Source organism: Mustela nivalis (genome assembly GCF_964662115.1).
Source record: "Mustela nivalis genome assembly, chromosome: 1".
Classification (NCBI taxonomy): Eukaryota; Metazoa; Chordata; class Mammalia; order Carnivora; family Mustelidae; genus Mustela; species Mustela nivalis.
In genome coordinates this window covers 2,295,361-2,357,447 of record NC_139020.1, presented here as the reverse complement: position 1 = coordinate 2,357,447, position 62,087 = coordinate 2,295,361, and the positions used below count along the sequence as shown (strand labels likewise).

Sequence of the window (62,087 nt, the reverse complement as noted above, 5' to 3'; positions counted from 1 at the left end):
CTTATCTGCCCCACCTGAGTGATCTCTGAAGCACCTGCAGCTGAAAAGGTGCCCCTGGGGCCAGACTCGGTTTCCCAGCTTCTCCAGGGGACTCTCCCGTGACTAGCCTGATGTCCATGGGTGCCCTGGGAGTGAGGACCTTTCCAAAGCCAAGTGAAAAGCGAACTCACCTAAATGTCATGCCCAGGGTTTTGACCTCAACCTGGGCCCTCTGTCAAGGAGCAGCGTACTAGAGCCTGCGGTCCCGGAGGCCTGTCAGCCTCTTCCCCGCTAAGTGCTCTGGGTTTACCTGGGCTGAAGGTGGGGGGTGGTGCTCAGGAGGTTTGTCCAGAAAAGCAGAGGGGTGGGAGGTGAGAGATCAAGGTGGGGAGGGGTGAAGTCTGTGGCAGAGAGTCAGGAGGCGTCCTGAGAGCCAAGGGTCGCTGAACTCAGGGAGGAGGACCTAGAGCAGGCCGTGAGGACCGCGGCTAGCACGTCTGGTCACGTCTGGTCCCAGCAGGCCCCAGGGCCGGGTTTCTCTTCCTGCTTCCTCCTCTGGGAAGTCGGCCCCATCGGGCCTTGGGGAGCTTAAACATGTTCATGGGGCCGTGGGCTTAGCACACAGTAGGTGCTCCATGTCGCCATTAGTCAGGATGTCCCTGCTCTCCAGAAGCTGGACCCTGAGGCCCTGCTCTCCTTCCCGCCTGGGCCAGCGCCGGCCGCCCGCATCGGTCTTGCCCCCAGGACAGACGGGTTCCAACACGCAACGCCTAAGGACCCCCATCACCCAGTCCTATAGCGTGAAGCCCCCGGGGGCAGCGCGGGAGCCTCACGGGATGGGGGGCAGGGCACGCCCCGGGCCTGCGGAGGTGGGCGTGGGAGGCGAAGGACGGGTAGTGACCGCGGGCAGCGGGAAGGGACTCGCAGCGGCGGGCTCCGAAGGCAGAGACGGGGCGCGCGGGGGTGCGTGCGTGGCCTGCCTCGGCGTCCTGCCACGAGAGGGTCGGCCACGTGCCTGCGGCTGGGGGTCCCCAAGGGTGACCTGGCACCGCGGAGAGGTTCGCCGCCAGGCCGCTGCGGGGGTGAGGGGCGGCCCCCAGACGGGCGCCCCGGGAGAGCAGGGCGGGCGCCGGCCGGGGCTTCCCCGAGGGGCGGCGTGGTGGCGGGAAGGACGGCGCCCGGGCGCGGCGCAGGGGGGGTGGGGGTGGGGGCGGGCGGGCGCGCGGGGAGGAGGGGCGCGCGCAGGGGGCGGGGGCGGGCGCGCAGGGGGCGGGGGCGGGCGCGCGGGGAGGAGGGGGGCGCGCAGGGGGCGGGGGCGGGCGCGCAGGGGGCGGGGGCGGGCGCGCGGGGAGGAGGGGGGCGCGCAGGGGGCGGGGCGGGGCGGGCGCACGGCGGGGGCGGGGACCGAGGAAGCCCCGCCCCTCCGCCCGCCCCGCCCGCCCCCGCGCCGAGCGGGACCCGCGCCTCCCGGCCGCGCTGAGGTCACAGGGAGGCGGCCCGCGCCGAGCCGAGCGCCTGCCCGGAGCCGAGCGCCTGCCCCGAGTCCAGCGCCTGCCCCGAGCCGAGCCGAGCCGAGCCCCGCGGGCGGCGGACACGCGCGCGGCCGCGGCGGGCCCGGCATGGAGGCGGAGTGCCGGGTGCTCTCCATCCAGAGCCACGTCGTCCGCGGCTACGTGGGCAACCGGGCGGCCACGTTCCCGCTGCAGGTAGGCGCCGCCGGACCCCGAGCCCCCGACCTTGGCCCGGCCGCCCGGCCCGCGTCCTCCGCCGAGCGTCAGGCCCCGCGGGAGCCGTGGCGCAGTGGCCGCCCGCGCCCCCGCCGGCTGCGGCTCCGGGGGGACGGGGCGGGGGGGGCGGCCTCCTGACCCTGCCCCGGGCGGGGGCGCGGGACGCGGGGAGGGCGGGGGCTGGCCGCGCACCCGCCGGGGACGCCGAGCCGGCCGCGGTGGGTCCCACCTCCGGGGACTCTTCCGGGACGTGGTCCGGGGCGGCGGGCGGGGCTGCGAAGGCCTCCGGGCAGGTGTCGGCGCCGCGGAGACCCGGACGCAGAACCGGGCCCCTGCCCTTGGGCTTCCGAAGCCGCTTCTCAAATGTTGTAGAGCCTCGACTTCCTGCTGGGCTTACTCCCGCCGCTCGGGCTTGTCCTTGGGGGGTCTCCCAGGCCAGGAGCCCACTGCTTCGTGCTGCAGCCCCAAGGGTGGGTGGCCTGGCGAGGGGCAGGAGGAGGCCTGGATGCCGTGGGGTTTCATGCCAGCCCAGAGGCAGTACCAGGGTAGGGGCACGCCCCTGCCTGTTTGCCCAGCAGGAGTGCTGGGTGGTCACAGCAAGGTCGTGGCTCTCCTGGACTGCCCGCCTTGGCCTCTTGTCCCTGGGCCGCAACCCCAGGGCAAGAAGCAAGTGTGGCTGGGCCCCTGCGTGCCCCTCAGTCCTTGGAGAAGGGGGAGCTCTGCTTCTGGGTGGATGGTGTGGACACACTCCCTGGGGTGGTCCTGTGCTTGGGACAAAGGTGCAGGGTCTGTGCAGCAGCCCCCCCCCCCCCCCCGAAAGGCAGGACCAGGAAGGGCTCTTGAGAACAGCGTCAGCCTGCTGTCCCTGTCAGAGGAGCAGTCCTCTCTCTTCTTGGCCAAGGAGTCGTGGGAGCTGCCCTTGGCAGAGGTGTACGGGGCCCCTGCTGGCTTCCCTGTGTCCTGTGCCCAGTCCCTCTTCACTGTCCAGCCACATACACTCCCTTGTTTCTCCCTGCACCGGGCAAACCGTTCCCCTCCTCGGCTCACCTGGGCAGGCCTGTGTTCTAAACTTCCACAGCGAGGCGCCTCTTAGGGTCAGAGCTGCGGTTCTTACCTGGGGTTTCTCTCCTGCCCGGCATCCTCGCCCGTGTGCCGGGGCCGTGGGGCATAGGCTGGGGCGAGCGTGGTGGTCCTGTTACCTCCTTCCCACCTGTCGGGGGGCTGGAGGGGCTCTGCTTCTGAGATGACCCATCCCAGCACTTCCTTCTAGGGTGGTGAGGCCCAGGAGGCGTATGGCTGGGGTCTCCGAAGGCAGGAGGCGCTCTTCCACTCTGAGCTCAGTTGCTTCATCTGTAGAATGGGCATGATGCCTGCTCCTGGGTGGTTTTAGGGCCCGAAGAGTTGGGGCATGTGAACATCCCTTGGAGGTGCTGGCTACTGAATGAGGTGGGCCAGCGTGCCCGGGGCGCATGCAGGAGGACCGGACAGGGTTGGCACAGAAGTTTGCCTGCGCCATCTCCTGGAGGCCGCGACCTCTACCAGGAGGGGATGTGGGTTGGCTTTTCAGTTCTTACCTGTGTGTGTCTTTTGCCCTAATTTCCTCCTCTTCCTGCTAATTACCGAAATAAGATACAGTATTGGGAGATGGAGAGGGCTGAGGAGGGGGACGCCAGGGGTGGTGGTCCTCCAAACATGCTCCCCGCTGAGCTGGACCCCAGACAGGGCAGTGTCCGTGTGTTCGGGCGGCTCAAGCTGTAGCGTCTGTGGCCTCAGTTCTGGAGGTTTCAGCACGGCTGCCTCCCCCGAGCGGCGTCTGCATGTGGATGGTGGGGTCACCTGGTTCCTCTGTGCGCGTCTGTCTCCTCACCTGGGGACGTGGGTCAGAGTGCACTGCCGCGACCCTGATGACCCCGTTCTGCTTTAAGTACCGCTTTAAAGATTCTGTCTCCAGACACAGTTACCTTCTGAATTGCTGAAGACCAGGGTTTCAGCATAGGAATTTGGGGAACACGTTCGGCCCATAAAAAGAACAATTTCCAGAAGTTTCTTAGTTCACTGCACGCACACTGCGATTTCCTGTCAGCCTGCAAGTGCTTGCTTTGGCCTGTGTTCCTTAGCTCTGGGAGGATCAAACCCTTAACGCTGCGGGTGTTTTGCTACCCCCCCGCACCCCCCCCCCCAGTCTGGTTACCGCTGGAGCAGAGCCAAGTAGGGAGAGGGTGGGGATGGCCACCGACTGACCTCAGAGTAGCCTCAGCACAGGACGGGCTGGGCTGGACAGGGCCTGGGATAGGCTTGGGGCTCCCCGCACTTGCACTTTCCAGCAGGGGGTCGGGGGGGAAGCATCCCTGAGCACCCGGAGTTGTGCTCAGTGGGGGGTACATTCTCAGGGTCATCGATCCGTAGAGCTAGACAAAGGCATGCTTGTGCACGCAGCTGAGTGTGGGAAGAGAACTTAGGAGGGGCAGCAGAAGCCGGGCTCTGGAGAAGCCCCTGTGGGGACTGGCCTGCTGTCCCTTTGTCTCCGGATCTCAGGCTCAGGGACTGGGTACCGCGGGCCGAGCCTTTCCCACCCTAACCCTAACCCTAACCCCAAAGCACACCGCTCGCCACCTCAGGCACGGCCCGTGAGCAGCCACCCTCCCTGGGCAGAGAAAGGGGTCAGACCAAAGAGAGAGGAGCAGAAGCTTGACCCTGGTTTTGAGTTTGGCTTTTGGGCTGAGTCCAAAGTATGTTCTAGAGACCAGCAACAGAGAAATGAAATGAGAGGGTCGGGCGGGTGATGCCATGTTTGCAGAGTGAGGACAGGAAGGGCGGGCTCGTGGCCCGCATGGCCCTGGCGGTGGAGAGACAGCTGACAAGTCTAGGGCTTGGGGGACGCCTCTCTGTGCATGGCTCGGCCTTCCTGCTGCTCCGGCCTTTGATCCTGGGGCCCGGAGAGAGCGGGGGGGGGGGGGGGGATGGGGGACGGGAGATGAAGCGAGCCTCTGGCACCAGAGGCCAGTGGGACGGCCTCCTCTCGGGAATTGGACACCGGAAGCTCCCCCGAGCCGGGAGGTGCCGTCCCTCTGAGCCGGCTGCCTGTGTGTCAGCGGCACCCCCCGGGGAGAGGGGAGCGCCCAGAACCCCCCAGGTAGCCACACCACCTGCTCCTGGGCTATAGCGGTGAGGGTACAGCAGACTGCGGGGCTTGGGGTCGTGTCAGTGTCCTGGGGCCACTCTCTCCAGCGCTGCAGATGGCGGCATTAAAACCACAGAGATTCTCTCACCCTGCTGGGGGCCAGAAGCTGAAGTCCTGGTGGTGGCGGGACGGCACGCCTGCGGAGGGCTCCGGGGACTCCGGGGGCTCCGGGGGAGGGGCCTTCCGTGCCTTGGTCGGGGATGACCTCTGTGCTGGGGTGGCGATGTCGCTGCGGGCTCACAGCGGAGAGGCGCAGCCTTGGAGCGTCCCCTCCAGTAGCTCAGAGTATCTGATGTGGGCCTTCGCCTCATGCCCATTGAATCCCGTGTCTGGGTTTTCGTGACGGTGTGGGGACAGCGTTTCACCTTCAGGAGCCTCCATGTGACCTTGCTGAGAGGCAGATCTTTCCATTCTTTTCCCAAGCATCCCGAGGCTAGAAGGGCCTTCTGCAACAGAACCGCACTTGGAAGATTCCGGAAGAAGGTCATCCTTAAAAAGACGGGGTTTTCGCCCTGACGTTGTTCCCGGTGATGCGCGGAGTGGCCAGCGGTGCCAGACCGCTGACATGAGGGAGCGCAGCAGCCTCCTGCCCGGCATGGACATCCACTTCCTCGGAGGCGGCGTGCTGGGTCTGGAGCAGGTCCAGGCATGTTCTGGAATGTTTCCTCGTGCCCCAGGACACAGAGCCCTGCTTGCTTCACACCCTGCCTCCTGTGGTGATTCCCGTTTCCCAGCCTCCGCAGGTCCCGGCTGATCGGAATGTGTGTGTGTCGGCAGCCTGTGAGTCACTTTGCGGTTCCTCCAGGAAGGTCCAGAATTGCTCAATTTCTTGATCCCCTAACCGGCTTCTCGGTTTGGGACTGAGGTTTCTGTTCCCCCTCTTTGTTTGTCATGGAGGAAGCCAGAACGCAATTGGTCCCATTTTCTGATCTTTTCCTCACCGTGTCTGTGTGCATGTGTGCGTGTGCCCACATGTGATGAGTGTGTGGGCGTGTGTGCGCGTGTGTGTGATGAGTAGTGGGTGTGCGTGTGTGCTGTGCTCCGAGTGGGGCTCTGGCTTCTGTTTGAGTGACCGGGCCTCATGGGGTCTGGGGTAGCGCGGTCCACGCCGTCTGGGCAGGGTGGATACGTCCGTGCACAGGAGCTTACATGACGCAGGGGCCGTGGGCTTTGTGGCTCGTGGGCTTGGTCGTCCCCGGGGTACGCTGATGTGGGACGCCGACCTAGAACCAGCCGGTTGTGAGCACACAGCGGTGTGGACAAGTGACACCGAGGAACAAAACCAGTGACGGGGTTTCAGGAAGCAAGGAGGCAGCCCCATATAGCATCCGTGGCTGGCCAGGGGGGCAGTGCCTCTCCTGCTGCCCTCCCAGAGCAGCTGCCCTATTCCCCGTCCCGACCCAGGGTGCTGCTGGGAACTCAGGGTGAGGCCCCCCCACCTGGGGATTTGTAGCGCAGCCCGGCCCCCAGCAGAAGCCAACTGCTGGCGCAGGGACGGTGTGCAGGGCCTGGCAGGGGGCCGTGGTCCTGGCCGTGAGCGCTGGGAGCCCGGAAATCGGGGCGCGGGGTGTGCTGGGAGCAGGGCAGGGGTCTCGGGGGTCCAGGGCTGTGATGGCCGAGGCGGAGGGGTGCACGCACATGGGCAGGGATGGCCACGGGACTGAGGACCGGCTGCAGGGCGGTTTCCAGCAGGAGCCCCTGTCGGAGGACAGTGGACCAGGGTCGAGCCGAACTGCCAGGCCGAGTAGTCCCAGGGTGTGGGCTGGGCCCGGGCTCTCAGTCCCAAGGCCGACCCCGACGGGGGCCAGTGTTCACGTGACACTCTGGCCTCCCTTCTTTCCTATTTCTGACTTCCTGCAGCAGCGGCAACAGATCTTGCAAAACAAGCCGTAGAGAGGATTCTTGAAGACAATGACCCCCTCCCGCAGAGGGACCGGGGTGGTCTGGGCAGGGTGGGGGAGCCGCGCTGGAATTTTCCAGAGCCTCCCGTCTTCCGCGGCTGGGAGTGCTCCGCACCCCCGCCCACGAGCTGCTGCGTTAATGACCGTGTCTTGTTGGCTGTCAGCAGAGTGGGTTGAAGCTGCAGCACAGAGGGGGCTCCGGCCGCGGAGAGCGTGCGTCACCCGCCCAGGGCCCCCCCGATGTGCAGCCGCCCTCAGAAAGGGCCCCGGCTCTGCATCTGGGCACAACGTGGCCCCTGTGCGGGTCAGGACGTGGGGCTTGGTGTCCTGCCGGCATCCCAGCTGTCCTTGCTCACTGCTGGTGGCTGCACGGCCGCGATGGAGCATCTGAAAGCCCCCCTCCCCCGAGGAGTCACTGCAGATGTCCCGCCCTCCCACCCCTGCACATGGAGAGCTCACTGGAGGCATGGGAGGGGGGAGCCCCTCGGCCTTCTCTAAGCAGGACATGGGCTGCTTCCATGCACACGGCCGCACCCCCAGCCTCCGGCAGGTGGAGGGGCCCTTCTGCGGGTGCCCAGCCCTGGCACCTCTCCAGAAATGCCTCCAGTTGGGGCTGGCCGAGAACCTCAGTGGCTTGCTTGAGCCTGAGATGCTTGCCACCGCAGCGTGGCCGTGGTTCTGTGGTCCAGGAGCCGCCAGCTTTCTGCAGCTGCGTGATGAGGGAGTGGGCTTTGTTGTGGGGTCTGCTTGGCCGAGGCCCCCGGGGTTTTTCTGAGATGGGAGCGGGTTTGCTGGTGGAGCCCAGGCCGTGGGCTTTGGCCACACCAGCCGTCGTCCCGAGGCACACGGGATGGTGGACACGGGAAGGCCAGGGCTTCTGGCCTCCCATGGGGGCTGGTGTCCACCAGCTGGGCAGTGCTGGGAGGAGGGGACTCTGGGGGGGCGGGGGTCCCTCTCCTGTGGCCAGGCTTTCTCTTTCTCTTTCTCAAAGGGTCTTTTGCATCTTTTGATTGCGTGCTGCTGGTGTGCTGGTAGAGGTTATAAAAAGTGAGGGGTGGCGGCTGGTTCCAGTGCGTGTGCCCGTTGCCGTGGTGACCACACACTGTCTGTGTGGGTGGAAGAGGTGTGGCCGCTGTGGCCTCCCTTATGTGGGATCCTGCCCTAGTCCAGCCGCCAGGCCAGGGAGTGGCGCTCGTGGTGAGAGGCGGTGAAGTCATAGGGAGGGCTGAGGTTGGGCGGGTGTTACATTCGTTACTCATGTAACTCCTGTGGGTTCTGTCACTCCGGCCTTTGCAACAGTCCCACACCAGACGGCCTCGCACAGCTGCTCTGCTCAGCACCTGCCCCGAGGCGGCTGGCGCTGGGACCTCTCACCCCTCTGCCCTTCTGCCCGTCCACCTGGACACCTGCTTCTGCCTCGCGCCTGCAGGGAGGGTGACCTTACCTGGGTGACCTCGCTGGGGCCACAGACCCCCGTCCGAGGTGCCACCTGCACTCACATGCACCTGTGCTGGGTGTCCCCAGGGGCCGTGGGCTCTCAGGCCCACTTTGGAACCATGTGACTTGCACAGAACACGCACACAGGCAGGGCTGTCCCGGAGCAGTGGGGGGTTGGTCCTGTCCCTCCGCAGAGCCCATGGGGCACAAGGGACTCCTCCCACCAAACAAGACTCACGTGAAGTTTGTCCAGGGCAGGAATTTGGGTGTGGGCCGCACACAGAGCAGGTGGGGAGCGTGGCCAGGGGGTGGGGGGACCCAGGGGCTCCCAGGGTGTCCAGACACGGCCCGGACTCCTGGACCAAGTATCGACCCGTATCTGGCTCCGCAGGGGCTGCAGGAGAGGTGGCAGGTGCAGTGAGGTCCAGCCCCGGAGTGGGGACCTGAGTGAGAGGATTTACTAGGTGTTACCCGGGGACCACTGTCCCCCGCTGTCCTGACCTCACGACCCGGGGACCGCTGTCCCCCGCTGTCCTGACCTCACGACCCGGGGACCGCTGTCCCCCGCTGTCCTGACCTCACGGTCACCGCTTCCCTTTCACAGACGGCTTCCATGGGGGCCCATTTCCGCTAACTCTGGAAACCCGCAGAGGATGTTTCCTGGAAAAACCACTGGCACTCGTGCAGGCCGCTTGTCTGAGCCTCATTGAGCTGCACGAGCTTGTGGGAAGCATAGGGTGCCCCTCGCTTTCGGCCGCGCCGGCTTCCACCCAGTATCCAAGGGCCGCCTGCTCTCAGAAAGTGCGGGAAACCTGCCTTCCGAGCGCGGCCACACCTGCCACCTTCCCTAAGCAGCTGCGCGGCTAGCCAAGAGGGGCGCCGGCCTCCAGGAGCATGTGGGGACGGGCTCTGCATGGGTGCACGCCCCCTGGACTGTCCTTGCTCCGTGGTCGGTCCGTGCCTGCGCAGTGGCATACCTGCAGTGGTACATGCCCTGGGCACAGCATGTGCACTGAGTAAGAAGCCGTGTCTGGTGCTGCTCTTGACGTGGAAAAGCAGGCCCTGGTGCTGCTCTTGACGTGGAAAAGCGTGAAGTAGGGACTTCATTCTCCCATCGTGTTTTGGCTTCAGGGGATTCATTATCTGCACAGCCGGCAGCAGTGAGCGGGTAGTTGGCAGGTTCTCGGGATTTGTGTCGTGGCCAGTTCAGAGCTGTGTCTGTCGCCATGATGAGAATTCTGTGGGATCTGAAGCCGCGCCGGCAGGCCGGGAGGCTGCTTGTCGAGCGGGCACTCTGGCCAAGGGCCAGTGTCAACTGTGGAGTTTCACGGGGCCTCTGGGTCATATTTTCTTTCTTCGAGTTCTGGTAACACCTGCTCAAATGCTTACATATTTCAGAGAGGCGCGGTAGACCCAGGTCACAGGTGTGTGGCTCGGTGGGCGAGCACAGGGGGAGCTTGACCGTGGATCCTTCCCGGGCAGCGGGAGTGGGAGCAGCACCCAGACGTCCCCTCGCCCCCGCGGCTGCCCGAGGCCGCTCCAGAGCACCAGAGCAGTGCAGCCGGTCTCTGGAGGTTCGGGGGAGGCCTGGAGGCGGGCGGGCGGTGTTGGGTGAGTAGGGGAAGAGGCCGGGAAGTCCCTGGTGTGCAGGAGAGAGAGGGGACGGCCAGAGACCGGCCACCCGCAGCCCGTGGTGTCTCCTCTCCGTGTGTCTCCCCAGACCCTCCCGTCTGTCTCCTCCATCTGTGCGCCCTCCCGCTGTGTCCTCCGCCGCCGCATCCCACGGGACGCCGACCCCCCCCATGCGGCCCTCTGCGGGAGCTGAGGTCCCCGTGGAGTATCTGTGCGTCTCCAGATTTGTGGAAATCTCTCACCCACTGGGTCCCCCGTCCTGTCCTTGTGGACCAGTGTCATAAAAGGCTCCTTTGTTCTTGTTTTTCTGGGGTTGGAGAGGGAGAAAATCCAAAGGTCAGCGGGCCCGTGAACCCGATGAACCCGCGCACTCAGTTCACGGGGGTGTTAACGTTCCCAGGCCGCCTTCCCGGGGGTTACCTCCGCCCCCACCATCAGCCGCTGGGGTCAGAGGGCTTGGATGGCACACATTCCCTCAGGGTGGCTGCCTTGGCCCTTCTCTTGGTGCCTCCCCGGGGTCCCTCTGCCTGTGTGTGGCTTGTGTGGTCGGGGACTCCGGCAGTCTATGGGCGCCCTCGGCCCTAAACGTGAACTGAGACCCAGCCAGGGTGGGAGGGGGCAGGGGGGGTGCTGCACTGGGTTCTGGAGGGCTGGGGGCCGGCTTGGCGGAGGAGCCCTGGGGCCGCAGGGGGGTGGGTGTGGTGTAGCCGGGAGCACTGCTGGGGGGGAGCAGGATCCTTCCAGGCTGACAGGCCCCGCCCCTCCGTGGCCTGGTGCAGGCAGGTACGGCCGCTGGCTCAGGCGTTGTGCCACCCCCGAGGGAGCTGTGCGCAGGGACAGAGAGGGTCGAGGAAGGCTGTGCTTCCCCAGGAAAGGGTGATACAGAGACTTGGAGAGGTCACGTTGTTGGCCCGGGCAGGACCCGGCGGGGGTGACGGGAAGCAGGCAGAGACGGGGAGACAGGTGCCGCTGCTGGGTAAGAGACGGGGAGACAGGTGCCGCTGCTGGGTAAGCGCGTGCCTCTGGGTTTCCGGGCAAGACGCTTGTGCCACACTCGTCCCCGCGGAGGGGGGCGTGGTATTCCTGCTCTGGCCCGGTGAGGTCCGTCCCTGTCCCGGCTGTGGGCCCTCCCACAGTGCTGGCGCCAGGGCCCTGGCCCGCTCTGAACAGAAGCAGAATCTGAATTAAACAGCTTGTCCTGACGTGGGGTCACGTGGCTCCAAGGTCAGGGCTGGCTGTGAGCCTGTTTGGGCATGAAGTGGCCCCCAGACAGGTTGTGGTTGGAGCCCGAGTGTGAGCCTGACACCCCCTCCCCGCCGCATCATTCACACCGGGGTGGGGGAAGAAGGAAGACCCGAGCGAGGCTCCCCGTGCCGATGGACCCGGGGCCCCACCCCAGGTCCCGCTGGGGGCCTGCCTGGTTCCCACGGGTCTGGAGGTCACGGCCGGGCCCTGGTGCGCTACTCACGCTCGTTAGGCTTCGGTTCCGTCCTGGGTGTCGGGGCCTCACCTCGGGGCTTTACCCTCACCGCGAGCCCCAGAGGCCTTTGTGCCGCACCGGGCAAGACTTCCTCAGGAGCTGGCTCTGCGGAGGGACGAGGAGGGACGCAGGGCTGCCCCGAGAGCGGTCGGGGTCCGTGCAGCAGGGCCCTGGGCCGGGGTCTTCAGCAGCGATGCCAGCCACGGTCAGCCAGAAGGTCAGGCGCAGGAGGTCACGGGGCCGGCATAGGACATGACGGCCGAGGGCTGGGCCGAGCCATGTCCCGACACCCACCCGCTCTGATGGCTGTGGGCTGTGGGAAGGGCCCCACAGAGGACAGTGTGGCTCATGCCTGCGTCTTGTTCCCTGAGCGAGTCCGTGCCTGCCTGTTGCATGCGCAGAAACGGGAAGCGTGAGCCCCAGGGAAGATCGCCCTGGCCTGGCCGCTTCGCCAGCCCCACAGTGGCTTGGGGAGGCATCTAGGCCGTTTTGGACGTAACCTTTCTTCCCCTTGGTTGAAGAAGGAGCTTTTGCTTTGTACAAACTTCCTTTCTCACTCCGTGGCACCTGGAGCCTGTGTGCGGTCACCTGCCCCCTGTGCCATGGGCACGCGGCCGGCCCCTGGCCCCGAGGTGCCCCCTCGCAGCGGGTGGCCCTGCCCGTGAGAGCTGGGCTCCTGGGGACGGAGCAGCCAGCTGTGCTGTGCAGTGGGGAGCCCTGGGCACTGCCCCCCGAGAGGCGCGGTGACCTCAAATCCACATCCCTGAAACAAAGAGGACCTCACAGCCCTCTTGCCGCGTCTGGAGACGGACGCCACGCTGTCGCGCACTTTTCGGGCATTTTTACTTTGCAGGATTTCCAGAGACTGAGCGCTCCAAGTGGTGGTGCCCCGCGTACTCCTGGCCACGGCCCCTCGCCAACACACATGGCCCCCAAGTCCACGTATTGAACCCAGCTCCAGGGAGCCTCCTGCCTGCCCCCAGCACCCTGGCTCTCTCACAGCCGGTCCTTTTTTGTCTTGTAGGTTTTGGGATTCGAGGTTGATGCGCTGAACTCCGTCCAATTTTCCAACCACACAGGTAAGGCGCTGTTCGCCTGAGAGTCACCGAAAGCGGGGAGAGGGGGATACAGGAAAGGGCCATGAGAAATCTGGGGACCCCACCCCTCGCCTGACGGTCAGGAGCTGGAGTGGGGGGGCCACCCAGCACATGCGGGGTGCAGGGGGCTGGGGTGTAGCCTGGCCTTGGGTGCAGGTGCCGCATTTGAGTCTTGGCCTGGCTGCTTGAAGCTGAGTGCCCCAGGGCAGGTTGGGGGAGCCTCCTGGCACCCCGGTCTCCTCTGTGAGATGGAGACCTGTTCTAGCTGCGGGGCCGAGCCCTCTTCTGGGTGCCACCGCGGGCCCTGAGCAGGACCCCATGTATGCACGTGCCCCTGGGGGGTGTGGAGCGGATCCAGATTTTCTCTGTTTGAAATCAGCACCTTGGGAACTCGTGTGGTGCCACCTGTCTGAGCGCAGGGGGCACAGCGACTCCTGTGCACAGAGGCTTTGAAACAGAACTGCTAACTCAAGGACACGTGAGGGACACCGCCCTCGGAGAGGCCCCGGGTCGTGGGGACAAGGTTCCTGAGCCCGTTCCCCCATCGGCTGACCCCATGGCCCCAGGGGCCACCTGCCGTGTGACCCCACGGTGCCTTAGAGGCGGGGGCGTGAGGCCACTGCTCTCCTGGAAACATCCCAGCATCGCCCCTCCTGCAGTGACTCTGAACCCAGATGGAACCCGCAGCAAGAACCTTCTAGATTCAGGCTGGCAGAGTGCCTACCGGTATGCGGGTGGGTGCCTCGGCCCAGCCCACACGCAGGAAAGATGGGCTGTGCCGCTCCTGGTGCAGTTTCTCGCAGAAGGGACAGGGTGCCGTGAGCTGTGGACGGAGGGGAAGATGTTTGGGACTCAGAAGAAAGTTCTCGCAGAAAGCCCTTCCCTAACTCGCTTTGCCGCGCATTCCGAGTGCTGTGAAATGACTTCCCCGGGTCCCACAGGCTCTCCTGGCTGTTTAACCACCTGCCTTTCTGTCTAAAGGAGCCAGACTGGCTGAGCCACTCGGTGCTGGAATTAAATTCGTTGCTGAACATCGCACTGCACCATAATTAGCCTCAGTTCGGTAGAAGCCAAGACTCCGCCGCTTCTGCCCAGATCCCCGGGTGCGGGAGGGGTTTCTGGGGCCTTCGGTAGCGCGCTGCCTCATGGGCTCCCAGAACCTCCTCGGGGCTGGACTGACCATCACGAGGGGCCTCTGCCCCGCCCAAGAAGGGGGGTTAAAGACAGACCCCGAGTGCGTGGACCCGCAGGTGCAGGGGCTTGTGGCAGGGCCCCCACTCCGGCCTCCAGGTGCTGGGCAGACCCGCCTGGTGAGGGGACCTGTCGGGCAGCTCCGGGGCAGCAGGGACCCGAGGCACCCCAGCTTGGACTCGACAGGGTGGCCTCTGCAGCTGGATCCCAAGTCCCAGGGGTTCAGCCCGAGGCTTTGGACCCGGAAATATTTCGGGTCCTTTGTTCCCCTCCCCTTCTCTCTCTTTGTTAAAAGACGATGAAGGGGTGTGTGCAAAGTCGGGGGCGGGGCAGCAGGCGAGGAGAGAGGATCTTGTTTTTTTTTTTTAAGATTTTATTTATTTATTCGACAGAGATCACAAGCAGGCAGAGAGGCAGGCAGAGAGAGGGGGGGAAGCAGGCTCGCCGCTGAGCAGAGAGCCCGATGCGGGGACTCGATCCCAGGACCCTGAGATCAGGACCCGAGCGGAAGGCAGAGGCTCAACCCACAGAGCATCCAGGCGCTCCTTATTTTTTTGAAGATTTTACGTATGCATGTGAGGGAGAGCACGAGCAGGGGAGGGCAGAGCGAGTGACAAGCAGACTCCCTGCTGCGCACAGAGCCCAGCCCGGAGTCCGAGCTCCCAACCCAGACCATGACCTGAGCTGAAATCAAGAGTTGGATTCTCAACTGACCGAACCCCCTGGGTGCTCCCAGTTTACCTTTTTATTTAAATTTTTAAAAATTTTTTTAAAGAAGATTTTATTAATTTGAGAGTGAGCAGAGGCAGAGGGAGGAAGAGAATCCCAAGCAGACCCCCCACTGAGCACAGAGCCCAACGCGGGACTCGATCTCGCGACCTTGAGATCATGATCTGAGCCGCAACCACGACCACAACCATGCTTCACCTACCACACCCCTCAGGCTCCCCGTTGCCTCTCTGTAAGGAGAACCGAGGCACTCCCGGCGAGCAGGTACTGTGTCCCGGGGGAGTCACCGCACCACCCATCCCCGTCCACAAGTGTCCTAGCTCAGCACCGCGCTGCTCCCGCTGTCCGGCGGGCCTCGCTGTGGTGCCCTCTCCACCGTCAGTCCTACTGTGCACTCGGTGCTCGGCTCGCCCCGTGCATGACCGGCCGGGACATCACCCCGTGCCGTCAGCTCCCTGCTCAACAAGCAGGTCTGTGGCTCACACATGGGGCCCCAGAGAGCTCCTGGTCACTGCCGAGGCCTGTGAACACGGCCGCCCACACTGCTTGTGTCCCAGGGTCGGGCCGGTGGAGAGGCGCTGCCAGCGGCTCTGTCCCCACGTATGCCGCAAGCTGCCACCGGCCCACTCTCCCAGGCACAAACCCCAGTGTTTGTAAACAGCCTCTTTCTTAGCATATTTCTGTGCCGTCAAGCGGGTTCACGTGGTGAAGCGTGGCACTGCAGGTTGCCCGCACACCCACAGGGGAGGCGTCTTCCCTGCCCCGCTGGAACCCGCAGCACAGCAACTCCCCAACCTCCCCCTGGCCCTCCTCCTGGGCGCTGGACTGCTCACCTCCATCTGCGGCTCTGAAGGTTCCAGAGAAACGATCACATGACAGCCGACCTTGAGTGGCGTCTTCCGCTGAGCTGCATGTCTTCCAGGCTCGCCCTCGTGGCCGTGTGTGCCTGTGCATCACTCCTGTGCGTGGCTGGTGACAGTCCATCCCGGTGCGGGCGGACCGCACTTGCCTCCTGTGTCCGTTTGTTGATGGGCATGGGTTTACGGGGCACGGCTCTTCCCAGTGGTGCTCCCGGGGGCGCCGGGGTTTCCATCAGTGAAGCGTCTGCCTTCAGCTCAGGTGGTTATCTTGAGGTCCTGGGGTCCAGCCCTGCACTGGGCTCCCTGTTCAGCGGGGAGCCTGCTTCTCTGCCTCTGCCCCTCCCCCTGCTTGTGTGCTCGCTTTCTGTCAAATACATAAAATCTTAAAAAAAAAGAAAAGAACTGGCCATGGCTTGAGGCCAGGGAAGCTTGGTCCTGGGTGAGCAGGTTTTGGGGAGTAGGGCTGGCACGGGGGTGAGTAACCAGGCTTGGCCCCTTCGGTGCCCTCACCCCGTGAAAGCAGCCGGAGACCGCGTGTAAGGGATGGGGCTCGGAGGCCCGGCAGAACTGGAGGTTTACAAACACACACTGAAAGCGGAGTTTCACGGAATTCTCACAAGTCTAAATTATTTTTTCTCCCCCAACCACGTGAAAGCACAAAAACTCACTCAGCCTGGAGGCCAGATGGGGCTCCTGGGGCCTGCTTTGGTGGCTCCTCCTCTGGGTCCAGGTTTCTCACGTTTGCTGTGGGTAAGGATCAGCCGGGGCCTTCCTAAACCGAGTGCCAGCCTCCCCGCAAACACGGGCTCACTGAATCTGCATTTCAGATGGCACACACTGCGCCCCCCCCGCAAGGCTGCTGGTGCTGCCAGTCTCAGAGACCCCACTGGGGGGAGAGAGGGTGATGTGCTCTGGAGGAGGGAGGCTTTGGGAGCTCAAGGGTTGGAGGGACATTCCTAGGGGTTAAGGATAGCCACAGTATGCTGGGGGCCCCCCGAGACCACCCCCAGACCTGGCAGTTTGCTAGGGGACCTCCCGGGACTCAGTAAAAGGGCTGAATGTCGCCCTGTCCCCACAGGCTACGCACACTGGAAGGGTCAAGTGCTGAACTCTGATGAGCTCCACGAGCTCTACGAGGGTCTGCAGCTGAACGGCGTGAACAAGTATGACTACGTGCTCACGGGTGAGTCCCCGGCCCGCCGTCCCGGTGACTGCCGGTCCCACCCACAGCAGGACCGCAGGGTGTTGGGGAGGGCGGGGTGCAGACGCCAGGTCTGTCGCGTCCTGCCCCCCAGCCCCGCATTGGTTCCTTAGTCAAGTTTACAGTGAAGGACCTGTTTCCATTTACCGGCGTCATTAGGCGTGACGTGCTTATTCTCGAACTCGGGAAACGCGACGGGGGCGTGTTCCTGTCCACCTCTCACTCTTGGCCTGTTCCATTCATGTAGCCCTTGGCTTTTCTTCGGGGAAATACCCGGTGTCCCCTTAGGGACCGCAGACGTTGGGACACTTGTTGGTCTGAGCCCCGCTTGCCGTTCCGTGAAGCAGAACGGTTTTGAGGGTGCTCTGTTGCCTCGGTCCCGGGCGGTTGACGTGACCCTTCTGTTCTGCGTGGCCCGGGTTTCCCTCCCAAAGGTTACACGAGGGACAAGTCTTTCCTGGCCTCGGTGGTGGACATTGTGCGGGAGCTGAAGAAGCAGAACTCCAAGCTGGTGTACGGTACGTGCTGGGCCGGCACCTCCTCTAACCCGCGGGTCGCACCTGCGGCCCTTGGACGGGGGCTCGGCCTCCCTCCTGGCGCCCCTCCTTTCCTGTCCACCTCCCCTGGCCTGTAAGCTCGGAACATGCTGGGTGTGCAGGGGCGCGTGCCTTCAGGGCTCTGGAAAGGGTTCAGAACGTCTTCGTCTGTGTGGGGACAGTTGTGGGAAGTGGGTGACAGACGGGCGCTAATCTGTCCGCGCGTGAGGGCTGGAGGGGCCGGACGTGGTTGGGGTGCATGTAGCCACTGTCAGGCCTAGAGAGGACAGCAGAGGGTATGGGTGTCCCGGTGGGTCTGTCTCGTGAGGGTGGACATGGGGCGAGGCTGAGGCACATGCCAGCCGGCCAGTCCCTAGCCCCAGGCCGCCACACAAGCTCCTAGGGTGTCCGCCAACCAGAGGCCTCTGCTGCAAGGGACGTGGACGATCTGGGCCGCTCTCCCGCCCTGGCATTCAGACAAGCACAGCCCAGGCTCTGCAGGGTCCTGCCATGTGTGGGACACCTCCTGTATCTGGGAGGGCATCCAGTGCCCTGACATGGGGGCCTGTCCAGGGGAGCAGGAGCCGGGTTTGGGGGGCCCACACCGTGCGACACCTGGGTCGTCTTGTCAGTTCCGTCACGGAGACGGGGCCTTCCCGGCATGCGGGTGCAGACAAGTGGGGTGCTGCTCCACGTCCCGTCTCAGAAAAGGCACAGTGAGGGTCAGACAAACCCGAGCACACCGTCTGGGACGACCAAACACACGGTGCCCGGTGACAGGGCGAGCGAAGGAAGGAGGCCGTGCGCTCCAGGCTGTCGGCTGCATACGTGAAATTGCACACGGAAGGGAACGTGAGGGCCCTCATCGTCCGGGTAAGCTGTTCTGCTGACGGATGCCCTCTGTGTCTCCACAGTGTGCGACCCGGTGATGGGCGACGAATGGAACGGCCAAGGCTCCATGGTTAGTCCTTGCACGCCTGGGAGCCCACACCCAGGGCCCTGCACGCGGCCGTGTCGTCCTGCCCGGAAGCAAGGGTGGGCGGACGGGGTTTCCCGTGAAGGACTAGAGAGCAGATCTCTGCGGCCCTACGTCCCCGCCGTGTGAGAAAGCCGCTGGCCTCCGGCAGGCTCAGCTGGGGGCGTGTACGGCCCTTGATCTCAGGGTCGTGAGTTCGAGCCCCATGTTGGGTGTAGAGATGACTTAAAAGTAAAATTTTCAAGAAAAAGCCACATTTTGCAAAGGAACAGACACGGCCATCTCCCAGCAGAAGTTCACATGTGGACACTGGCATTTGAATTTCCTATAACTTCCATGTGTCATACGTGTTCTTAGTACTACTTTTTATACCTTCCCCCAACCGTGTGACAGCAGACCAGCCGTGGCTTCCGACCCTCAGTGTCATGTAGAGCGGTGGCGGGGGGTAGGGGCGGGGGTGCCATCCAGGGAGGAAGGCGGATTCCCGCCTGTGGCCCCCGAGACACCTGCGCTGGGAGGGGCGGCAGGGGTCAGCCCGTTGTGCACCCCTGTCGTGGCCCCCACCAGGACCGGGGGCTCCTCTGCAAACACGCTCTGGTTCTGCTCCCTCCTGGGTGCATCAGCCTGTGTGCCTTGTCGCCCGCCCCTTCAGTACGTGCCCGAGGACCTCCTTCCGGTTTACAAGGAGAAGGTCGTGCCGCTCGCAGACATCATAACCCCCAACCAGTTCGAGGCTGAGTGAGTAACCCGGAGCCACTGAGGCTTTCACACCGCCCCGTGGGGCTGGCCGGGCCGGCCGCCAAGCCTCCCTCACTCCTCGGACGGCCCGGCCTCAGAGCGGAGCAGAGATCTGGCCAGGGCAGGGGGATGGGCCGATCACCCCCCGGGGCGCCGCAGCCCAATGGGAGTGGGCGGTCACTTCACCGCATGTCCTGGGATCGTGCTGACCCCAGCCGAGTTCCTGAGCAGCAGGAGAGGGGAGGAGCTGAGGGCCCGTGGGGGTGACACAGGCCCCGGGCGGAGACCCCCCCTCGCCAGCCAATGAAGGGGACCCGCCCGGGTGCTCGGAAGCCCACGTCCCAGTCTCGGGGTGGGATTAAAGGAGCTGGTTGGGCCCTCGCGGTAGGTAGCGAGCTTCCGACCGTCTCTCGGATCGTGGAGCTGATGAAGAGCCAGTCTGGGGGGCAACGAGCGGGGTCTGGTGCCGTGGGGTGTCTGCGTGCGCTCGTTGGTGCCACAGTGCGGCTTGGTGGGTTCCCCCGTCTGTGAGGCTGCCTTTGAAGGAGTGGGGGGTGGGGGCTCGGGGGCTGGGGTGCGCGACCTGGCCCACCGGTCCCTGTGAGGGCGCTGTGTCAATCATCTGCCCTTTGCAGTCCGCGTTTTGACTTTCCGTGGATGTCGGTCACAGTCACGGGCCTCTGAGGGGCCTGTGCAGCTGTCCCTTGCTGGGTTAAGTTTTACTCTCCGCGGGTCCTTGGCCACGTCGCCACAGCGGCCGGGTCTGTGATGGCCAGCAGGCGCGAGCTGCTGCAGGGCGGGAGGCGTTTCCCAGCCCCGCAGCTGTGGGGGTATTTCCGGCAGGACCCAGAGAAGCAGGGTGTCACCTGTGCCCACCTGTTCGCAGGTTACTGAGTGGCAGAAAGATTCACAGTCAGGAAGAAGCCTTGTCGGTAAGACCTCCCGAGGCTGGCTCGGGACGGGGCACGGGCATGGTGGGGAGGGGACAGCCGAGTGCCCTGGGGACGAGAGCGATGGGCACCCTGGGGGCCCGCGGGGGCTGCGGCCCTTGTGTTGGGCACGGCAGTTGCAGTGTGGGTCTGGGCCTGGGCGACCCCGTGGCTGGCTCTGCTCAAGGGGGTCCTGCAGGGGTCCTGGGGCGGCCCAAATAGAGCCACAGACACAGGGGCCGAGATCAGTCACTCTCTCTAGGGTCCTGGGAGATCAGGGCGATGGCGGGCGCTCTGGGTGTGATTGTGGGGGGGGGCGTGTCCTCTGTCTCGATGGCACTGTCCCCACCAAAGATGCCGCACACTGCAGCCAGTCCCATGCCCGCAGCCTCGTGCTCGGCTGCGTCCACGCCGATGCAGTTTGCAGAGCAGGAGACTGGGACCTGCCAAGGCCAAGGCCAGGGGTCCGCACATCTGTCCTGGAGAGACAGTGTGGTGCACGGCTGTCCCAGCATCTCCTGTGGGCTCGCTGTGCACCCTGAGCCGGGACCTGTGTGCTTCGGCGGGGTTGGCAGAGGCCAGCAGGAGGGTGCGCGTGGCCGGACATGGGGCGTCCGTGTGTGCACATGCGTGCGGCGCGGTCATGTCTGAGTGCACGGGGGTCTGTGTGTGCACCGGGAGACTCCTCACACGGTGTTGGCGTGCACATCCGGGACCCGCTGACACGGGGGTGGGGGGCACATCTGGGACCTGCAACAGAGCCCAGCCCGCCCGGGTCTCCAGTGACCTGTAGCAGGTGGGCGTCCCTGCGGCTCAGCCATGCTGCCCCTGCCCCCGGGGGACGAGCCCCCTTTCCTGAGATGAGCGTGACCTGCCGGTTCACCCACTGGGTGTTTCATCCCGAGACCTGTGCTGACGCGCCCCTGTGCCCTGGCAGGTCATGGACGAGTTGCACGCCATGGGCCCGGACACGGTGGTCATCACCAGCTCCAACCTGCCGTCCCCGAGGGGCAGTGACTACCTGATCGCGCTGGGGAGCCAGAGGATTCGTGAGTCCTGGGGGGGCCTGTGGGGCCTCATGGGTTCCTCACTGATCGTGCGAATGCGCCTGGGTTTGGGTTCCCTGCGGCTCACTCTCGCCGTCGCAGAGAGCACACGGCCTCCTCGCCGCTCCCTCCGTGTCTGTGGGAGGGCGTACCCCTGCGCCCCCACACACCCTCGTTTCAGTAAGTTCACGTCCCCGTGGCCGTAGACACCCTCCTTGCTCCCTGGCCGTGGGCTCCGCCCGTGTCCCATCGCAGGAGCCGCGCTCCCCCCCGCGCCCGCCATGCTGCTGGGGGTTCCAGTAACCACCACCTTCCTTGGGACAGGGCGTCTGCCCCAGTGAGCCCCTGAGAGGGGATGCTGGCAGGCAAGGAGTGGGCAGGGGGAACGGCCAGTTCCCAGACCCGAGGGGCTGGTCCTCTGCTGACCCAAGGTCTGCGAGCCCATGGGCCGCTCTTTCCTCCAGGGAACCCCGACGGCTCCGTGGTGACAGAGCGCATCCGCATGGAGATGCACAAGGTCGACGCGGTCTTTGTGGGCACCGGGGACCTCTTTGCCGCCATGCTCCTGGCGTGGACACACAAACACCCCAGCAACCTCAAGGTCAGCGGCCCAGCCCCCTCCGTGCCCCCAGCAGGGATTGTCTGAGCGCTGCGGGGGCTTCGACAGCAGGACCGCGTACAGCACGCTGCAGTGCAGAGCCAGACGGGGTCCGGGGCCTGAGCCAGGCCGGGCCTGGGAGGGGTCATTGTGGCCTCAGTGAGTGTGTAACTAGGAGCCTCTCGCCCGAGAGCCGCCAGTCAGCACTCGCGCTGAAAGACCATGGCCGCAGCCACTCGATAGACCCAGAGGCTGGAAGCCCCCTGGGAGGGCCGGGGACAGGGCTGCGAAGCCAGACTTGCAAAGAGGCTCTTTCTCGCTGGGAGTTGTCTGTGTCCGTCTCGCCCCCCACTCCCCACACTGTGTGTGAACGTCCACAGGTGCGAGCGTGTAGGGGTGAAGCCGCCTGGCGCAGGCCCCGCTGGGCAGGGGGCTGGTTGCTGCTCGCCTGGTAGGACAGGGGCCCCAGTGTGCACGAGGTCGTCCCGGCTGCTGGGGCCGCGTCTGCCTACTGTGGCGCAGCGGCGGGACCCCCACCTCCGGAGTGTGCACAGGAGGGCAGCAGCGAGGGGTGCTTGAGAGAGAGGAAGCGCCTCATCTGTGTGGGGGCCACCGGACGATGGGGAAGCTTCGGGTCGGGATTTGTACTGGGCGCTGGGAGGGGCCTGTCTTCCCTGGGGGGTGCACACCCTCCCGGTCAGCCCCAGTCCTGAAATGTGGGGCTTAGGCGGAGCCCAGTCCCTCTTGCCTACAAGGCGCAGGGATGATGCTATGATGTGAAGCCCTCGCGTGCTGTGTCTGACCGGTGCCCCCGCCCACACACCCAGGGACGAGGGTGAGCGCAGACCCGCTGTTTCAGTTGGCCCCGTGGGCGGTCCATCTGGTACGCGCACCTTGGCCAGCCGGTGCTCAGTGGAGGCCTTGCTGCTGGGCCGCCTGAGGCCAAATCCAGGCTCGGCGCCACCCTGGGTCCTGGAATTGGGCAGGAGGGCGTCCACTCATGTGCCCAGCTCCCGCTAAGCCCGGAGTCTTTGACTTTGAGCTGCCAGCAAGCGATGACCTTAGCCAGCTTTGGGGGGGGGGGGCTCCTTTCCATGTGGGTTCTTCACACCTGCTTCATTCTGGAAACACAGGTATTAAGCACCTACTGCATGCCAGAAAGTATTGACAGGGCCTAAGGCTCTGCCCTTCCCCAGAGTACAGGAGCCAGAGGGAGGTAGTTCATTGGGTGCGGTGGCATTTGCCCAGCTCTCCTGCGATCTTTGTCCCAGGGATCACCCATCCCAGGGTGGGGAGCGTGTGATGGTAAAGCCGGTGCCCTGGGGACTCGGGGTGGAGACAGCGCTTGTGGACACGGAAGACCCCATCCGGGCTCGGGCATCACGGGAGTGGGGGAGCCGCGGGCTGTGTGTGTGTGTCCCACACCCCCGTTGCCCACAGGTGGCCTGTGAGAAGACCGTGTCTGCCATGCACCACGTCCTGCAGCGAACGATCAGATGTGCAAAAGGTATATGCCCTGGCCAGGCCCACAGGCGCGCAAGGCAGCCCCCGCGGAGAGCAGGGGCAGGGGGCGGGAAGGGCAGCAGCTGCGCCCTCTGGTGTTGGCGGCGGGTCACCAGGCTCCTGCCGTCACCGCGGCCTTCGCTCGGGCAGGGACCTGCCTGCGGGGTGCGAGCTCGGGATGGGAGCTCCACGGGGCGACACGGGCTGTCAGGGCTCGGGTGGGGTGTGGGGGGACATCAGGGTAGCTTCTGCTCTGTCCCTGTCACGGACGCTTTGTCCTGCAGCCCAGGCAGTGGGAGGGCTGAAGCCCAGCCCGGCGCAGCTGGAACTGAGGATGGTCCAGAGCAAAAAGGACATCGAGAACCCAGAGATCGTGGTCCAGGCCACGGTGCTGTGAGGCCCCTGAGCCGCCCCCTCCGATGCACAGCGTGTGGTGTCTCCCTTGTCCCGTGAACATGTAGCGTCTGCCTTAGAGCTGTGACTGAAGCTTGGTCTTTTTCTTTCATGAGTGTCCAGTATTCACCAGTCTTAATTGTGAAAACGTGCTGGTCGTGCTTTTCAGGAGTAAAAAAGCAATCACAGAAATCTGTAATTTGGGGAATGTCGCTCCCCATGGCTCTCCTGGCTCTGGGCGCCATGTGTCCCGACCCAAGGAGCCTAGGGCTGTGGAAGCCCAGGCTGTATGTGTCCCCGAAGAACCCTTGGGTTTTAACCATTTGCGCCTGGAAGGGTCTTGCTAAATCTCTGTGTTGTCTTTCTGACCGACCCTCTCTGCTCCCACTTCAGACGTCTTGGTTGTCCCTTCGCTGTTGGGGAGGTCACCGGGGAAGGTTGTCCCATGGGGACAGTTGAACACCAGCTGGCCCGGCACGCACGGGCACTGTGCAGTCCCGCTGGGGGGCACCGTTCCAGGACCCTGAACATTCAGGTGGCCTGCACATGTCGTGCCCATCCATGGGACCAGGGACCTGCTGGTTGACAGGACGGAGACGAGGAAAGGTCCTGTGGGTTGGGGACAGCTTGTGGGAGCACTAGCACGTTGTGTTCCCTAGTCAGTGACACGGCAGGTCGAGTATACACTGTTTGCCCCCGTTGCAGGGAACAGGTGTGTTGCACACGGGGCCAGGGCAGAGGTGGGTACAGGAGGGCTGAGGGGGACACCTGCCCCTCCCTGCTTGCCTCTGCCTCCTGGAAGCTGGGAAGCAAGAGGCGGGTCGAAGAGCCAGCTGCAGCTGTGCCCAGCCCTCACAGGGGAGGGTGTTGGACCCCAGGGAGGGACTGGGGCACAGTGCCAGAGGAGCGGCTCCCAGTAGCCGCCACGGAGGCCACAGCCTAGGCCTGGGCACCAGACTGGTTGTCCGCTGCCGGGGTGGCCTGTCTGGCCCCACTTGGCCCAGAATTTGGAGGACTCCCAGGTGTGGCTGCGAGGAGGGAGGCGTGCCCGTCCCGTACACTTGGCCCCCAAGCCCCCGTCCCTATGTGTGTGGGGGTGCAGAGGTCCTCCTCTCCTGGGAGCCCACAGCCTGCAGGATCGGGGGGTGGGGACAGATGGCAGGCCCGCCCTGGGGAGCCCCCTTGCCCACGTCCCACAGGCAGGTCCTGTCCTGCAGCCCACACCCCCCACTGCGGCAGTTCGCCGTGACCTCCAGAACCACTGCCACCCCCTCGGGGCAGTGTTCTCCACTGCGGTGAGGACGCCCCAAAACGAAAGCCGGCCTCCGTGTTCTATCCGCTTTTCTTTTTCCCTGTCCTTCACGCCCTGAGTGTCCTCACTCGCGCACCAGTGCCCAGCAGCTGTGCACGGGCTCGGTGGTTCGCGCCTCCCATGGCGGGCACAGGTCAGGGCATGTGTCCCTGTCCTGTGTCCTGGTTCTGAGGACCGGGCTCTGCTTAGCCCTGGGGTAGAGCCTGGCCGCCTGTCACTGCCAAGGAGAGCTGGGGAGACGGCCACGCCACCAGCCAGCAAAGGAAGGTTTTTTCCCCTCTTTTTTAATACCGAGAGCGAGGGTAAGCTGGGAAGCATCCTGAGTGTGTGTGTCCCTGCAGTGCCATGGCAGAAAAGCCTCCACACCGCTACGGTGGGGGCTGGAGGGGCTCGCTGCGTCTGTTCGGTGGCCTTGGGGAGCCTCCTGCAAACACTGTCCATCTGCCTGTTCACCTTTTATTTCAGAGGCTCAGCCTTTGTGTCCCCCTGACTGACTTCACCGGTACTATATGTACAAAGCCGCCTGCCCCCTCATCGGCTTTCTGGCGGGGTCCCGGGCGTGTTCCTCTGTCCCTCTGACTCTGAACCCCCGAGCACTGGGAGAGGTGGTGTCTTATGCCCTCGGCACCCAGCAGCAGGAACCGGGTGTCCGGAGAGCCTCTGCAGAGCGCGGGGCTCCTGTAGAAACGGCGTCTGGTTCCATCAGCTCCCATGGGAGACCGTCCAACCCTTCAGCTCCCAGCAAGGTGTGTGTGTGTCCCGTGCTGCCGACGAGCCCGGACGACCCTGGGCCCCGACCTCCGTGCACCCAGAGCCCCCGGTTGGCGTGCTTACGATGTCCCATCCGGAAGTGCACGTGGTCGTTAGCAGTGGTGTTTTTATACAGGTTGGGTCCAGATTAGAATTAATCTTTGTTTCTACTTTCCATAGTTTAGTAACACGCAAAGTAATAATTATATATTTTAAGATGAGAGATGTATTGGTCTTAAATCGCCTGCTTAGGACCAGATTACAGATTTCAGTAGTTTTTCAAAGCTTCTGTAGACCTTAAAGATTAATTACAAAATACCCTTTTTTTAAAAAACATTTTCAGGTCATTGCCAAGTCCTGCTGAGGTGATCGTGTTAATCTGCATTATTTTTGTAATACATGTCAGCGGTGGTAAAAATGATGCTTTGTTGTCTTTTTCTTAAACTTGTTGAAACCTGTTTTGTAAAATGTTGCCCGGCTTTACGATGGGCTGAGCGTGGTGTGCCAAAACTGCCCGGACGACTAAGCAGAGAGTGATTTCCACGTTCAGCCAGAGGCCAGAGTGCGCTGCCTGCGCCGCGATGCCCGGTCCCTGGTGCAGGTGTACTGTCCCCTCCCGTCTCTCTCATCTGGGAAGAGGAATGCTGTGTGATGGCGGTGGGGGGCCCGGCTGGGTGGGTGGGCCCTAGTGGCACTCGGTGTCTCAAGGCCACTCCCGACTCTGCGTTGCCTCCTTGCTTGACCTGATGTCCACTCCCAGCTGGAATGTGCGGCGACAGAGGTGACAGCGCCGGGCTGGGCCTTGAGCCAGCCCTCCCCTCACCCTTCCTGCCTTTGATGGGGCCGCCAGCCCGGGGCTTGGGGCCGCAGCTGCCTGCATGGGAAGCCGCGTGCGAGCGCTCTGTGCCCGCACCAGAACAGCTGGCAGTCCCTGTCGTCCTCTGTCCTGCCCGCTGGTTGCTCCGCGTCCCCGGAGCACGGCTCCCCGTGGGTGGGTCGGGGTTTGACGGGAGGCCCCCCCAGTACCTGCCTGGGCGGGAATCGGGGAAGGAAGTTGAGTGGGCAGAGGGGTCCGGGGCAGAGTGCGGGCTCTGCCTCAGGGTGGGATCCACGCGGCCCCCAGACTCTGCCCGCCGGGGGTCGCGGCCGCCAGGCTGCCGGTCCCGCCTCGTCCCGTCACCGCAGCTCGGCGCTGCCCCTCCCCTGCGGAGCCGGTGCCGCTCTGGGACGCCGGGTCCGCTGCGCCGGCCGGGAAGCCTCGCGCCTGGGTCGGGAGGGTCTGGAGGGGCGACCCTCCCCCAGGACGCCTCCTTCCCTTCGGCTGGACGCCGGCCGCCCCGGAGCACAGCGGCCGCGTGTCCGCGCACGTGTGTCCGCGCTGCGCTCGCTGGGCGGTCGGAGCGTCTGCGGCGGGAGGCGGCCCGACCCCCGCGCGTGTCCGGAGCCCGCGGACCCGACCCTGCGCCGGCAGCCTCCGCCGGCAGGGGGCGGGTGGGCGGGGCCCGGGGCCGCCTCGGCGCTTGCGCGTCTCGCCCGCCCTCTAGGGGGCGCGTCTCCCGCGGCCGGCGCCGGACTCGGCTCCCTCGGGAGGGCCGGGCTGCTCGTGCGCATGCGTCCCGGGCTCGCCGCACACGGGGCGCGGGGGCCGACCCCGGGCCGCACCGGAGCGCTGCCGGCTCCAGCCCGACGGCTTCTTCCCCGGGCGGACGGGCGGCCCCGAAGCTGCGGGGCCCGGAGCCCTGTGCGCGTCCGGCCCGGAGGCCCGGCGGCCTGAGAGCCCCGGGTGGGGGCGGGCCAGGGCCGGTGCACACCCGCCGCCGCGGCCCACTCCGGCTCGGGGCAGGGCCCGCTTCTGCGGCCCCGCGCGTCCCCCGGCCCAGCTGAGGCGCGGAGGGCGCCGGCCGCCTGGAGCCCCTGGGCTCCTGCTCCTCGGGGGACCCGGACCCCTGTACTGACCACACTGTCCCGAGCTGTGGGGCGAGGTCCCGGCTTTCGAGCCGCCGCAGGCCCTGTCTCCGCGGCCGCAGCTCGCGCGGGGACGGACAGTGCGGCCGAGGTCCGGTCCCGCGGCCGGGGAGGGAGCGGCGCTGGGCCCGGCCGCAGCCCTCGGCGGGTCCCGAAGAACAGAGGGAAGCGAAACGCGCGGCACCGCGGCCTCGTGCGCCCCAGAGTCCCGGGAGCGTCGCGCTGCCGGGCGGCGGGTGGCAGCCCTGGGACGGGCGCGGCCCTCCCGGACAGCACAGGCCGGAGGACAGCGGTGCGCGCGTGGTGTGCCGAGAGTCCCGCTCGGCCGCGACCTTTCCAAGTCAGACGTTTAGCCCGGGTTTTGGCCGATTGCAGGACTGGGTGGGCAGGAGGGCGGCGGCGCGGACTCGGAGCCTGACCGCGGCTGGCCTGGGCCTTCCGGGGCATTAGCTGGGATGGTGGCGGCGGCCGTGCGGGAGAGGGAGGGACGGTCCGTGAGGTCCAGGTGGTGGCGGGGCAGCCCCGGGGTGTCCAGCCCGCCTTCTGTGCGTGTGTGGGTGTTCATAAAGTCCCCACCGGCATTGTAAAGTCCACGTCTGCGCTGTGGACTCACGATCACCCACCAATAAATCTTTCTGGTGATGGTCCTGCCGTCCAGTGATCTCTGTTCCCCTCGGGAGCTCCCGGTTAAGTACCGGAAGCTGCTTGGCCTCGTACAGGCCACGGACTGAACAGGACCCCCCGCCCAAGAAATGGGCCTGCCGGACCTGACCCGCCAGCCGAGGCCCAGGTCCCCAGGTCCCCTCTCCCATGTGCGCTGTGCCCTGGGGGCTGGCCTGTGAGCTCTGCCGAAAGGCAGAGGTGCCGGAGAGGGTGAGGTTCCCGTTCCCCAGTCCCTCCAGGCCAGAGTCTGAGAACCGGCTTGAGCCACTGATCCCTGTCACCGCCTCTCCTGGGTCCTTCAGCCCTGCAAGGGGCAGGCGCTGGTCACACTGGCCAGGCAGGTACGGTGCTCCCGCCCTGATTCACCCACACCTTCACGAGTAAGTCCGCAGGCGGTCTCCGGGAGCACCAGGCTCCTGCCTGCCAGAGAGGCACAGGAGGGCCAGACCGGACATGGGAATCGCTTGGTGTCCGAAAAGCCTCACGCTTCACCTCAAACCTACTGCGGACTCTCCCAAGCCCCTTCACCGGCCCCCAAGGCCCTCCTAGTGGACGACTGTGTGTGGCTGCCGTGGTTTACAGTGACGCGGGCGCATGCACCGTGCTGGGGGCAGGGAGGGGACAGGTCGAGCTAGGTGGGCCCAGCTGCTTCCTCCTGGAGGCTCTGGGGAGAATCTACCCTCTGCTGTTTCCAGCTTCCAGACGGGCCTGCACTCCTGGCGCGTGCCCCCCACATCATAGCCCGCAGTATGGCCCCTCTAGTCTGACTCGGACCCCTGCCTCCTCTTCTAAGGACTCTGAGGTGACATCGGGCCCCCCAGAGAGCCCAGGGTCACCGCTTCAACTCAAGACCCTTAGCTTAATCACACCTGGAACGTCCCCTTGCCAAGTAAGTTAACATCCACAGGTTCGGGCCCATCCTCGGTGGGACCCAGGTCAACCCTCCACGTCCTATGAAAGAGACAGGGGCGAGGTTACCTGGGTCTTCACCCAGTCACCCGTCTCTCTGAGGCTCTGCACGGAAGGTCTAGCAGAAGACCGCTCACAGCTGGGAAACCTCTGCCACCGAGAGGATTCCTGGTGCTGGCTACCCATGGGGGGTGGGAAGACCTGCCTCGAGTCCAGGCCCCACCCTGGAGCTTTCCCGACTGGGTTCCGGGTTCCTGGAGAAGAGCCTAGGCCCCACCCTTGAGCTACGGTAGTCCGAAGGGGGTGCCGTCCCGGGCTGGCAGGTGAGACAGGAAAAGGGACAAGGCAGGGAGAGGGAGAGAAGATGGGGGGGGGGTGTGTGGCCGGGCTGCCCGCTAGGCTTCCAAGTCTCCCTTCTCCCATTGGCTCCAACCGGTCAAAGTCCATCTCCCAGGGGGGCGGACACCCTGGGCTCTGGAGGCGCGGGTCCCACGGCTTTGGACGCTGCCAGAGCTGACACAGCGGAGGCCAGGGTGGGTCAGGATGGACAGGAGGGAGGCCCAGGGCCTGCAGAGGTGAGCGGGATTCGGTACAGTGGCAGGAAGCCCTGAACCAGGTGAGGGTCCTGCTCCTCCATCTTCTGGTCACTTGTCAACCACCTCCCAGGTGTCAGCCACTGGCAACTCTGCTTGTGGTCACTGTGCAGTGGGAGCTGCAAGGACGTGTGCCTGTGTAGTCCCGAGAGGTCACCAGTCCCCGCACAGGGGCTGCACCCACCTCGCGGGGGTGGTGGGTGGGGCTGTCCACAAGCTTCTGGACGTTTCTCAGGGGAGCAGGACAGAGGCACCCTGAGCCCGGTTCCACTTCATTCTTCTCTCCTGAAGACGGTCACATGGAGGGTGCCTGGGGGCTCAGGTGTGAAGCCTCTGTCTTCAGCTCGGGTCATGATCCCCGGATCCTGGGATCGAGCCCCACACGGGGCTCCCTGCTCAGTGGGAAGCCTGCTGCTGTCTTTCTCTCTTTTTGTGGGCTGGCTCGCTCGCTCGCTCTCAAATAAATCTTAAAAAAAAAACAAAAAAACTGCTACATGGACATTCTAATTGTTGTGATTGTGTTCCGGTCTTTGATTATTTTACAATAGGATTTTTCATCCCTTTCTCCTCACTTTTTTTTTTTTCTTTTAATTTATTTGACAGAGATCACAAGTAGGCAGAGAGGCAGGAGGGGGTGGGGGGGCAGCAGGCTCCCCACTGAGCAGAGAGCCCGATGCCGGACTCGATCCCAGGACCCTGAGATCATAACCTGAGCCAAAGGCAGAAGCTTAATCCACTGAGTCACACAGGTACCCCCTTTTCTCCCCACTTTTAAGAGTTCTTTATGCATTAGTAGTATTACCCCTTAATAGGTTACAAATCTATTCTCCAAGTTTGAATTGGAGTCCTAGATTAAAAGCCCGTGTCCAGACCCGACTGTAGAGGAATTCACACACTCCTCTAGAATTCTCCTTGTCTAGCCCTTGTCTGCTCGAGCCACGTGCCTGCTTTCGCAAGGACAGAAAACATGTGAATTCCACTTCCAAGCAGCTCAGGGAGAGTCTCCTAGACACCCACCTGGTGGCGACAGGCAAGCGGCACCAAGGACTGTGTCCATTGCCCAAGTGACATCCGGTACTGGCTCCTCTATCTCTAGGCCAGCGTGCATCTGATCTAAGTCAGCTGACTGTGGTTTCCGCCGGCACCGTGTCCTGGGCGCAGTTAGGTACCTCTGAGCTGGTGAGGAATCCAGGGGCCCCTGGAGGGGCAGAACTAGGCCTGGCTGAGTGTGCTGACCTGTGCAGCCCAGCGGGGTGCAAGGTCAGGCTTCGGGAAAAGTGACATTCAGCAAGAATTCTGGGTGAGGAGAGGAAGCTCCTGGGCAGCTGGGAAGGCGGCCCACCTGCTGGCCTGGGGGGCTCGTTCCCACCTGGGGAAGCTGAGCGCGGGGTCTGTGACGCTCAGCCGTGGGCCAGGTCCCTTTCGTGGGCTTCTTGGTCCTGGAGCACTCCCAGGGGTGATGGAGGGGAGCTCAGCGAGGGGCCGTGGTTGGGGGGGCATCACCAGCCTGGCACGAAGGGCTACCTGGTGGGTGAGGGGCACAACTGCAGGAAAGTCCTGCCGTAGGGAGACACGGACAGGAGCCCCATGCTGGCCCCACAGTGAGGGGCCGGGGGCCAGCTGGAGGAGCTCCACCCAGCACGTCGAGTACCGCCCCAAGCTGAGTTACGAAATACGCTCAATCTTTATTTCAGGGCAAAATGGCTTGATGGTCGAGAATAAGAGCCTGTTAGGGAAGCTTCCCATTCTTCCAGATCCAGGACAGACAGAGACTAGGACACACGGCTCACTTTAGGGCTTTCTTCTTAAAAGCATTGGAGCTGTCTGCCCACTCTGCGACCCTCCAAGATCCAGACCCCAGAAGCCCCCCCACACCACAGACACAAAGAGGTTTGGGAATCTGAGACCAAGCTGAACCCTCAAGGATGATTTTCTGCCACGACCTGAGCCACACAAGACACCACACCCTCCCTTCTTCTCCCAGACATGGTCATGCTGTGGCCTTTAGTTACGAAACACGGACAGAGAGCCTACCGAGCACAGGACCGATGTCCCTGACAGCAGGGACCCTCTGGAGGACCCGAGACGTGCTGCGGCCCAGGGCTTGGCACACTGAGCTCGAGAGACTCTGCAGCTGGCCCGGGGCGCAGCGAGGCCAACCAACAGTCCTGCACGCCCACCTGCGTTACCCGGAAGGTTACCGCCTCTTGCACACACATCTGTGTTTCTGCGAGAGCGGAAGGCAGCGTGTGAACGTGTCCAGGTGCCCTAGAGCTAATGTTCTGGATCCAGATCTACCCAAATCCTTTCATTTTATGGGGGACTGCATGGAGTTGAGGCATGAGTGTGGGAGCTGTGGTTCGAACACGGTCTCCCAGAATCCTGAGTCCTCTGCCCACTTGCTGTGATCTTGGGTAACCACCCTTGGGCTCGGCTCTGCAGCAGGAAGGGGTGTCCGGCGAGCTCCAGCTGGCCTGTGACCCAGGAGGGGCTCCCTGTGCCACAGCAGGCTTGGGGCTAGCGAACGACCACGGAAACACGTCCCTTCACCGCTCGATGCTCCTGTATAGGATTATGGTTTCAGCTCCAAGAAAACACCCCAACAAGGGAGTAAATTCATGAAGATTTAAAAATATGTATTTAAAGAGAATATAAGCCGTCTTTGAAAGTAATTAAGATCAGTGACAGTGTTCTGTCTCTCCCACCAAAAGGGAAGAAGAGACAAAGGCAGGGACGAAAGGCAGGGACACAAGAGAGGTGCGTGATACCCACCCCCCCCGCCCCCCAAGTGGCCCCATGGAGAAACGACATTTGCTTTTGATCCCAGATGTGTTCACAGCGGACAGAAACACATGGACGGGCCCCACTCGGCGTGGGAGCTAGAAATACGCCAGCTCGTCATGCTTGGCCTTGTTGGTCTGATAGCTGGACAAGGCCAAGGGCTTGTTTTCGTGCGGGAGACTCTGAAATACTCGAAGGTGCACAAACTCCTCATCGTCAACTTGAACCTGGAGAGACGGGAGTGGGGGGAGGTGAGTGAGGGACAGCCAGGACCTGTGGCCCCACGTGTCCCTGCTGGGCCAGCCTGCCTAAGGCCCTGGACAGGGTAGGGGGACAGATCCCTGCAGGTCATCAGCTTCCCGGGTCCCAGCCTCCCGGCCACCCGCCCCAGGAGGTGACACTCACCTTGATGAAGTAGTTCCTGCCAGCGACCACTTGGCTCCTGAACTCCACGGCCTTAAAGGTAGTGAACTTCTTGTTTTCCCGCTCTTCCAGCTGGGCCTTCACCTTGGGGAGGGCACAGAACCGGGAGCCGTAATGGCTTCCTCCATGCAAGGGGCTCAGCCCGCTTACTTCTCACGAGACGCTACACACTGATTGCTGTGCCGCCTGTCACAGACGTTCTGTAACCCCATGTTCCTTACAGCGGGGGGTGGGGGGGGTGGGGGAGAACCGGTGGGGGGGACCACACACATTCAACTCTTAGCTCCCCCTAAGGGGCAGAAAACAATTCCCGGAGCCCCCTTCTTCCTGCAAGTGCCATGCCCGGTCTGCACGGAATGGACTCTGCAGACAGCTCACAAAACTGGCGGCGGGGTTGGGGGGCGGGTAGCGACACCCACAGAAGGGTCCACCTCCCCTTCTTCTGCTTGTGGACCGGAGGCAGGAGAGCCCTGGGCTGCTGGCAAGGGTGGTAACAGGTGATGCCGCTACGTGGCTGGCCAGGCACGCCCCAGCCTGTAGAAGGGCAGCTCGGACACTCGTGCCCACAGGGAGCAAGAGCCCCCAGGTCAGGTAGCAGCCCTCGGGGGACTGGGGGGGGGGGAGGCCGCAAGCCAGGACTGGCCGGCGCTCCTCATCGGGGCAGGTACACGTCTTGGGAAGCGCGGTCAGTCCCGGGGTGCCCCGCTAAGGAGCCAGCAGGGACGTGCAGGAGGGGGACGCGGCCTCTCTCCTCGTGGCGGCCCGTGAGCAGCCGCGCTGGCCGCCGCAGTTCCCCCGGCAGCAACCCCACTGCCGCCGGTCACTTCCCAGCGCCCCACTCCAGATTAGGGCCCGCGGCCTGACACACGTCCAGCACTCCGCGGGCGAGGGAGGACTTCCTCCGTCCGGGAAAAGCAGGAGCGGCGAGGCAGGGCAGGGCCCTCCGGCGCGGGCGGCCGGGGGAGAGCGCGGAGCCGCGGCCCGGGCGGGGTCGCCCCGCAGTCGCTGCAAATTCCCCATTTTCCCGGGTCCCGTGGGGCTGAGTCACCGCCCTCCTCGGCGGCCGGACGCGGAGGCCCCTGAGCCCGGCCGGGGCGCCCGGGGAGGGGGCGTCCGCCAGGAGTCCCGGGCCATCTCCGCGCGCTGGGCGCCCCCTCCGCGCCCCCGCACCTGCCGCTCTCGGGGGCGACCCCCGGCCGGCACCGCGGACCCCGCAGCCCCGGCCGGAGCCCCGCGCGCTCCCGCCTACCTGGTCGGCGATGGCCTGGGTCTCGGCCGTGGCGGGCTGCGAGGCGGTGGGCGCCCCGCACATCATGCTGGCGGCGGACGGAAGCCGAGCGGGACGCGGGCAGGCGCGGCGGGCGGGACAGTGACCCGCGCCCAGGTGTCGGCTCAGCTAAAGAAGGCGGACGTCACGTGGCCCGGGGGCGGGGACTGGGGCGGATCCGGAGGCGGGGCGATGGCCGGAGTGATGGGGCCGTGGGCGGGGAAGTGGGCGGGGTCGGAGCCACGGCGAAGGGCCGGGGTGAGGAGGGCGGGGCCGAGGGCTGGCGGCGGTGCGCAGGCGCGAAGGACCGTCGCTGTCGTCTCCCTTGGGCGCTCACCGAGCGGGGGACCACGGGGACCCTCAGTCTCCGCACCGTGTGGGGACCAGTGGTCGCGTGCTGTAGGGGTGTCCCCGCACTGGCAGCTTTGGTGTCGTCCTTCTTTGCGGGTCAGGGCGGAGTGTCCCCACTGCAGGGGACAGTTGGGGTCCGGCCCACATGGGGGTGGGGGTAGGTTCTGGAGGGGTCGGTCTGGAGTCACCCTGCGCGGGGCTGGACGCAGCGCTGGGGTGGGGTGGGGTGGGGAGCGGGCCGCAGTCCAGTGGTGAGCCATACCCGAGATGAGAGCCCCCGGGGCCGGCGAGAGGAGCCTGGGCCCAGCCAGGACCTGGAGGAGCAGGGGACGGGGCAGGAGGCTGTCGGAGCACCCCAGAGTCCAGGATCAGGCCCTGCCCGGCCTCACTCCCCTATGCATTCAGCCACCCTGAGCCTCACGTCCTCAAGGCCTGGTCCCCCTCCCCCCCACCCTCCCAACTCTGACTAACTCTGGAGGTTAGTCACCAGCATGTGACGCAGTGGCACGGGGGAGGGCTGGCGTGTGCGAACAGAGCAGACACGAATCTGTCCGGGGCTGGGCAGGAGATGGCTCCCAATACTTCCAGCCAGGCTCGGGGAGGAGTGGTCAGAGCAAGGGCATTTGGAAAGGGCTTGGTTGGGACAGGATTTGGGTTAAGATTAGACAGACTGCACCACCCAGGGAAGGGAAGGGTCCCACACTTTATTCAGGGCAAGGGTAGGGCCCATGCTAGGAGCTGTCCAGACAGGATTGGTCTTTTAGAAAGGTCCAGACCCCTGCCACCCGTGGCCCACCCCTCATTGGATGCTGGCCTCCCCTCCTCAGTGGGTGCTGACGTGGCAGGAGTGGGCCCACCGTTATCTACTGGTGGGCCCAGCGAGCAGGTGCGTGGGGAGACAAGATTTTCTGGCACCTGCGAGGGCTGCGCCCAGTTTGTGAGTTCAGGACGGGAGGAGGTCGGGTGTGGTTGAGCCCTGAGGGGTGGGGAAGGGCAGATCCCACAACCCATTCCAGCTGCAAGAACGTGTGCGTCAGGTTTGACTCCATAAAAACGGAGAGCCTCCCTACTCGGGAAACAACCCGTCAGAAAACGACTGTCGCGGCGGGGAAGGGAAGGCCGTTCTGCCTGCAGCTCGGTGGGCCCTGCTGCCCTGGCCTTCCCCTCCTCCCTCTGTCCTCCCCAGAGGGTTTTGCTCCGTCTTGCAATGTGTAAAAAAGAAAACCAGCGGGCCCGGAATGGAGCCACTTAGGCCAAGTCACCAAGCCAGGACGTGGTCGCTAACCTAACCACACCCTCTCCCCAGTCCCAAGCTCCCCCCTACCAAGTGTAGCCCCAACCGCCGGCGAGGATGTTGTCGAGGCCCGCAGGGAGGTACCCTGTCCCTGGGGCCCTCTCCCCCAAAGAAGAGGAGGGAATCTGCAGGCTCAGAGCCCTGCTCCTCCCCCCAGGAAAGGTAACCTCGCCTGGAACCATCTTTTCTTTCGCCGATTGTCCTGCTCTGTTTCCGCCTGTAACAACATCCCTGCCTTCTGTTCAGCTGCCCGAGCTCTTCTCTTCTTGCTGGAGGGGATGCCAGTCTACTAGCAGGTCATTTCATAAAGCCATTTAGACCTTTAAACTCACGCAGTGAAATTTTATGTTATGACACATGCCTCCTTGGGTCTGACGTGCGCTCTCCCTGCTGGACCCCAGTCCTCAGGCGCTGCAATTTTACGGACAGGAGGCTACGCCCGGGGGAATAAGCAAAGAGAATCCAAAGGAAAGTGAACAAAGCTGGCCCCCGGCATCCCCGGGGTCGGGCAGAGACCCACAGCAGGCCCGGATGGGGGCAGCTCTGTCATGGAAGGGAAGGAAGGTGCCCTGTGCTCCATGGAGACTGTGGGCGGGCTCACAAGCCAGGCATCCTGTGGGGTTGATTTCAGGGACGGCTGTCCCGAGTTAGGAGGGGAAGAGAAGTGGGCAGTCACGGCCAACTCCTGACTGGTCCAGCCCTCGGGCCGCGGTGTGGCTTCCAGATGGTCGTGTAGAGGCTGTGGGTCAGAGTTCTCTGGCCCATGTACATGGTGTGGCCACGGACCCTCCGTGGCGTCCGTCTCTGATCCTGCTTTCTGCAGCCGCGGTTTCCTCCTGCGGCAGCTCTGGGACCACACAGATGTTCGCAAGCAGCCCCAGAGCAGACTCGGAGGCCAAATCCTGGGCACAGAGGCACACCTCCCTCCTACGGGCTGTGCGGCATGGGACTGGCTGCGGGACATGTCTCTCTGGCCTTCTCCGCGGGGAGGCAATTTCCAGAGCTTTTGACGTCTTTTTTTTTAGGGAGTAAATGAGTTAATCAGTGCCACATGTTTGGGACAGCATCCCAGCCCCAGGGCGAGCTATAGTGCTATTATTATGCTATCTCTAATTAGTACACTAACTTAAATCTCTCCCACAATTAGCCTCACTTTTTCTATCCAAGGGCACTGCAAAAGGCTGGCATTATCTCTCCTTCCTTCACGCTGCGGGTTCTCATCTTGCTGGAGCCAGAGAAAAAGACCGAGTATCCTGTCTCTTAGAGCCAAGACCTTGGACAACACTTGCGCCTGACATCTGTGACGCCCCAGCCCTACCGCGTCTGGTTTGCTTGGCGTGGGAAAGGCAAGGGGCTTTTTTCTCCATGTGGCAGCGTTCCTTCTTCCGCAGCGAGGTGCTCAGCTCCTTTCCTCCCTCTTTGGTGACCCACACCTGCTCCCAGGGCTAGTCTGTCTGTGCTTGTGTTCCTGCATGCAAAAAATCGTCATCATTGGGACGCCTGGGTGGCTCAGTGGGTTAAGCAGCTGCCTTCGGCTCAGGTCATGATCCCAGCGTCCTGGGATCGAGTCCCGCATCGGGCTCTCTGCTCAGCAGGGAGCCTGCTTCTCCCTCTGCCTCTGCCAGGCTGCCTCTCTGTCTGCCTTTGCTCGCTCTCTCCCCCTCTCTCTCTCTGATAAATAAATAAAATAAAATAAAATAAAATCGTCATTGGAATGTGTTGCTAATTAAATTCCAGCCCGAGAAACCCTTAAAAAAAAGAAAGAAAGAAAGAAAGAAAAGAGGAGTGCCTGGGTGGCTCCGTGGGTTAAGCCTCTGCCTTTGGCTCAGGTCATGGTCTCAGGGTCCTGGGATCGAGCCCCGCGTCAGGTTCTCTGCTCAGCAGGGAGCCTGGCTTTCCCCTCTCTCTGCCTGCCTCTCTGCCTACTTGTGATCTCTGTCTGTCAAATAAACAAATAAAATCTTAAAAAAAAAAAAAAAAAAGGAAAGGCGACCAGAACGGAAAGGAACGATGGAAGATTCACACAGCGAAGCGGTCCCGGTCACCGGCCCGTCGTCACTAGCGAGGGAAGTAACAGTGAAGGAAACCCCCAAACCAGGTGTCCCACGCGGGCCCGCCAGCATCCTGCCTCCATCCCAGGCCTGGCCACCTGTGGGTGCTGCAGACCGAGTGGACCGTGGCTTTACCTGTGAGCCGGGCCCTCGAAGGGAGCCAGCGCCGGCCAAGAAAGCTCTGAGCCCCTTGGGACGGGTGCAGGGACCTGCAGAAATTGGGATGAGTCAAAGGAGGGAACAGACATAGAATCTTAAAAGGCCCTTGTTGTCAACTAATGCAGGCCAAGGGTTTTCTAAGTGGAGCAGCCTCAGCAGAGTCAGGGGCAAGGCTAATCCTCAGGTGGTGGGGGGCAGCTGACTCTCGGGGTACGCCTGATGCCCCTGCCCTGGGCACCCCAGTGGTTCTCTCCATGTCTGCTGACAACCTGTGTCCTTGCGGCGGCCCCCACAGGCAGACGGGCAGCAGGGGGTCCGGTCCTTGCCCCTGCACCTGTCACACAGGAGGCGCTAAGTAAATACTTGATTCTTCTACACTTCCATAAATCACCAAAAAACCCCCCACAGTTGAAGCAATCAGTGCGAGGAATTAAGGAAAATTCTTGGATGCAGAAAAAATTTATAAAAATCTCCATCCTGGAATTCAGAAGCACATCCCAGCCCCACCTGTGACAACAGGCTGTGCCTTGGGAGAAGGGCTTCTAGAGGGGCGTTTCCCGATTTCCCTGCTGTCCGCTCGCCCCGCGGCCTCTTGGAACTGCCGTTGTGCAGCCTCTCCCTGGAGAGTCAGGTTCTCGGGAGCGCAGTGGGGCCCAGGGGCCCGGAACTGGCGGTGTTCACTGAGCTGTTTCCAATAGCCACCTCGGACGGTGGGACAGAGGCATTTCATAACTCTCCTCCTGGTGATTTTCTGTATTGTTCCAAAGTTTTATTAAACAACTTTTTGTTTTTAAAAACAAGAGTTGTCTTATTTTGGAATACTGCATATTCTTGAGAAGTTAATAATATCGTGGGAAAATGCTAGGTATGTTCTTGAAAAGCAGCTTCAAAACTGTCAATATAGTGTAATGAATGCAATTAATAAGTTATATTAATACATTAGTGTGTCGTTAATAGAAAATCTGATGCCGAGAATGAGCAGATACGTGCCAGCTTGTTCTTTCGGACCATGAGGCTACGTCTGGTTCCTTCCTCTAAATTTTCTTATTTCCCTAATTTTCTATAATGAGAAATTGAGATCGTAAACATGAGGAAGGAGCCTAGTGCGTGCTGTGAGCGAGTGAGTTTGGTCTGGAGAGAAGGTCTGCAGGCAGCAGCCTCACGGCCCTGGGGGGACACCCGAGAAGCGGTCCTGGTGAGGATGGAGGGCTCTTGCACACCCCTGAGCACCGTGGGTCAGCCTGGGCGTCTCCTTGGCCCTGTCCCCTACAGGCGCGGGGCGGAAGTGTAACCTGTGAGCCTCTTTGCTCACCTACAAGATGGCAAAAATCATACCTCCCTTGCAGCACTGTTTTAGGGGTTGCTAAAGGCGGATGCAGAGTCTGAGGCTCGGAGTAACCTTCCTCCCCCCTTCTGTAGTGGGACCCATAGTGTTTTCCTGAAAGTCACGACCATCTGGAACCTGGGAAGGAGCCATTAATTTGGAAATAGGGTCTTGGCAGCTGTCGTTAGTTAAGAGAGGTTACTACAGGAGCAGGGGGGTGCCTAAATCCAATGGCTGGTGCCCTTGTCAGAAAACCGGGAGACTCAGAGGGCGACGCAGGGAGGGCAGCAGGTGAAGACTCAGCGGCCGGGGGGCAGGCAGAGGCGGCTGGGAGGCCCCCTGTACCCAAGGCGTGCTGGGAGCCTGTGGAGGCAGGAAGGGTCCTCGCCTAGAGTCTGCGGAGGGAGAAACACGGGATCCAGAAACAGGGATTTTTCTGCCTTCACAGCAGGACAAGGGTGAGAAGTGGCTCTATGAGCTACTGTATGGACATACGATGGCCCTTATTATTTGTGGAGTAAATAAGCATACTTCTGATCCTGATTTGTACCTAGTGAGCTGTTCACAGCTGCCCTCCACCCGGTCAGCGCCGGACGCAGTCCTGGGTGAGGGCGTCAGACACACCCGGCTTCGCCTTTGTGGGGCAGACATGATGGGGTGATGTGTGTACGAGATGAAGACACCCATTCCCCACACTCCTGGCTGGCTTTTTTTTTCTTTTCTATTCTAGCACTTAAAACTTTTTATACTGAGATAAGTTTAGGTTCCAAAGATAGCACAGTTTGTGCAAACTTTCCCCAAATGTTGGCACTATACGGAGCAGAGAGCAGTTTACAGAAGCAAGAAGTGAATCTTGCTTTACAACACACGCGCTGACCCACAGGACTGACTCACTCACCATCGTCCCAGTAAAGTGATCTTTCTGGTCCCGCCTCCCCCACACGGCTGGGCAGTCCATCTCTCAGCTTTTGTTTTTCAGGACCTCGATCCTTTTAAAGAGTATAGATCACCTTTTTTTGAGGACTGGTTCTCTTTGGGGCTTGGGGGATGTTTCCTCCTGATCGGGTTGTTGTTGTGGTTTGGGGGCAGGAAGACCACTATTGATGCAAAATGAACAAACTCTAAGAATCAAAGTCAGAAAGAGAGTTTCCTTTGAGCCAAGTTACACTCTGGAGAATGAACAGTTTTTGCAGGGTTATGTGCTCTTTTTTTGCATCTTGTGGAATCTCTAGGGCAAGATGGTTTCCCTTCGGCTCACTCGTTCACAAAGCAGGTGCACCTAGGATGCGTGGGGTGTTGGGCCATGAGTCAGGTTTCTCGTTCAGTTTCCGTACAGTCATGCTGACTTGGGAATCTAAACCGGCTGCCCGTGTCTCTGAGGCCCTCGGAGATGCTGTGTGTTTTTTTCTCACCACAGTGATGCTGTGTCCTCTCAGTGCACCACATCGAGGGTACCTGGTATCCGCGTGTCTTCTCACGGGGGACGGTGACTTCCGTCTTCAATAGAGTGGTGGTGTCGGCCAGGTTTTCCACTTGAGAGTGACTACTGTCCTACTGGAACCAGTAAGTACCTTTGAGACTATGCAAATACCGTATTTCCTATCACACTTTTGCCTGCAATTTTAGCATCCATGGCTGGTCCTTGCCTGCAATGCACAGCAGATTTTGACGAGTTTTGAAAGAGAGATAACTTTGCATTCAGAATAGAGCACATTCATTCATTTTTAAAAAGATATATTTTGAGAGATTGAGAGCCAGAGAGAGCACCCATGCCTGTGCAAGCCAGTGTGGGGAGGAGCAGAGGGACAGGGAAGCTCGAGCAGACCCCCCGCCGAGTGCGGGGCTCGATCCCACATCCCTGAGGTCTCGACCTGAGCCGAAGTCGAAAGTTGGGACGCCCAACCGACGGAGCCACCCAGGCACCCCCGCGCATTATTTTTTAGATCCGCCGGATGTGATGCAAATCTCCCATTAGCTGCCGGCATCCAACAGCTGTTCACACCGTAAGGCACAATTTAAAGTGCATGTTGGTGCATTTTGTTATTTTGGTAAAATCTCGTGTCGCAAATTCACCACGTGCTTATTGAAATCGCTCTTTTCTTAGGCTTGGTTGTCTTCTTTTTCTTCTTGCTTTAGGAACGTTCGCAGCTCATCATGCTGCCCTTCGTCCAGCACACGAGTGTCTCTTCACTGCCTGGCCTTGTCTTGTTCCCAGTGTCACTATTCACACATGTAAACATTCGGTGAACGAGCTCATTCTGATTCTAAACCCAGTTTCTGGGGGTGCCTGGGGGGCTCAGTGGGTTAAAGCCTCTGCCTTCGGCTCAGGTCATGATCCCAGGGTCCTGGGATGGAACCCTGCATTGGGCTCCCTGCTCAGTGGGGAGCCTGCTTCTCCCTCTCCGTTTGCCCCTCCGCCTGCTTTCTCTCAAATAAAATCTTAAAAAAAAAAAAAAAAACAAACAAACCCAGTTTCTAAAATGCTTCCCAACTTTGTCATGAAAATCTCCAAACATGGACAAAGTAGGAAAAACAGGGTAACACCTGTGTTCTTGCCCCCGGCGTCCAGCTTTGCTAACATTTCGCTCTATGTGCCCATCACTACGGGTGGTTATTTGCTGAATCAACGTCCTGCCATTGGGACACCTCACTATCGCCCTTTGCAGTGTTTCCTCAGAGCGAGGGTACTCTTTGGCATCCGGTGTTGGCAAACTAACGCCCGTGGGCCAGATCTGTAATGTCACCCGCTTCTCTATTCGTTTTTTTAAAGTAAGCTCTGTGCCCAACACAGGGCTGGCACTCACGACCCCAAGATCAAGGGTGGAGCGCTGCAGGGACGGGGCCAGCCGGCCGCCCCACACACCCCTGGTTTAGGACACAGAGCTTCGCGTACACGGCCCGGCTGGTCATCGACGGTCCGCGGGGGCTCTCGCGCCGGTCGGGCCCAGAACTGAGCAGACGCACTGCGGTTCGCGTGTAGGGAAGGTACATCCTGCCCCTCTCGGAACCTCGCTCGAGGCTGGGGCTGCCCGGAGCCTAGATGCCCACAGGGTTCGCGCCTCCCGGGGCCAGCGCCACTCGCACCAACGGTGTGGCTTGTGCGCCTTAAAAATAAGGTTATTTTGCCAGATAAAAGGGGTTTATTCAGGAATGGCAGAGGACTGTGTCCGGAAACACGCGACTACGGGAAAGCCACCGGCCAGTCCGACCAAGCGAGCGGCTTAAGTCTTCTGGGGACCGGGCCGTCGTGGACGTGATCCCCGGGGAGGAGCCGAGGGTCGCCCGGGCCGCCTGCAGCGGCGGCCCAGGTCTCCTGGGGGACGCAGGAGGACCTGTCCCCGTGGGGACCGTCGCCGGGGACGCTCCCCGGAGGCTCTCCGGCTGGGCCCGGGCTGACACCGTCCTGCGATCGCGGCTGAGCGGCGGCCCTTCCGGCTTCCCCGCTCCACGGGGCGAGGGTCCGCGCGCTGATGCGCACAGGCCGCTCTCCCTCTGGGAGCCTGGAATTGTGGAACGAGACAGGCCGAGGATCGCCCTCGGTACAAGCCTGGGGCTGCCCTCGGCCCCGCTCCGGGGAACACAGCGGCCGAGCGAACCGACACCCAGCCCGGCGGGCGACGCTAGGCGGCGCTGCAGGCCGCCCCGGAGAGGCCGTCGCGGCCGTGTGACGTCACGCGCCCCCGAGCGGAACCGGCGCGCTCCGTGACGTCACGCGCCCGTTCACGCCAGACCGGCGCTGTCGTGTGACGTCGCCCGCGCGCCCGGGTGGAAAGAAGGGGTGGCGGCGGGCCGGGGTCCGCGGCGTGCGCCATGGTTCCGCGCGTGCAGCTCCCACCCGAGATCCAGCTGGCCCAGCGCCTGGCGGGAAACGAGCAGGTGACCCGGGACCGGGCGGTGAAGAAGCTCCGGAAGTACATCGTCGCCAGGACTCAGCCGGCCGCAGGTGGGCGCGGGGCTGGGTGGGCGGGGGCGCGGGGCGCGGGGGCCGGGGCGGCCGGGCGGGGGCGGGGTCGGCCGGGCGGGGACGCGGGAGCCTGGGAGCCACGTGGGCCGCGCGCGGGGCCTGCGGGGGAGCCTGCCCCAGCCCGGTTTCCTGCCCGGCCGCCCCGCGCCCCGCGCCCCCGCCCCCGCCCCGCGCCCCGGAGCCGGCGGCCCCCCCGGACCCTAGACCCCGCCTGCGCCGCCGCCCGCCGTCTGCGCTCGCGGAGCGGCCTCCTGCCCTTCCGGGGGGCGGTCGGGGGCGGGCGGCGGCGGACGGGGCACTCGGACGCGGCCCCGCGAGCGGCGGCCGTCAGCAGCGCAGGCGGGGACCCACCCGCCGCCCGAGTCCGAAGCGCCGGCGGTCGCCCCAGCCCGGCGGGAGGAGCCCCCCGCGGGCTCCGCTCCTGGGGCTGAAGCCCGGGAGCCGCCGCCGCGGGAGCCCCCGCCGCGCGGTCGCGCCTCCGTCGGGGCGCCCGGTGCCCTCGTCTGCCCGCGCGCCCTGCCGTCTGCGCGAGTTAAGTTTCCCCTGCGGAGTGGAGGCGGGACGCGGACCGGGCACGAGCCCCCGCGCGTCGAGCGGAACGACGTGTCCGCAGGAGACCGCGCCGTGTCCGGCGCCCCCGCGGGCCCACGGGCCCTGGATCCGGATACTCGGGGTGTTTGCTGATCCGTGAAACGGCCGTTACGGGGGTACTTAGAGCCCCGGCCGGGGGGGGGGGGGGCGCTGTGCTTCCCGGTGGAGCGCCGAGCTAAGGCCCGCGCACTGTGGCCCTGACCGTTGGGGGCGCTTGGCCTGAGTGTCGCTGGTGCCGCCGCAGGTGGTTTCACGCACGACGAGCTGCTGAAGGTCTGGAAGGGACTGTTTTACTGCATGTGGATGCAGGACAAGCCGCTCCTCCAGGTGAGTGTGCGGAGGGGCCGCCGCGGGAGCCCCGACCTCCCTGCCGGACAGAGGGCCCGTGGCTGACCCTGCGGGGCAGAGGGGCGGTGGCTGACCCTCTTTCCAGCGCAGCCAAAGGCACTGAGGGTTACAGCTTCGACACTTTGCGGGGGCCCATGGTTTGAGTGTAGGTCGTGCTGCTGTAGGTCTCCTGCGAGGGTTTTTTTTTTTTTTTTTAAATTTTCTAAAAACTAGAGTATTTCTAGGTTCACAACAAAATTGAGAGGAAGGTACAGAAAGCTCTTGTACAGCCCTTTCATCCACACGTGCACAGCACCCCGCCCCCAGAGCCATGCCTCCGTTATAGCTGATGAACCTGCCTGGCACAGACCGACCCCCAGAGTCCATAGTGGGTGTGTGGGGTCACCCTGAGTGTGTGTGTTCTGTGGTTTGGACCGGTGTGTGCTGTCATGCACCCGCTGGGACACAATCTTACACAGGGCTGTGTCACTGCCCAAGATGCCAGCTTTCTTCTTCTTCTTCTTCTTCTTCCTTTTTTTTTTTTTTTAAGATTTAGGGAGCGTGTGTGCATTGGGACGGGGCCGGGGGTAGGGGAGAGAGAGAGAGAATCCCAGTCCGACTCTGCGCAGCGTGGAGCCTGTTGCAGGGCTCAGTCTCACGACCCTGAGACCATGACCTGAGCCAAATCAGAGAGTCAGACACCCAGCGTCCTGAGCCACCCAGGTGCCCCCGAATGCTGACCTTTTTGAAAGTGTGTTCTCAGAATGAATTGTTTACTTTTTCGAAATCACCTGGGTGGTGAGGGTACTTTTATTTTATTTTTGTAAAGATTTTATTTATTTATTTGACAGACAGAGATCACAAGTAGGCAGAGAAGCAGGCAGGGGGGGGGCAGGCTCCCCGCTGAGCAGAGAGCCCTGATGTAGGACCCGATCCCAGGACCCTAAGTCCCTGACCTGAGCCGAACGCAGAGGCTTAACCTCGTCCAGGGTGGCGCCCCGGGACAGTACTTCTGAAGCGCAGAGTCCTGTGCTGTACTCTGTGTGCACTAAAAGGTGGCTCTGGGGTGGTCTTTTTAGTGCCCTAAGGGATACTCTGCACAGCAACGCAGTGACATTGACAAAGGCAGGTGGCGAGTAGTTTCTAGGGGTCCAGTTTCTTCCGGCTGCTCAGGTGGCCCCATCTCTCCTGGGCCCTCCTTCGACTGGCTCTCCCTTGAGCTATGGCTCGAGGCCTTGGTCGGGGGGGCAGCAGCTGCCCGTGGTGTGGGGAGCCGCTGTCTGCTCCGGCTGTGGGAGGAGGCCTCTCGCAACAGTGCAGCTTGCAGACCTGAGGCACATGGGGTTGCGAGGCTGGCGGGAGCTGTTTCTCGTGTGCGTGAGTGCAGGGGCGGGGAGCATGGAGGGAGCGCAGGTGTCTGTTCCTGCTGCTGCTTGTGAGACCACGCGTCCTCGGGGTCAGAGAGTGCTGCTCTTTTCTTTTATGTGTGTGTGTGTTTGCTGTTCTCTACCCAGGAGGAACTAGGGAGGACCATTTCCCAGCTCCTGCATGCCTTTCAGACGACAGAGGCACGTGAGTACCCTGGCCCCAGGGAGACCCTTTGGGAGGGGCAGAGCTGCCCAGAGTTGGCTACCAGACATGGAATGCTTGCATTTTAAGGCGAGGGGCAAGCAGAAGTCCGTTTCCTGGCTGGCATCACTGGCGCTGACCAGCAGAACCCTGTTCCACGTGTCTGGCCGCATCGAGTTATTTATCTCGCGTGGACCCAGCTCGAGGCTGAAGGGCCGGGATCTAGTTTTTAAAATGCAGGTGGACATCTCGTGCAGTGTTGTCGAGTTGCTGGACCGAGTCATCTGGTGGCGGCGTTCCCTGTGAACGCTTCCCTGACCCCTCCGTGTTTTTGTCCTGCCCGAGATTCGTAGCCCTCAGCCCTGCTGTCTGCCCGCTGTTGTCCCTTGGGCATCTGTAGGCATCTTGATATCAGACTCTGGTCCAGTTGAATTAAGCTTCGTGGGGTGGAGCCCGGGCACCTTCCTCTGACGCTTAGGGTGGGGGGCAGCCGGGGGAGCCCACGCCTCTGGCATAGATGGCTGTGGCTGTTGCCGGTGGGGCCCGCGGTTAGGCCTGGTGGGTGGGTTTGGTTTAGTTACGGTTAGTAGGCAGAGTAGTTGCAGTAAGAGACAGTGATAGGGTCTCAGTTGGGGGGTGCGTCGCTGGCATCTTAAGTCGTCAGTGGGGGTCCGTCCGCCGTAACGTTCCCCTTGTGAGAGCCTGCGGAAGAGTTTCTGTGCTCAGCAAACGGCCGGCACAAACCGATGACGCGCTAGCAGTTGAGTGGGTCCTGGACTCACTGCCCGTGATCGCACCGTCTGACCAGCCCTTTGCTGTTGGAGAAACTTGTTATGGATCAAAGAGGCCCCGTTTCATTCCCGAGGTCAAGGCGCGGGCAGGGCTGGTCCCCAGGCCTCTCTCCTGGGTGTGCAGGCGCCGTCTTCTCGTCTTCTCCGGCGCCGTGGCTTGTTCCTGTGCGCGTGTCTGTGTCCCCGTCTCTTCTTAGAAGGACACTAGTCACCGTGTCAGGTCCACACTGGTGACCTCATTTTATCTTAATTCACCTTTTTGAAAACTTTATTTTGAAATAAAGTCTTATCGAGGACCTGGGGTTGGGGCTTTGACATGAATTTGGGGGACACAGGTTAGTCTGGAGCACCGTGTGTCTGATCTCCTGTTATCAGGAGCGTTTGTGCCTGATCGAGTGCCCAGTGTGGGGGTCGGGCAGGGGTCCCAGCCGAGCCAGGAGGGGGAAGAGCTGGCCCGTGGGCGTCAGGCAGGGTCCCCCACCCCATGTAGGGGAAGAGCTGACCCATGGGGGTCAGGCGGGGTCTGAGCAGCAGCTGCTTGTGCCGCTGGCTGTGCCGGCTCCACGCCCGTTCTCCGGGGGCGCCGAGGTGGAGGGCGGAGCTGGGCTTGGCTTTTCTTTCTGGGGTTCCCCCAGCCCCGTCTCTAAGCCTCTAAGTTTGTAGCGGCTCTTCTGAGTGCGACAGACGGGACTGAGGACCCCGAGGCTGGCCCCTGGGACGTCCTGAGCAGCTTTCTCCGCGCCCTCCCCTCGCTTCCCAGGGCGACTTCCACGCCCCCCGTGATTCTCTCTGGCCTTTTGTCCTTCAGAGCACCTGTTCCTGCGGACGTTCTGGCAGACCATGAACCGCGAGTGGACGGGCATCGACAGACTGCGCCTGGACAAGTTCTACATGGTGAGGGGCTGTGCTCCGCTGCTGGGCCCCGGGGAACCGGCGGGGCCGGGGGAGCTGGGGCATAGCCCCGAGTGCTGCGGCCTCTGGGCCTCTCCTGCCGTGGCCGGGCGGCCCTCCTGGGGACTGACCCTTACGTCTCATGGCCTGTGAGAGGAGCGCGGGCCGCGGCGGGCGCGCAGGGCGTGGGTTGCCCGGCACATGCCCCATCTCCGAGGGTAGGTGAGCAGCCAGAGAGCTCAGGACTTCCGCGGCACAGGTTCGGGTTCAGAGGAGGGTCCAAGCTGCCCACCTGGGGAGGACCGGGGCTGCAGGCTTGCCCCCTGCTGGAGCAGCCACGAGCCCGTGTGTGCCAGCAGACCTGCCGGGAGCTCGTGCCCCAGCCATAGGCCCTCATCTTGTGGGCGCACTGGTGGGAAGGTGCTTTCTGCTGGGCGGGGACGGTTGGCAGAGCCGTTGCGTGCAGAATCCCCTTTGCTTTCTGCCGCCGCACTCCGCCGCACTCCTGAGAGTTCAGGGGACTGTGTGGCCCTCAGATATTCGGAGACTCCAGATCCCCACCCGCATTTGAACGGCACCCTGTTCCCGCAGCGTGTTCACTGGGGCTCGCTGTCTGCGAGCGGGTGGCCCAGCGGGCCGTGGGCTGGGCCTCACCGGGGATGGTGCCTTTGGGGCCGCAGTTACTCACGACCTGCCACTGGGCTCGGCTCCCCGCCCAGATGTGGCCCGCGGTTCCGTGGACACTGTGTGTCTCAGATGTCGGGTGAGCACCAGCTAGTGGGTGAGGCGTGGAGTTCTGGAGGGGAGGGATGTTGAAGCCTCTGGGGCCGGGGGCAGGGGCCGGGCTGGGCACGGCCACATAGTGTGGGTTTGCAGACGTAGGAGTCTCCGTGAGGTGCCGTTGCTGTGTGCGTGAGAGGATGGCTTTTGTTGTTGGGCCTGTGGGTCCGCACCCGCCAGCACAGCCTGCTGGAGAGGCCAAGCATCCGGCGGCTGCGGGCACTGGGAGTGGTGTCACCGGGGTCCTCCGTGTCCCGGGGCACATCTGACAGCCAGGAAACCCATCCCCACATGCGTCCTCTGTCCCTTTACACTCGCGGGCCCCGCTGTGTGCACGGCTTCCCATCTGGACGGAAGGAAAACCGGCTGGAGAAGCCGTGAGCCGTGGTCGAGGGGCAGTGGGGCATCGTGGGGCAAGGGTCAGGATTTGTCGTAAAGGGTGAGCTTTGAAAGGGGCGAGTTTCGCCTCTGGGGATGAGAGAGGAAGCAGACATGTTCGTTGTCTCTTGGGGAGAGAAGTCCATCAGAAAGCTGAGGGGAGCCTTTCCCCAGGACCTCAGCCTCCTCGGGGGGACCGGCTCTTTGTTCCCTGTTTGCACTCCTGAATTGACGACTGTTGCACTTGTCTTTCATTTGTGACCGCGGTTGCTCCCCGAAGTGTCTGCTGTGAGCCCCGAGTCCTGGTGCTCTTGGAAGGCAGGTGCACCCCAGCCCGGGGGCAGCGACCCTTCTCTGGACTCGGTGTCCCCTCTGCCAACAGCTCTTGGGGGCCTGCCGTGCGCTCGGGGCCACAGAGATGACCGGGAGCCCGGGGGGCTCTGGGAGGTCGGGTTGCGCGCTACTAACGAGGGTCTGCATTCACCCCACAGCTCATGCGGACGGTCCTGAACGAGTCCTTGAAGGCCCTGAAGATGCGCGGGTGGGAAGAAAGGTTGGTACCCGCGGCCCGACCCGAGCGCGGCCTCTTCTCGCCGGCGGACGTGTCTTGGTGCTGGGGGCTGGGGGCTGGGCTCGCGCGCTTCTCCCTCAGTCCCTCGTTGAGGAGAGGTCCGTGTTCGCGTTAACGGGGACCCGGTGGTGCTTGAAGTGAAGGCATTTTCAGAATGACGGTTTTGTGTGTATGTTTACAGAAATGAACGTTTTCAGCCTTGATAAGTTCTGTGAATCCAAACTGAGTTTTCTTGTTATTACGGTTTTGTTTTTCAGTATATAAGTGTTTTTCGTGTAGAGCTGAGGTACTCTTTTTTGTTATAGTTGGTTTTTTTTTTTGGTGTAACGTGGCGTATTCTGCTCCGTCGCCAGTGGCGTGTGCCTTGGTTCTAGAAACATGTTGTTTGGACTTGTCTCTTTTGACAGAGGTGCTTGTGGGGGGGTAGCCCGTGTCCCCCAGACCATGAGGCTTGTGTTTTTGGCCAGCCTTGGCCTTCCCCTGGCCTTGGGCCGGCGGGGCTGTGCTGAGCCCGAGTTCTTCTCCTACCCTCCGGGGAGCCCGCTGGTGCAGGGCCGGCTGAGCCGGGGCTCCCCGTGGTGGCGGCCGGCTTCTCCGCGTCTGGGAGGTGGCCTGAGAGCCGCCGCACCAAATGGGTTTTTGAGTTCATGTTTTGAAGTTTTTTTAATTTATTTTATTTACTTGTTTTTTTAAGATTTTACTTATTCATTTGACAGAGAGATCACAGGTAGGCAGAGAGAGAGGGGGAAGCAGGCTCCCCGCTGAGCAGAGAGCCCGATGCGGGACTCAATCCCAGGACCCCGGGATCACGACCCGAGCAGAAGGCAGAGGCTTTAACCCACTGAGCCACCCAGGCGCCCCTTTAATTAATTTAAAGCTTTATCTTTTTCGTTTTTTTTCTCATCACGAGAGTGACACGTTCCCAGTAGAAGGAACTCAGAAAACTTCCGTAAGACGTCGAGGGAGGGCGCGAGCCCCCACGGACAGAGATCTCAGGGACGCGCCGTGCTCCGTGCGGCATCGGCGTCGGGGCAGACCGCTCGCAGGCTGCTGTGGTTTCCCGGAAGACACGCCAGCGCCCCTCGTGTCTGTGCCCGCTGCGTGCTCTTGCGGGGGGGGCAAGGGGAGACAGACTTGGGAACAGCATGTTTGGAGTGGCTTTGTCATGAGGCTGGTGCGCTCGGTCAGTTTGTGTCCAGTCCGTGGACAGGAGCGCCCGCGCCGGCCCAGGGGCTCCGGGAGAGCAGGGTGACCTACTTGCCCCTGGTCCGCTTTTTCCTGTGTGGAACAGATCAGCAGGAGCAGCCTGTAGTTCCCTGGGGTCTTCGGAGTTTAGAATTACTATGAATGACTTTTTCGGGCAAGGGTGCCCCTGCTGGTGCCGGATTTTCACCCTTTCATTCCCGTGAGGTGCCGAGCCCCGGGGGTCTCACTGTCTCAGGATGTAGGATTCGGTCCCTACGGGTGGCTCGTGCATGAGCAGAATCAGAAGCCGAGGGATGTTTTATTTCTGTTAACTCTTTCGGTTCTTAAGAGTAGTTTTGTTCTCACTGCCGGTAGGAGGTGCAGAGTGAGCCTTTGGGAGAGCCCGAGAGTCTCTGGTGGGCCCTTCAGAGCAGGTGTCTGTTCCCATAGCCTGTCCCTGTTCCCGCGCAGCCGGCTAGCCCTGCTTGGCTGGTAGCGTTTGCTAGTGTCACTGGCCTGGGAGGAGGGCGCCCCTTTCCTGAGCCGCAGACGGCATCCTCTCTTCTGTTCCGGGGTGGTGAAGCCCCAGCGCTGTCCTGTGTGTGCCCCACTCAGGGCTTGTTACACACCTTGTTCTCCGGTTCAGGTGTGTTATTCAGCGTCCCCCGGCATGTAGATCAGCAAAGACTGGTCGCCAGAGCTCTCTGACCTGGGAGCCCTAGGCCTCTGAGACCACGGACACCAGTGTGCTCGGGGACAGCAGATGCGGCTGGCAGACGTGGCCGGCCCGGGGCCACATACCCTGCCCTGGGACTGGGAACGCAGCTCTGTGCCTCGCCTTTCCTCTGCCCCGGTGTGCCCTCTTGGGCAGTTCCCGTGAGGATAGGGTGATGCAAGATGCCGTGGTGTAGTCTCTTGTCACACCAGGCCTTTGCCCTTACACTTGGGGTCCGTGCACAGAAGGGAAGGTGTGTGTGACCGTGTGTGACGTGTACACACCCGGCCCTTCGAGCGGAGGCATGGTCTCGCCACGCTTGTGCTGCCAGCGGTGGTCCTGAGTCCGTGGTTAGGAGTCCTTTGTGTTGGAACGCACCCAGGTCACCAGGCCACCTCCCGTGGAGGTGGGGAAGCTGGCCCGGGATGGCATCGCTGTGCGGGCTCCTCGCCGGCGGGGTCGCCTGCCGCACTGGCCGCTTTCCGTCCACAGGCAGATCGAGCAGCTGCTGGAGCTGCTGACGACGGAGATCCTGCACCCCGACAGCCAGGCCCCCAGCGGGGTGAAGAGCCACTTCCTGGAGATCTTCCTGGAGGAGCTGAGCAAAGTGGGCGCCGCTGAGGTGAGGCAGTGGGCCACTGGCGGTGCCGACCCCTTCTCCGGGCTCCCACCCAAGGGACCGAGGCAGCCGCCCCTTCCTTTCTCCATAGCTGACGGCGGACCAGAACCTCAAGTTCGTTGAGCCCTTCTGCACCATCGCTGCTCGCACTCAGGAGTGAGTGGCGGGGGGCCTCCCGCGGCCTGGGTCCTCTTTCCCCCGGCTTCTCAGGGTGCCCGCCTGTGGGGAGTTGCTGTTCCCTCCTGGGGAGAGAGGCGGGGTCACCGGAGGGGCCGCAGCGGGGGTGGGGACGGGTGGGGACAGGCGCCCAGGCTGACGGGCCCACCCGGCGCCTGCTGCCCCCCAGCTCCCTGGTTTTGCACAACATCACTCGGGGCATCTTCGAAGCGATCGTGGAACAGGCCCCGTTTGCCATCGAGGACCTTCTGGACGAGCTGGACGCGCAGGAGGGGGAGGAGGGGACGTCGGAGGACGAGGGGACGTCGGAGGACGAGGAGCGCGAGCGGGATGCGCCGTCCATGCAGCCAGGTGAGGGGTCAGCGCAGCTGCGGTGACGGTGCTTGCGGGGGTCCCTGTGGCCGAGCCCCCCAGCCCTGTTCTCAGGACGCCGTCCTGACTCCCGGCTGGCCTCTGGCCTACTGTCCCCCCCACCACCTCTGCCCCACTCACCCCTCCTCTCCGGTGCCCGCCCTCCACCAGGCCCACCTGGACTTCCCCGTGTCCACCCTGTCCCTGTCTCCCTTGCTGGGTTTCTCCACAAGGTGTCTTGCTTTCTGGCGTAAACCACTGGAAATGACATAAACCGTTTCCCATTCCTGGCCTTTTCTCCCCGCTGGGTGTCGGCTCTCCCAGGCCAGGGACTTCTGTTGGCCACAGCTGTGTCCCCAGGGCTGGGAGCGACCCCGGCACAGAGGAGGAGTCCGCCTGATGGGGGTTGGGGGAAACGAGGGAGCGGTGGGCCTGGGAAACGTGCCACGGGGGGTCCGCTGCAGGCCTTCGGGTCAGGGCCCGGCGCCCGCTGCTGTTGACAGTCTCGATGCTAACGTGGCTCCTTGTGGGACGTGGGCTCATCCCAGGTGGCCCGTGGACTGGGTCATGGCCCGTGGCTGTAGGGGTGCATCGGCGTGCCAGTTTCGGGACTTCTCCCTGCCACCTGCTCTTTTTTTTTGGCGGTAAAATACGCATCATGGACAACTTTTTTTTTTTTTTTAAGTCACGTTTGTTCAGCCTCGTGATCAGCCTGTTGGTTAGCGATCAGCGCGGGCGGGACAGGAAGAGCCCACGTTAGTCTTCTGTGGAAACGCGCTGTGCTGTCTGCAGAACAGAACCCAACGCTCTGATGTGCTCTCAGTCACAAATCAGTCCTCGAGGCGTTTGCTCTCGCTCTAGAACGTGTCCTCTTCGCCGCAGCTTGGCCCTGCCACCACGAGTCGTGGCTGAGGGCCCAGGTCTCTTGGACGCCATGTCTTGCCTGGCTTCCTCCTGTGGCTTCCCCCGTGGGCCCCTCTCTGTGGCTCCCCCTGCCCCCGTGGCGCACCCGGCTCTGCTCTCCTGCTCAGCTCTGTGTCCTGGCGGCGATGAGAACCTTCTGCTGCAGCAGCCACCTTGGTTCCGTGGTTTGGCACAGGACTGGCCTCTGCCACCACGGGCCAGAGCCCCTGCCTCCAGAATTCCCTCCTCCTGGGTCCAGAGTTCGGAGATGGTTGCAACTGCCCGAGTCCTGCCACCTCTGCCCGCCACGGAGTCCCTCCCGTCCTCACCAGCTCCGTCGTTCCTGCCTCGTGGCCGCCGCCTCACCCCTAGGAATGCCCTCCCTGGCCATGGTTGTCCTTCCCACCAGGCCACCTCCATGGCCACCACCGAGGTTTCCAGAACCACTTCGAGCTCTGGCTGGAGGAGGCCGTTGCCGTCTCTGGCTGAGACGGGGCTCCTGTTCTTCACGGCCATGTATTTCTGAGGGACAGGCCTGTCTGCCGAGTCCCTGTCATCAGATGGTGCCAGAGCCCGGCTCCCTTCTTGCCTTCGGCTCGGTCCCGTCTGTCCGTCAGTTTTCCACAGCGTTCGAGAGCTCTTCGCCGCTGCTCTCCCGTGACTTAACGCCCTGTCAGAAATCTTTGTCATGGTGAGACAGGCTCCAGGCCTTTGAGAGTCTTCTCTTGAGACTGCTGTCTTTGGTTCCGTGTCTTCCGTCCTCCTCCTGTGGCCTTGGGGACAGGGCTGTAGCCCCCTCCTGTAGCCGCGTAGGTGGCAAACCCCAAGCCTCTGGGGCACTCGGTGCTCGGGTCTCTGACCCCCCGGTCCACGAGGATCCCCGTGCTCGGGATGGCTCTGACTCCCAGGGCTGGTTCGAGAGCTCAGACTTCCCACGAGCTGCGGCAGCGGTCCGGGCTCTGGGAGACTCTGACTTGGGGCAGGGCGCGGGGCCTTGACCGAGCTTTCCCTGGGGTTGTCCCTGGGCGGGAGAGGTACTGATCGTGTTGAGCGTTGACTGCATTCACAGGCTCGTGCGGCCACCACCGCCATTCGCCTCCAGAACTTTCCAGCTTTCCATACTGAAACCCTATTCCCCGCAACAACCCGTCCCCAAGCGCCTGGACCCACCTTCGCCTCCCTGTCCCTGTGGGTCTGACTGGCCTGGGTCCCTCCCGTGAGTGGGTCGCATGCTGTTTGTGCTGTGGCTGGCTCATCTCACCGACCACGGTGTCCTTGAGGTCCATCCCTGTCACAGCATGGGCCAGTTTGTTTTCTCCTTCTGGGGTCGGGTACTGTCCCACCACGTGTGAGGCTGCATCGTGCTTATCCGTGTGATCATCCGGGCCCTGTGGTTGCTGCCGTGTCTTGGCTCTGGGGAGTAACGCAATGAGCACGGGCGAGCACGTGTCTCTTGGGGACCTGGCTTCCGGTTCTTGGGGGCCAGTACCCACATGTAGGCTTGCGCAGTCACGTGTAATTCTGAACATTCTTGAGGCACCTCCCGCTGTGCTGGTCCCACTGCAGCACGCGGGAGGTCCGGCGGTCTAGCGGCTTGTCGCGTTGCCAGGAGCCACCCCCGTGGGTGGGAGGGGGATCTCCCTGAGGTTCCCGCCGACCGGGGATGCGGAGTGTCTTCACGTGCCCGTCGGCTGTCTGTGCGTCTTTCTGGAGACCTGTGCGCTCGAGTCCTTTGCTTTCAGGGGGTCGTGTGCTGCGGAGCGCTGGGAGCTCGTGCCTTTTGGCCGCTCCAGCCCTGTCCGTCCGGGACGCACAAGTAGCTCCCTGCTTTCTGCAGGCGGCTTTCTGCATCACGGCTGTTGGTGCGCGGAGCGTGAACTTCCATCACGTTCGGCTGGTCTGTTGTCCTGCCCCGGGGGTCTTTAGAGCCCAGTCTAAGAGCTCATTGGCGCGGCCAGTCTCATGAAGGTCTTGATTTGTGCTTTTTCTTTTCTTTTTTTTTTTTATAAGATTTTATTTGTGTCAGAGTGAGGGAAGGGACAGAAAGAGAGGGAGAAGCAGGCTCCCCGCTGAGCAGAGAGCCCGATGCGGGGCTCGATCCCAGGACCCTGAGATCATGACCTGCGCTGAAGGCAGAGGCTTAACCCACTGAGCCACCCAGGTGCCCCTGCTCTGTGTTTTATTTGTTTTTTAGTTTTTTTAATTTGTTAGAGTGAGAGAGAGAGCGCGCTCGTGCACAGTCCGGTAGAGCAGCAGGCAGAGGCAGAGGGAGAAGCAGGCTCCCCATGGAGCAAGGAGCTGCTGCGGGACTCGACCCCAGGACACTGGGATCATGACCTGAGCTGAAGGCGGACGCTCCACTGACTGAGCCACCCCGGCGCCCCTGCTCTGTGTTTTTTTAAGAGAGCGTTACTGAGTTCTCACACAGAGGTCTTGTGTTTCCTTCCGGTTGAACTTGTACTTGGGTGAAGGACCCAGTTTCTTTCCCTTCCCTGTGGCCTTCTGGTTTTCCCAGCACCATTTTTGAAGAAGTTGGCCTTCCCCCAGTGAACATTCCGGAGCCCTTACAGAGTTTGGCCCTGTGGAGTTAAGGGTTTCTTTCTCCAGCCCTGCTGGAGTGTTTCTAGGTGACTGTGTGCACCCGTGCCCCCGGTGTCCCTGGCATTTCATCCCGCCATCCTGTGCGTCTTGCCCGTCCTGTTCCTCGGCCTGAGTCACCCCGACAGGCAGATCTAGGAGCCTGCTGGCGGGTCCACGGTGGCCCCGCCGTCCTCATTCTCTGTCACACTTGCCCGCCTGTGGTCTGCTCCGCTCCATAGGCCGAGGCGCAGAGCCCTCAGTGATCAGAAACACGGTCTCTGTGGCCCCTTGATCCGGCCTGCCCAGTGCTAGACCTGGCCCCCTTCTTCCTTGGTTCTGGAATTTCTGACCCTGCAGCGGCTTCGTGAGACATCCACGGGTCATCCCTGCTAATTTCGCCGTGAGGACGACGGCTCGGCCGCCTGCCCGGGGACGTCTCCTCCAGGGGCTCCTGCAGGGGCTCCTCGTCCTCTTCCAGGCTGCCCGGCCGACAGCTGTGCCTCTGCCCAGGCCGTGCGCCCGGCACACGGGCTCGTGGTTCCTGGTGTTTGAGCCGGTGCTGTGCACGCTGGGCACGCATGCTTGAGTTCATGAGGGCCCTTTTGTTCCAGGCTCCCCCCGTGGGGCTGCACTCCCCGGCAGGAGCGACGAGCCGCCGGGAGGTGGTGAGGACGCCGTGGGCCCCGTCCTCCAGGTGGGTGCTGGGGCTCGCGGGGGCAGACGCGCCAGCCCCTCCCATGCAGCAGCCCGGAGGCCTTGAAACCGGGGCGGGGGTGGCCGATGGGGCTTGGGCTGCGCTGCTGCTCCGCGGCTCCGGGTGTGCTCTCTGCTCGCCTCGTGGGGCGCAAGGCAGAGGAGACAGCATTGCCGGGAGTTCGCCTTGGGTCCCGCTCGGGGTCAGAGCCCAGCAGGAGCAGAAGACTTGCTGGGAAGCTGTGAATGTTGGTTACTTGTTAAATTAGTGAGAACGAAGTGTACTGGCTTAAATGACATCTGTCAAAATGAGCGTGACGTGTCTTCTTTCTGCCTGCTTTGACGTGGCTGCCGGAGGGCGTAGTCACAGAGGCTGCCCAGCCCGGGTGGTCCTCTCGCAGGGTGGCGGCGGCCCCAGGGGCACATTCGCTGCCTCATGTCGCACACAGCGTTTGCGTGTGCAGAGAGGACTCGGGGAGGGAAGGATGCCTGTGTGTGTCCTTGGGACCCCTCGGAGGATCTGCACCTGGTCCGCACCTGGTTCCTGGGCCCTGGACCGGGAGGTGACCGGCGTCTGTCTCTGTGCTGCAGTTTGACTACGAGGCCGTGGCCAGCAGACTGTTCGCGGTGGCCAGTGAGCAGAGCACCCCTTCCCAGAACCGGAAGCGCCTCTACAAAGTGATCCGGAAGTAAGTTGCCCTGAAGGGGCAGGTGACGCCCTCCCCTTCCCTTTGGAGTTGCTCTTGCTCCGCCCCACGCGTCTCCGCCCCACCCCCTCCGTGCCTCCATCCCGCCCTCAGAGCCCAGATGGAGGGGCGGTGGTTGAGGGTGGCCCCGGGGCAGCCAGCGGGAGGGCCCGTCCCAGCTGGTGTGGAAGCTGCGGCCCGGTGAGCACCCGTCTCTCTTTTCAGGTTGCAGGACCTCGCCGAAGGTGAGCATATCAGGCCGAGATCCTGGCCCGGAGGCCCGTCCTCGTCTTGGGCGCACTGCCTCCCGTGGTTGCCCACCCCACGGCCCACCCCAGGCGGGGCTCTCTCTTCGGGAGAGGGTCCTGGGGGGCTCTGTGGCTCGTCCTTGCCCCTCTCGGTGGCTCTTGGGTCCGGGTGTGTCAGAATCCCCGGGAGGCCCGAAGCCCAGTGCTGGTCCCTAGGGCAGGGGCCCGAGAACCTGTGTGTCCCGTGAGTTCTGTGGCCTGCCCTGTGGCTGGTCGGTGGTGCCGTGGACGTGGCCCTCTCGCTGTGAGAGGTTTTAGACACAGAGCAGCACTGGGGGCGGTGGTTGATGGTGTGAGCTTTCACGGCCGCCACCGTGGCTCTGCCCTTGAGGTTTTCCTGTCCTTGTCTCGTGTTCTCAGTCCCTCTGTCCCCACAAGGTCCTTGGAGCTCAGGTTCGGTGTTTGCCAGTAACATTTTCACGCGACGGTGTGCGTGAATACTGTGTACGTGTGGTGGGGTTTCCACGCACAGACCCCGTCGACGCAGAGAGCATCGCCATGGGCCCCTCTCAGCCTTAGCCTTTTAGGGAACCGAGGACGAGGTAGCGTGAGGGCTCCGGGACCTGGCTCTGACTGGCGGCCCACCTCCTACACGGTCTGGAGCCGCTGGCGGCTGCGCGGGCCTGGGCACGGGGCCATGGGGCACGGAGTGCACGGCGGTGGTGCCCGTGTGGCTGTTCGCGGCCCCGACGTGCACACTGACAACACCCGACCTGCCTTAGCTTCCTGACGGCCTGCTTTGGTCTGTAGGCGTCTTCCCAGAGGACGACGTACCGGAAAAAGCCTACAGGAACCTGCGAGACGAGGAGCAGGAGAGGAGGACGAAGAAGCGTTTGCCCAAAGCCAGGTCACAAAACCACCCAGGTAGGACGGGCGGCGTCTGGCGCCGATGGGGCGTTGGTATTTGCGGGCTCCGCCTCGCTCTCCCCTCCCAGCCTGTCCGCAGGACTGTGGGTAAAGCCCTGCCGGGGCTGCCCTGCACGCACTGCCCTACGGGGCCACATTGCTGAGCAGATGGGCTGTGTGCGCGGGACCAGCAGGGCAGGAAAGGGCTGCGGAAGAGGGACAGGTGTGGGCCCAGCCCTGGCTGAGAGCCCTCCTGTGTTTGCCCGCATGTGCTTAACGGTCTCGGTCTGGGGTCTGCCCTTGGCAGGGTCTCCTGACTTCACCCTGGTTCTCTTCCTGCCTGGGTCACCTCCGTCTGTGTTGGCTTACGCCTGGGCCCTCACTCTGCTCACTGGCCTGTCCCGTGACTCTGTCGTGAACCAGGTTGGGTCCACTCGGTCCTGCGTTCGAGCCGGCCCACGCCCTCAGTCTCACCTTCGCAAGGCAGACTCACCTGTCAAGTCTGCCGGCTGCTGGCTTTCCTGCGGGCTTGCCCTGGTCAGCCTGCCAGGTGGGAGCCGGCCCTGTTTCCCGTCTCTGCCTGACGGCCATGGCACTTGACATCCACACTGGCAGGGACACTCTTGTTGGCGAGGGCCGGCCTGCTGCGGAGGCTGTCGGGTCCTCTTGCATGTCCTTTGTGTGGTCCTGGAGCTGGCGCCTGCAGTCGGAACGGAAGTGGGGGAACCAGGCCTTGACGGTGCCTCGTTCACGTGGCCTTGCTGTTTTAGGGAAAGGCAGGAAGGAGGACGCGTGTCCAGACCCGAGCTCCGGATCCAAGAGGACGATGAGGCGGCGGCGGCGGCGGGGTTCGGGGGCTGAGCCCGTGGCGCCCCAGGAGCAGCGTGGGGGCCCAGGCGGGAGAGGGACTCGGAAGAAGAGGCGGCGGCTTCGGGCTGGGGCCAAAGTGAAGGGGGCCAGATGCCAGGAGCTACAGACCGAGCAGCGGCCTCTGCAGAGCCGGAAGTGACCCCAGCAGGCCCAGCCCACGCAGGGAGGTGCGGTCCCTTTGGCTTCTTGCGCTGAGTGGCGTTGGGGCACAGGACTGCAGGGCCCTGTTCCTGAGACGGAGGACACGGACTCCCACGGCTCTCTGACGCGCTGTGTGGGCAGGGGGTCGGGCTGCAGAGAGTGTGGACGCCTTGCTGACCTTGGTCAGGCCAGGAAGCCCCCAGAGACCTACAACTGCTTGGCAGACCGCCCTCCCTAGGTCGGGGCCTGGCCGGACGTGGGAGTGTCCGTGAATAAAGTGCCGTGCGGCTCTTAGGAGCAGGTTGGCGGCCAGTGGTGTGACCAGACAGGTGCTGGTTCCCCAGTCGTGTTTGTATCTCGTGTCCATCATGTGGGGGAAACCGTGTTTGCGTGTGTCAGAGTCCAGGCGGCGGCGGCGAGCGGTCGCTGTGGCTCTGTGGGCATTCTCTTCACAAACTGGTGTCCTGAGCCATCCATGAACCTGTTCCTTGTGTCAGCCCCATGGCTTGGGGGGGGCCTATGGCTTGGGGTTGATGTGTCTGAGGTTGGGGGGCTGGGCATGGCTTGGGGTCGACGTGTCCAAGGCAGGGAGGTCGGCCTGTGGGACCGGGAGGCAGAGACCCCAGTGCGCAGCCCCACTGTGCCCTCACGGCTCCCCTCAGCACCTCCAGTCCTGTGTCAGCCCTGCTGTGGGTCCGGGGAGGGTACTGAGCGGAGCGCCGTGCAGAGCCCCGGTGTGAGCGCGGGCGGCAGTGCTGCGTGGGTTCCTGGGGACTTCTGCGTGGCGCCGCGGTGCGGTCAGGCCTGCGTGCGTGGCAGGTCGGTGCCGTCTGGGTCAGCCGGCCTGGTCAGTGCTGGGCTGAGCTGTGCGGTGAGCCCGGCAAAAGGCCCATCCAGGCCTCAGCTGAACCCCGGTTCCGAACGCCTTGCAGCTTGTTGGATGAGTGGCAGTTGGTAACCCCCTTTCTGTTAGTTGGGTGGATGGGGGCGGGGCTGCTGGGGCGGGCTGGGCGTGGGGGAGGCGTACTCATCTGGAGGGGCAGTTCCCGTTCTCCAAAGTGACCGGCACGCGCAGCACAGTGGGGGGCCGAGCCCAGTACAGCGCCCAGGCAGGTGGCCTGGCGGACGCGGCTGAGCCCCCAGGTCCTCCCCCAACCCCATCTTTGCCGGTGGCGCCCCGGGGCCAGGGGTCCTGCTGCCATTCCTGCCATTTCTTCGTGTGGCAGGGACAGGATGTTGTATTGTGCTCATGGTAACTTTTTGGTCAAAAACTTAAGGGAACAAGCGCACTAGAAATCCCCGAGAACACGGAAGCCCCGCCTGCCGTCCTCCGACCAGGTGGCTTCCTGAGCGCTGGGCTCGAGGCCGTTCTCAGCCCACACGGTGGTCCTTGGCTCACCCGCTGGGCTGTGCGGACACCATGACTGCGCACCAGCAGGCTGGGACGGCTTTGGGCCGCCCCGTGTCTGACCGGCAGTGTCCCCCGCCGGGTCATGCTCTCCTAGGGCAGAGCGCGGAAGCCTCGGGAGGAAATGGAGGGTGACCGCCGGCTCTCACCGGGGAGAGCCTGTGTCCGGGAGCGGGCGTCGTGTATCTCCCCACGCGTTCTTGTTCTAGAACCTTTTTATTCAGCTGTCACTCACGTGCCTCAAGTCCCCGTGTCTCACGAATGCGTCTGTACTTCTCAGAACGGTCGGAGCCGCATAGCCAGCACCAGAGTCTGTGTTCGAGCGTTGCGTGCTGGAAGAGATGGCTGTCCTCGAGGTGTCCTCCCCAGGGCGCGGCCCGACGCTAACCCACCTTGTGTCTGTGCACATGTCCCGATCCCGGACTGTCATGTAGCCGCACAGGTCTTGCGTGTGCAGCTATGCTCACGTGGCACGCTTCCAGGGTTCACCCGTGTCCCTCGCACACGAAAGGGTTTCGTTCCCCGTGTGGCTCTGTGATGCTCCGTTGTGTGGACACTTGGGCTCCCTCTGCCATCCGAAAGCCCCGCACTCCTGTGAAAGCCTCCGTGAGCCCAGACGGCCTACGGCGAAGGAGCGAGTCCTGTTGGTGTTCATGGGAAATTCCAGACCACGGAGCCCCTCTCGCCGGCTCTCTGATCCCAGGACGTGTTTGGCTAACGGACACACAGGTGTCGAGATCAGGCCCAGATGCTCAGGGACGCAGCTCAGTCCCGGTGACCGGAGGTTGTGACGCCGCGGGGGGGTGCCGCAGTCGCTGCAAAGCCTCCACTGGAGCCTGTGCTCGCTTTCCCCCTTCGCCCCAGAGCAGAAAGCTTCGGGCGTGCAAGCACAGGAAGGCCGCTGTTCCGGGGGCGCCAAGTGGCGTAAGGCAAACTCGGACAAAGCGGGGCACCCGGACCGGGGGGCCCTTGCCCACCCCTCGGTCATGGCCCTGCCTGTGGGCTTCTGCGTGGATGTGCCTGCCCTCCTCGGTCACGTAATCCGGCGCGGAATGCAGGGCCTGGTGGCCAGTGACCACGGTACTTGACGGTCCCCAGCTCCGGGCGAGGGTTCCCTGTGCTGCCTACCCTGTGAGCCCTTGTCAGCACGGCGGCACGGCTGGCCCGAGCAGACTGGGAGGCCCGGGAGTGCCTCTGCTCGTGGCTGTGGAGAGCTCGCGAGGCCCCCGCCGAGGGGACAGCGCTGGGCCATCCCACCATGCCCCGCCGGACCCCCGCGGATCTGGCCGACAGGCTCCAGGAGGCGACCGCTCAGGACACTGGTCAGCTGCTCTCCTGTGTGATGTCGCGAGGGGACATCCAGTGTGAGCCTTCATGGAACTGCCTGTGAGACGGGAGAGGGACCTGCTGTGCTGAGAGTTTCGGTGCCTCTTTTCCCCTGAATAACCTAGAACTCAGAGGAGTTGTCAGTGTGGTGACCTTTATACCCGGACCGTTCGGGAGTCCCGTGCTGACTTGATGTCCGGCAGTTGGAGCGACTCGGTGCGTGCTCTACGTCTCTCACCCATGGCACAGCCATCGAGTCAGAGCTAGCCTGGGCCCCTCCGTGCCGTCCAGCCCTCTGGTGTCTTGGGTGCTGCCCCCTGCGGCCCGGGGCCCCATGTGGGGCCGCCTGCATCCGGTCCTTGCACTGTACCCCCTTGAACGAGGTCCTCGCACCTCTGCCTCCCACCCAGGACCCGGACGCCGGCGGGTCTCAGGCTGGTG

The 62,087-nt window shown here is 63.1% G+C and overlaps 3 protein-coding genes and 3 long non-coding RNA genes across 6 annotated transcripts; 5 read left to right on the top strand and 1 right to left on the bottom strand.

Annotated features, from left to right (window-relative positions):
• The first annotated feature begins 1,391 nt into the window (after nt 1-1,391).
• Nucleotides 1,392-25,614, top strand: PDXK (pyridoxal kinase). Its single transcript, XM_082721085.1, has 11 exons — nt 1,392-1,685; nt 12,362-12,416; nt 16,293-16,397; nt 16,850-16,933; nt 17,866-17,912; nt 18,580-18,665; nt 19,552-19,597; nt 20,532-20,643; nt 21,105-21,241; nt 22,679-22,745; nt 23,026-25,614. The coding sequence occupies exons 1-11, from the start codon at nt 1,599-1,601 to the stop codon at nt 23,136-23,138; spliced, it is 939 nt and encodes a 312-aa protein (XP_082577211.1). The 5' UTR covers nt 1,392-1,598; the 3' UTR covers nt 23,139-25,614.
• On the top strand, nt 10,429-11,518 carry LOC309860059. Its single transcript, XR_014309127.1, has 2 exons — nt 10,429-10,820; nt 10,853-11,518. It is a non-coding gene; the product is annotated as an uncharacterized lncRNA (long non-coding RNA).
• A 6,323-nt stretch (nt 25,615-31,937) lies between the features above and the next one.
• Nucleotides 31,938-34,004, bottom strand: CSTB (cystatin B). The gene is made up of 3 exons (XM_082721369.1): nt 33,780-34,004; nt 32,513-32,614; nt 31,938-32,334 (listed from the first exon to the last, which is right to left on the bottom strand). The coding sequence occupies exons 1-3, from the start codon at nt 33,843-33,845 to the stop codon at nt 32,206-32,208; spliced, it is 297 nt and encodes a 98-aa protein (XP_082577495.1). The 5' UTR covers nt 33,846-34,004; the 3' UTR covers nt 31,938-32,205.
• A 70-nt stretch (nt 34,005-34,074) lies between these two features.
• On the top strand, nt 34,075-37,145 carry LOC309860056. Its single transcript, XR_014309125.1, has 2 exons — nt 34,075-34,305; nt 35,455-37,145. It is a non-coding gene; the product is annotated as an uncharacterized lncRNA (long non-coding RNA).
• A 3,248-nt stretch (nt 37,146-40,393) lies between these two features.
• LOC309860020 lies at nt 40,394-41,443 on the top strand. The gene is made up of 3 exons (XR_014309094.1): nt 40,394-40,539; nt 40,920-40,979; nt 41,113-41,443. It is a non-coding gene; the product is annotated as an uncharacterized lncRNA (long non-coding RNA).
• Nucleotides 41,444-41,751: 308 nt separating this feature from the next.
• RRP1 (ribosomal RNA processing 1) lies at nt 41,752-59,238 on the top strand. The gene is made up of 13 exons (XM_082720803.1): nt 41,752-42,919; nt 43,776-43,858; nt 45,373-45,430; nt 47,027-47,112; nt 48,759-48,820; nt 51,231-51,360; nt 51,449-51,513; nt 51,704-51,885; nt 55,980-56,062; nt 56,653-56,750; nt 56,973-56,992; nt 57,806-57,919; nt 58,672-59,238. The coding sequence occupies exons 1-13, from the start codon at nt 42,787-42,789 to the stop codon at nt 58,908-58,910; spliced, it is 1,353 nt and encodes a 450-aa protein (XP_082576929.1). The 5' UTR covers nt 41,752-42,786; the 3' UTR covers nt 58,911-59,238.
• The last annotated feature ends 2,849 nt before the right edge of the window (nt 59,239-62,087 follow it).

Coding starts and splice junctions, on each gene's coding strand:
- CSTB (XM_082721369.1), bottom strand. CDS start 33,845: ATGATGTGCGGGGCGCCCACCGCCTCGCAGCCCGCCACGGCCGAGACC. Junction 32,615..33,779: donor CCCAGGCCATCGCCGACCAG/GTAGGCGGGAGC, acceptor GCCCTCCCCAAG/GTGAAGGCCCAGCTGGAAGA. Junction 32,335..32,512: donor GCAGGAACTACTTCATCAAG/GTGAGTGTCACC, acceptor CCGTCTCTCCAG/GTTCAAGTTGACGATGAGGA.
- RRP1 (XM_082720803.1), top strand. CDS start 42,787: ATGGTTCCGCGCGTGCAGCTCCCACCCGAGATCCAGCTGGCCCAGCGC. Junction 45,431..47,026: donor CTTTCAGACGACAGAGGCAC/GTGAGTACCCTG, acceptor TTTGTCCTTCAG/AGCACCTGTTCCTGCGGACG. Junction 56,751..56,972: donor CTCTACAAAGTGATCCGGAA/GTAAGTTGCCCT, acceptor CTCTCTTTTCAG/GTTGCAGGACCTCGCCGAAG.
- PDXK (XM_082721085.1), top strand. CDS start 1,599: ATGGAGGCGGAGTGCCGGGTGCTCTCCATCCAGAGCCACGTCGTCCGC. Junction 18,666..19,551: donor CCCAACCAGTTCGAGGCTGA/GTGAGTAACCCG, acceptor ACCTGTTCGCAG/GTTACTGAGTGGCAGAAAGA. Junction 22,746..23,025: donor AACGATCAGATGTGCAAAAG/GTATATGCCCTG, acceptor TTTGTCCTGCAG/CCCAGGCAGTGGGAGGGCTG.